Below are 72,089 nucleotides of genomic sequence, written 5' to 3'. Positions count from 1 at the left end.
CTCTCTTTATCAATAAAACTGAGTAAACGAACGCTACTGGGTCCTGTCTCCGTTTCTGGCTTGTGACAGGAACAAAGTAACAAATGGACAGGGGGGCACAAAAAAAATGACACGTCAAAATACATTACAATCTGACAATGTCCAAATGAGAAACAAAGACCAAAAATGGGAAACACAATGAACAAAGTAACAAACAAGTGAACAATAAACTACAAACAAAAGCTATCATGTTCTTATACCCTCCAAATTAGCAATTTTGTAACTTGAAAGGCAGCGTAGTCTTTTTTCAGTGATTTAGCCGGATCGTTAGCTGCAAAGGATCAGTGCGATTTATGCGGGGGTTTTTTTCCAACATAATTATCCATTTTTTTGAGCAATAACATTTTAATACTCGGCAACAATTTACAGTCCATAAAAGATGTGGAAAAATGTCCTTTTATGTTGATAGATCCCAGTTTAGCATGGTATTTTTAGGCCTCTCTATTTTTGTTTTAATTTTGTGGTTATTTTATCAAAGTGTCCTGTTTAATCGCAAGACAAGTGGGCGGTAGCATTCACCATGTGTTACTTTAAAGGGGACATTCATCTCCAAAATGTGTTTTTAAAGGAAGACGAAAATGCACTATTATTCCCAGTAAAAATATCCTTGCAGATCTTTTTGCACATGTGATTAACAATGCATTTAATATTGACATTTTTTTTAAAAAGGCAGTTATACTAGACCCTCTGGATCCAGCATCCTTGCTTTATGACATTTTCACTTAAAGATGTGCAATCAGATTTTTTTGCCCCTATTTAAGGCATTATACCCACTATAAGACACCAACAACAAATGAATCAACTTTGTGGTGTTAATGTGTATTGAGTTACGTCTCAAGTATGGTCGTGACAATCCTTGCAAGTGGAAGGGTTCAAATCAGTTTTGGTTTTAATTCGCTGTCTTGTCCCCCCGCCCGCATCCACCCACTAACTCCACCGTACCAGCTAAAGTCATGTCACATCAAGGGTAATCATTTATATTATATTTTATTAATTTATTTATAATGAGAAAAAGTTATGTTTTGTTCCGATCATTTTGAGTGAGACTCTTTTTCTTATAATAACATCTTACAATACACATTGCATCACTTGTGGCTTTCATATTTTTGTTAAAAAACAAACTTTATAGCGTCGATTTTAGGTCCTTTGCTTTTGTGACATACTAAAGACTTGTTGGGTATAAGACTCTGCGTTTCACACATTTTTGGGTCATTATACAGATTAATTATGCATTTATTTTAATTGTTTGTACCTTAAAAATAAGTTTTTATATTTATGTTATTTATGTATATTTGGGTTTTTTTCTTACAAACGCATTAATTAATGAATTAATGTACTGTGGATTAAATGTTTTTATATAACACTTTGAGCTGCAATTAGTTGACTGAAGAGTCTCCCATCTCATCTCATTAGCTGCCCTGCTTATCCTCAGTGCTGGAGCCCATCCCAGCAATCATTGGGCAGTGGGCAGGGGACACCCTGAACTGGTTGCCAACCAATTGCAGGGCACACTGGGACAGAAGACTCGCTCGCTCATTCCTAGGGACAATTTGGACCGGCCAATCCACCTGAAATGCATGTCTTTGGAATGTGGGAGGAAACCGGAGTGCCCGGAGGAAACCCACGCAAGCACGGGGAGAACATACAAACTCCGCACAGGAAGTCCGGTAGCTGGATTGGAACCCACACAGGAGGTTCCCAAGACCTTAGAACGGTGCCGCACACGTGCTAACCACTGCTGCCCTGCCTGAAGAGTGTTATACAAAAAATGTTTTGATTTGATGTAATTTCAGGATTCATGGTTCACAGAGGCCAACAATGAGGATGCAACTCTGGACAGCTTTCTTCACTGATGACAGTTCCTGGCCTGTTTTTGGCACCAGTCCATTCCTTAATGTCGTCGGCCCAGTTCTTTTTCGGTTTTCCTCTATTCCTGCCCTCTTGGATTGTTGCCTTGAGAATTATCTCGGCCAGTCCTGATTATCTTGTTACCAGTGTTCCCTCTAAGCTAAACATTCTCGGCGCACAAGATAATCTAGCCAGCGCACAAAAATGAGGGCTGAAAATTACTTATTAAGAAGCGACTTAAGTCAAAGTGACAGTGCATGAAGATAAAAATACACGGGTTCCCCTGACGTTGTGTCCTAAATGCGGTATTTTGAAGTTGAACGAAGTTGAGTAAAGTTAGTAGAGTATGTCGAGAACCGGCTTCTTTGGCTCGGCTCACTAAAAAGGCTCCTAAACGGCTCTTCAGGTTGTTTTTGCTTCTTTGATCCCAACATGACCAAATATTAAGTAACATTATGCACAAAATGCCTTAAAGGAAGGGGGGAATAGAACACAAAAGAAAAATTACCAAAATGAAAAAGTAGTTAAAAGCTGAGAAAAAAAGAAACAAAAGAAAGAGAAAAAAAGAAGGAAAATTTAGAAAAAAGCCCAAAAAAAAGAAAAGAAATAAATTTAGGAAAAAAGTAAAAGAGAAAAAAAAGAAAAAAGTAACAGCTCGGAAAAAATAAACACAATGAGATTTGTTTTTAAAGGAATTAAAAAAAAAAGTAGAAAAAAAACACCGGAAAAAGAATAAAAAGTTTGTGTTGTATTAAAATAATTTCCAATCATATCAAGTGAATCGTGTTGCCAACATTGTACTTCCACTAAAAAATGTGATTAAGTACAGTTCTGTATCTTACAACCGATTAAATAAGCTCCAAAAATGTTAATATTATGCGACAAAATATATCAGGAAATAAAAAGAAATGGCTATTTTGTGAAAGAATTGTAAGAACAAATGACATTTGCAACAGTACATGAGTCACTTCATTCAAAAGAGAAAAAACATTTTGCATTGCCGGAAACTCAGCAAAATGTAACTTGATGACAAGTTTTGGACATGTTTGATAATTAATTATCTTGCCACACTTGGGATTATGTTGGCTCACTGTTGTTTTAAGCGTTGATCACCAACTTTGTGTGAACGCTCAGACCCGTGGAAAATTACAGGGAACATTGCTTGTGACGTGATCATACCAGTAAAGTTTTTGTCCGGACACTGTCACATGGGCTATGTAGCTTATGCCTAGAAGTTTCCTATACCACTTCATCTCCATGGACTGTTTTTTCTTTTCTAATTTTGCTGTGAGAATCCATGCCTCGCAATCGTAAATGAACATGGAAGTAACTAACTATCACATGAGTCTGATTTTTGATTACACCAATATGTGCTGGTCCTTCCATATGAGTTTTATTCTGGCAAGTGTGGCTGTAGTTTAAGCTTTTCTGGCCATGATATCTGGTTCTGACCCACTCCTCTATCTCAGAGCTGTGACATCAAATGTCGAGACAGATTCAAGCTCTTGGAGGTTGATGGTTATGTGTGTGGTGACACCTTGGGGCTGTTGGTCATTACTTTTGTTTTATTTGTGCCGATTTACATCCCATAATGGGTTGTCTCACACCGACTGTGGTTTGAAACTACACTCCCAAGGGTACCATTGATCAGTACCACACTGTTAACATTTGCACACATCTGTTTATGTCAAGACCAGAACGCAGACACGACCCACTCGTGTAACATTTCTCACAGTGTTATTGGTAAGAAAGGAAAGGAGTGCACACAAGAGCCAGAGATCGCTGGTCGTAGGTTGCTGAGACGTGGAAGTGGGACTTCCTTGGCGAGCGATGGCGGTGTCGGGAACGGAAAAAACGGGTCAGTAGAGCAAAAACCTGGTCGATATCAGAAAACGGGTCGTTATTCGGGACGGGAGAACAGACGTGGTCGAGGTCAAAACAGGACGTAATTCGGGACAGGAGAGCAGATGTGGTCGAGATCAAACCGATTGCAGCGGGATGAAAACAGGAGCAAAAACACAGGACTGGCGAAAAAGGGCTTGCCGTGTAAAAACGGAGATTCGCAGACGGACCGACAAAAGGGAACTGACAGGACAGAGTTTAAATACTGACAGGGAGCCAATCCGTCAACAAGCTGCAGCTGGCGCCACACGAGCAGGGCCAAGTGGGCGCCATGGCAACCGTGACACACAGGCGGGGCCAATTGGGTGCCATGGCAACCGTGACAGTTTAATGGTCTGAACTAGTTTCTGGCCCATGGTGGCCCACAAAACGGCTTGCCATACTCTGTGTATTTAGTTTCTTTTGTCTTTTATTAGCATATTTGGTATTGGAGTAATCCAAAAGTAATTGAAAGTAATCAAGTTAAAGTAACCCTACCCAACCCTGCTTAAAAATCTGTACTGTGGTGCTCCTTCCCTCCCTAAAACCTGCGGTTTCAGTCTGTCCAGTCGGGCCCTTGGCATAACTTTATGATTTACAGAGAAAATGACGTAACATTTAATCCCTTTGTACTTTACTTACACCACCAAAACGTTTCCCGGTCATCGGCTTGACTGGAGTGTCGACTCTCAAGGATTTTAGTATTCATCGGTCCTCGCTCGTCCTCATTATTTATCATTTCTCTCCTAATCCAGTGTGTCTCTCATCTTCTCGCATAAATAAGAGTGAATCCCTAAATCCCTGTTTACAGCACAAGTCATTTTCTTTTTGGCGTCGAGTGCCACGAGGCGAGCGTTGCCAGTCGCCGATTGTGCGTCGTCAAGGTTAGGCGTGAAGCTTCGAATTATTCTGCCGGTTCAAGTGCGTCGGGTGATAAATTCTATTGCGGTAATGATGCAATTTTTCATCATCGAAAAAGGAAAAATTTACCTCGGGCGTTATTTATTGAACATCTAATGTCCTGGCTACTTCTTCAAAGAAGTTAGAAAAGCCGACAGGTCAGCTCATTTTGGTTGTGAGCGTAACCTGAGCAAAGTGATAAATCCCGGAGAGCTGTCAGTAATAGCCTGAAGGCCGACCGGATTCACGAAAATGCCTGCAGCAGTTTGAAGCCTGTGTGCATGTTATTAGTTTATCAACACCTTCGGGTGGATAAAAATTGAGCTTATATTCTAATTGAAATGTTGTTTTTGGACCGGAATCTCAACAACTGCTCGATTGAAACTAAATCCCCGCAAATACCACATACGAGCTCGGATCAAGCTCAAAATATTTTGTCAAAGAGAATAATTTCACTCAGCTTGTGGTATTTGTCGAGCACTCGACATTGATTGTTGTCTTTGTTGAGTTTTGCACATTTATTTGTGCGATTATGTTATGAATTATTAACTTATTTCCTTCTCGTCTGAGAGTGATACTGAAATAAAACAGTAATTCATTACAAATACTGTCATGACTACCGATGCGATTCTCCTGTGCCCGCTCATTTGGCGCCAACCGCCGCGGGTTCTGATTGGCTCCCTGTCACTATTTGAACCCTGTCTTGTCAATCCCCTGATGTCAGTCCGTCTGTGAACCTCAGTGTATACTAGGCAAGCCTTTTTCGACCCTGACTCCCACCTGTCCCGTTTTGTCTCCAGCTATGACCCGTTTTGATCCTGACCCGGCTATCGACCTTTTTTTCTGTCCTTGTTATGTCGTTCGCTACGGAAGATCAACTTCCGTGTTCCGATCACAATCTGAGTACGAGAGCTTCCCGCGCCTAACGAAAGCCGGATTGTGGGCGCAGCGCTTCCTTTTTCCTTTAATATAACTAGTGAGAAACGTAACGCAATTGGGTCCTGACAGCTACTAGTTACTTCATTTAAAAATTAATTTAGTTACCTTTCAGATAACTGACACCACAAAGAAGCGCATTACTCAGAAAGTAACTATATAGTTACAGATAACAGTATATACTCGCATAGAAGCCAACCTCTCAAAAAATGTCTCGAAATAGGCACGTAATAGATTAAATAGAAAAAAAAACGTACACCAGCTTGTGGAAGCAGTTAAGCCTTCATATTCCTTGGCTAGTGCAATTTTGAGAGCTAGCAAAAGAACACTTAGGCGAGACAATCCATATCTATTTTGTCTCGAGGCTTTGAACTACTATAATATCTCTTTCTCCATTTTTTTTACTGTCCAAGAGGTTTTCAATTTTTAGTTAGGTATTGTGTATTGCAAAAATTATATTACAGGTAGGGGCAGCACAATGGAGCAGCCTTTTTCAACCTTTTTGCCACAAAATTGTCATTAGAACCCGATTACTTTTTTTTAACAAAGATTTACTGCACTCCAAACTTTTCGTCAGGGATTTTCGTTTTGGTCTCGCGGTTCGAGTTTTCGTCTGCACGCCGATCTCGGCCAACGAGATCTCGTTGTGGAGTGAAAGGAAGTCTGTCTTTTTTTAGAGAACCGGATTTTTTGGCTCAACTCAGTACAAAGAGCCGACTCTCAAACGGCTCACTTGCTTTGATGATTGATATTACGAATGATGTTGTATAAAGAAGTTAAGAAAAAAAGGAAGTATAAAAGGAGAAAATAAAAAAAAGGACAAGTTTGTGGTTATCCCTTTAATCGGTATATTACCAACAATAATTTGATGAAAAAATAAATTAATAATTTGATGATTAAAACTGAATGAATATATAGATTTATATTATATATGTGTGCCCTGCATTTGGCTGGCACCCAATTCAGGGTGTCCCCTGCCCACTGCCTGGAGATGGCTGGGATGGGCTCCAGCCCCCCCCGCGACCCTAATGAGGATAAGCGGTACGGCTAATGAGATGAGATGAGATTATATATGTGTCGCCGATTTACGATTTCAACCTCGATAACACTAAATTTTGGGGACCCATAGATCTCTGTTGGGACCCATAGATTTTTGAGCATGCGAGTCCCCGGGACTCATCACTTTACACAGGTAAAATGAACACTGCGGTCTCTCTAATACTGTACGATTATCAATAACCATGTTTCTACCCCTTTGCTATATAGCAATTTCACCTTCGGACCCCTACCTAAGAGCAGATTGGTGACGCATCCCTGGGGTTGACTGTATCCATGGTTTGACTTGTACCTCCTCTGAAAAACGATAAATCCCTTGGAATCTTTCCTGTTTTACGACAAAAAGATCTGAAGTAGAACAATGATAGAGATTACGAAAAAATTGGGAGCCCCAAGTCCGTTGACACGAGCATAAGGTCTATCGTGGAACTGCTGCCAGGGGTGTCCTGGTGTCGAGTGCACATATGGACACTTTTACGAGCGGGATGACTGAGTCTCTGTTGTAAAACTTCACACGACGATTCCTTTTTTTTTTTTTCCACACAGCCGTTCTGTCTCTGACGCTATCTCGGGAAGCAGGAAATTGGTGTCTTCATCCACTTTCACCTAGAGCAGCCAAACGGGGAAAATGATGGGGGAAGTGAAGCTTTGACGATAGCCGTGTTAGAGTGCCATCGCTGGCAAATTATATTGGAGGGACAGTGGATGGCTGGTTAGCACCAATGTCGGGCATGCTACTTTAAAAAGCAATTAGTTATAGTTACTTATGATAATAATAAATGTATTATTATTATTTATTATTATTTCCAAGCGCCTTTCAGGACCTCCAAGATTGCTGTACTTATAGTAGGACACACCAATAAAGCAAGAGTAAAACAAGAGTAAAACAAGCAAGTAATAAATAAAACACATTGTAATTAAAAGGGTTGGTATGTGACGCAGATGGTCAAGAAAAGGCCGGTCTGAAGAGGTGAGTTTTGAGTCTGGATTTGAAGTTGTTTCTGAGGTCAAGCGGCAATGAGTTCCAAAGCTGGGGGGCAGAGTGGCTGAAAGCTCTATTAACATAAATAAACTTAAGTTTGAATTAACGTAAATTCCGTAATATAGAGTGTTCCTGATTATAAGCCGCACCCACCACGACTGTAGCTGCATAGACAGTACACAATTCGAGAGTCACAGTAGGCAGGATAAATTGAAAATGATACCCGTGATTAACGTATGATGCAGACTTGTAAAGTCCGGGTCCCGTTGAAAGCAATCCGTTAAAAAAATTCCATAAATTAGCCGCTTCACTGAATAAGCCGCAGGGCTGAACATTTGGGAAAAAAGTAGCGGCTTATAGTCCGGAATTTACGGTAACATAAAATGCGACAGAAACAAAATGAAAATCAATCCAAACAGCTTGCCAACATCATTTTTGCCGTTCCATGTATTCCGTTACTCCCCAGGCCTGCACAAAATTTAGTCATTTTATTCATATTTAGTTTTTTTTGTCTTTTATTAGCGTATTGGGTGTTGGAGTAATCCAAAAGTAGTTGAAAGTAATCCACTTAAAGTAACCCTACCCAACCCTGGTTATATTTACATGTGTACCCAAAGAATTTAACGGCCTGGAATGTATACACAAATTGAATGAAAATGAAACAAATACGTTATATTAGAAGATTATTTTCTATTAATGAGTCTTTATATTGTATATCATTTAGCCAAATGGAGTGGAACCTTAACCTTGATATAGACACACGATAATAAAGGTGATTCCGATTCTAAAGTTCAATGTTACTTTCTAAAATCAGCTCGAGTTCCCCTTGTTTCTTTATTTCCATCAAAGTAGATGAAACTGCTTTGTTTTCATCCTCTGTTTGCGTACAAAAGACTCAGCCGCTTTACTCGTTCTCCGCCTTCCCCATCGTGTTTCACCCCCGCTCGATTTAATCGCGTGCGTCCATTCCCGTGGAATCGGTAACACCTCCGGTCAGCTCTTCCACACCAGCAGACATAACGCTAGGAGTCCGATCTCACGCCGCAAAGTAGGTGTAGCTAGCGTTTTAGCTTGCTTCCGCCCGAGGCGCTTGTCGTTTTCTCCGCCATTGCCCACGCACAAGAAGCAGATGTACTCGCACCCCAGTGGTCGGATCAAACATAACATATGCAGCGTTGTCGGACGCCTTTCCCGTCAGCCAAAACACATTTGTGCGTTGACCTCGTCTAAATGTGAGCACTATGCACTTCTATTTATAAAGACGGAGCAAATATTGGCCGAAACCAGAAATCAAAACTTCTTTATATGTCATGTTTTGTCTGTGTTTGTGTGTGAATGTAACTTATAGGCTTTGAAACCTCTAAACCTATTTTTGTGAAAATGTACACAGTTGTGCTCTAGGCCTCCGCAAGTCAAGTCAAGTCGTGTTTATTTCTATAGCCCTCACAGGGAGTCTCAAAAGACTGCACAGGTTACAATGACACTATCCCCTGATCTTAAACCAACATGCCGGAAAGGAAAAAAATCAAAAACCTTAGCATGAGGAACATAAGTATTGTTGATAAATATACAGTGAAAAAATAAGTATTTTGCTATTCCTCCCACTTAAAAATTATGTAGGGGTCTGAAATTCCCATCCTAGAAGCATGACCACTTTTTTTAACAATTTATTTGTGTGATATTGCTGCAAATAAGTATTTAAACACCTAAGAAAATGAATGCTAATATTTAGGTTAGGGTTAGCCTTTCTTGCTATTACAGATGCCAAATATCTATATAATGGATATATATATATATATATATATATATATATATATATATATATATATATATATATATATATATATAGATAGATAGATAGATAGATAGATAGATAGATAGATAGATAGATAGATAGATAGATAGATAGATAGATAGATAGATAGATAGATAGATAGATAGATAGATAGATAGATAGATAGATAGATAGATAGATAATAGACATATATAGATATATATATGTAACGGGTGTAATAATAACTTTTGTTTTATTGAAATTCCTGCTGAAATATGTTGTATAGTTTCTGTATAAGTGTCCTGCAATGATGAGTCCAACAGTGTCACCTGCTGGTATGTGTTAAGGTTTGGTTTGGCTTTAGACTTTGCGACAGGAAGGTGGGGGTTTTTGGCAGTCTACAACGAGCTGCCAACGGTAAGACACGATCTTTTGGTGCTCCGCAAAAAGTTGATTTTAAACATTAAATCCACACCTGACAAATCTCTCAACATGCACAGTAATGTGATTGATGTTGTCAAGCTGTTTGGATTTATTTTTGTTTTGTTTCTGTCGCCTTTTATGTTAGTTTTGCCGGACGTTGCATGTCGTGCTAAAATGCTAATTCCCCTTATAGAGATCAAAGTCAGCAGAGAAGCTTACCACGTGTTGTGTTTTAACTCATTCATTTGCAGGTAAATTGTACCCGTTTTTATACTCATTATTGTTATTATTTCTATTTTCTCATATATATAAAAAAGATGATGTTGGTTGAAATTCAGACTAAAGAAAAATATGTTGAATTCATTGTAAACGTTAAAAAAAACACTATACGATCTCTTGTTAAAAGTATCTTTTTAAAATGGATGTAAAAATGTATTGTGATGGTTGATATTCTAAAATGTATTTTAGGTAAACTGAAAAGAAAGCTCTTTGATATGTTTTGGCAGTCTACAACGAGCTGCCAACGAGATCAAAGCCAGCAGAGAAGCTTACAACTTGTTGTGTTGTGACTCATTCATTTGCAACAACTGTAATAAAAACCTCATCATCCAGTCCAGCGTGAATGTTAATCTTTGGTGGGACAGGTCTACCGCGGTTACATATAATATAGAAAGACAGATAATATATTTAATTTCATTTTATTTCAAATGTGTGCGCATTGTTGTTGTAAATTGGAGGTACTAGAGGGCACCATGATAATAGGACACTATGATAACGTTGGAAAATGTTTTGTATGAACTGTAAAGCCTGCATCCTTGGTGTATATGTGTAATAAGTACAACAATGTCACATATAATTGACACTACACCTTATAGTTCTCATGGTGGCGAAAATATTTATGTAATTACAGTGGAACCTCGGTTCTCGACCATAATCCGTTCAAGAATCCTGTTCGATCACCGAAACCATTTTTCCCATTAAAAATAATGTAAATCGTTTAAATCCGTTCCAACAACCTGAATGTTTACCTTGAATGTTTAACGTTAAAATGAAGCTAACCCAGGCTAATTGTACGTTCGCGTTATCGTAATCTTCCGTACGAAAGATTACGCCAACATGAACGTGTAAAAAGAAAAAAAGGATAAAGAAAATAATTATGAATACGATTTCTTACCTTTGTGGTGGTCAGCAGAAGGCACAGGTGGATGGTGGAGCTATTATTTATTTCCTAAAGGCAATAGTTGTACGCACTACTTTTCTTTTTTCACCTGTAGCAACTTTGCTGCTTGCACTGACTTTCTTCGGAGGCATAATAAGGGGCTAAAACACCCGTACGCCGCTCAGCATCGCGCCCTAGCGTACGCACTCTTGCATTACCGGCGTTCGAACTCCGATTTTTTGACCAAACAGCGAAGCAAGAAATTCTCGAAATTTTTGGTCGGACTCCGATTTGTTCGAACTGTCAGGCGTTTAAAAACCGAGGTCCCATTGTAATTCATATCAAATACAGGATGCAGGGGTATCTAATATTCTATCACAGTAACCAAAAGCTGGCCCAGGTACTTTTCTTTTGAGATGCCCTAACTTGTAGCCAAGGCTCAGTTTAACTATTTGATTGGTCCTTTTAATTCCCACCTTCCTCTTTCACAAAAGACCTGACACTCTTTGCATTTTTAATCGCCATTTAAATTGCAACCCTCCCTCATCTCGCCGCAAAGTCGGTTTGTGAGCAAACTGTGAGGAATTGAATCGCCCAAACGAGACAATAAGACACAAGCAATGACTGTCAAAGGCGAGATACAAGAGCGTCTTTTTTATGGCTAAAAACGACCACTTATTTGTTATTCAGGCATTGTATCGGGATTAAGAAGACTTCAACGCAGGTTTACCACCCTCTAAATGAGACTTACAAGTAAAAGCTTCAGCCCTTGGTTTGCCAATCCTCAAAGGAATCATCCGACTGCACTCGTTTGATCGGAGCAGTACCTGAAGTAAGCGCACTAATTAGAAACTTATTAGATTTTAGACACTCACCACAGGAGACTGATCATTTCGCTTGATTAACCGACTAAGGAGGATCAACATACGCTAGCAATTAACCTCCGCACCCACCGACCAGCAGACAGAGGAAAACACTGTTTTTGCAAAGATAAATGAGTGTAACTCAGCAAAATAAATTCAACTTTAAATTATCATCATTGTGTGGTAATTGGATATACTGTCCGTGTCCATTAGGCGTTTTTTTCCCCCCTGAAAACATGCTTTGTCCGATAATCCAAGACCTACAGGTCATCATTTGTCAAATCTGATATGTAAAATTCTGGCAGTCAGCCATGCTTATAACAAGCCAGGGGAAACCATCTCCTCAACTTCCATCCCATTGTTGTTTAATCTTTGGTCACCAACTCATTCTGTAAACCCCTGGGTGACTAAAGTGTGCATCAGGGATTGTGGAACCCTTAACCCTAATGGGTTATCAGGACACCAATGAGGATGCAACTCTGGACAGCCTTCTCCACTGTTGATGGTCCCAGGCCTGGTTTTGGGTCGTGGCAAAGTTGGCACCAGTTAATTTCTTAATTTTGTCAGCCCAGTTCTTTTTCAGTCTTCCTCTCTTCCAGTCCCTTTGCGCTGTGCCCTGGATAATAATTTTGGTCAGTCTTGAGGATCTTGTGACGTGACCGTACCACTGAAGTGTCCAACTGCACACACTTGACAACAGTTCTTTGTCGGGTACAATATACCTTCTGCTGCTTCATTTATCACATGGGACAAGGACCTGATGTCTACAAGTTTACTCTTGCATCGCATCTCCATGGCCTGGATTTTCTTTTCCAATGTTGCTGTGAGAGTCCATGTCTCGTAAGCCAAAGGAAGATGGAAGTTACCAGCACTTACAGGAGTCACTGCTATGTTCTTGTCCCTCCAGATGGGTTTAATTCTGGCAAGTGCGGCTGTGGTTTGAGCTTTCCTGGGCCATGTTTTCTGGTTTTGACCCGTCTACTGATTTGACAGCTCCAAGATGAAATGTGCATAGGTCCTACTAAAGAAATGTCTTTTCCCTCCAGAATGAACACACACATGGCCGTGATCCATTATACGCGGTTGACTATTTCTGCAAGCAGGGCACAGAACACATTAAACAATTTTCTCAACAGCATCAAGTTTCCTTATTCCACTTTCATTTCAAATGAAACGGTTCGCCTTTTCTTTACACTTTACACTAACCATATTAAATGTATGCACAAGTTATTTAACAATTAAAATGTCAAAGTTCTTAGCCACCACACAGCGGTAGCTGCGGAAAGAAGCACTACAGTAATGTCCTGTACTCAAAAGGTGCACACAATACAAAACACAACTCATAGCAATGTCCGGATATTTTTGGACATCCCGCAAAAAAATCGTCCTATCTACCGTTTTCCGTAAGTCGAATGGTCGTAAGTAGGGGAACATCACTATTATAATAGTAGGATGACGGTTAGGGCAACCCACCTTCAGCAAAAAAAACAAAAACAAAAATTAGCATCTGTTTATGCACCTGCAAACATTGGGTAAACCAAGCCGAATGTGATTAAAGACGACGTGCTGTGAAAAAACAACAACACACAAGCAAATGAATCATCGGCCTCAAGAGAACAACAACGATGATCTGCCTGTCTCGACTGTAAACAAGCATTAAGTGTTCTCACTGTACATCCCAATGTCACTTATCCTGTTTGGAGAGAACACAGACATTTATAAATATTCAACGCTTATTCACGCCACATTTTAGATGAGCGTGGCCACGTGTGGGTTTTCATTAGACCTTGTTGTGATGGCGATTGATTTTTGAGCCTCTGAACGAATCGCAGAGGCAACGACATTTCCTCTCGGTCGTTTCAAATTCAGCGCGCGTGGTGTATGACTTTGTCTCGATTGTTTAATACCAAAATATATTGTTAAATGAAGGTCACTGCATGTGATAATAGGTAGACGCGCGCTAGTTCATGTTAATTATTGATCTGCGGGAGCGGCAAAACAATTCAAACATTGAAATTGGGTAGGATAAAAAAATAATTGGGGAATAGATTATGAATCAGAATACATTAAGGTAATAATGGCCCTCAAAAAAAGGCAATTCTTTATCATTTTGATTGAAAAGACGAAATGTTTGATTCAGTTTGATGTTGGAGCCCATCCCAGCCATCTCCGGGCAGTGGACAGGGGACACCCTGAACTGGTTGCCAGCCAATCGCAAAGCACACAGGGACAGACAACTCATTCGCTCAGTCACACCTAGGGACAATTTGGACCGGCCAATTCTCCTGAAATGCATGTTTTTGGAACGTGGGAGGAAACCGGAGTTTCCGGAAGAATCCCACGCAAGCACGGGGAGAACATACAAACTCCGCACAGGAAGTCTGGAGCTGGATTTGAACCCACGACAGGTTCCCATGACATGAACTGTGCCGCACAAGCGCTACAGTTCCAAGGTACATTGAACAAATGGCCACAAAAGATGACATAATGAGTAGATGTCTAAGGCAGGAGAACCATGAAGAGAGTGTCGAGGAGGAGGAGCAGACATACTGGAAGGACAAGCACCTAAAAGGAATGTACCACTGTCAAAGGAGGTGGCTGACATCAAGAAATCCTACCAGTGACTGGAAAATGCAGGAGTGAAGGACAGCAAATAATATTTGATCATGGAAGCACAAGAACTGCCGATAAGCCCAAAAGCAAAAGAGGCCGGGATTTACCACAGTGGATCAGATACAAGATGCAGAATGTGCAGAGACACCCCTAAAACAGTCAAGCACATCGTGGCAGGGTGTAAGATGCTAACAGGATCAGCATACACAGAGAATCACAACCCAGTATCTGGGATAGTGTAAATGAACCTCTGCAACCAGTATGGTATAGAAGTACCACAGATGGCTGCGAAGAACCACAGGGCCACGATTCTGTAGGATTTCAGTTTCCGTACTCACAAGCAGCTCCTGACTAACCCAGCATAGTGGTGGTGACAAAGCAGAAGAGAGTTCTAATAATGGATGTTGCTTTCTAAGCGGACACCAACAGCAACAAGAAGGAAAACAAGAAACTGGAGGAGTACAGAGGGTTGAACGAGCATCTGCAACTGATGTGGAAGCTAAAGGTCAGCGTGTTCCCTCTTGTAGTGTGGGCAGTCACCCCCAAATTGAAAGAGAGCTCCAAAGGATCCCAGGAACTTCTGAAACCTGAGTCTAGAAGAGTGCAGTCCTAGGAACCACTAAGATACTGTGCAGAACCCTCAAACTCCTAGGCTTCTGGTAGAGCACCCTAGTCTGAGGATGACCCAGATCCACCGCACCAGGGGTGAGGAGATTATTTTATACATAAAACACGTCGAGCATCTAAAACAGGGGTAAGGAACCTATGGCTCGGGAGCCATATATGGCTCTTTTCATGAGTACATATGGTTCCGAAGTAAAATGTAACTATTGCTCATCTCTCTGTGGCGTTCCAAAGTCAGCTGATTTCATCCCGATTTTGGTCAATTTAAAGCCGAAGCAACTTAATGCAGAAGTTTGATAAGAAACCATTTAAACTGATAAATAAAAACTCTGGCCAACGACTTTGATTGGGCGAGCGGTAGAGGTGGGCGGATCCTTGCACACAGCGGAAGGCACTTCCTTCTCTCTCTCTCTCTCGCTCAGTGCAGTCTACACCGAAAGTGATTATGACGATATGCTTATCGTTTGCAGTAACTTGTGACATTTTTACAGAAGAACTTTGCATACACATTGTTTTGACACCGTTATTAAGGACAAATTTCATGGAAAAAAAATTGCCTCAGCATTTTTTTTAAAAACATGTTTTGCTTTTATGGCTCTTTGGGTCAAAAAGTTTCCCGACCCCTGATCTAAAAGCTCGGCAGCTTGAGTTGTCACCATCAAAAAACGGTGGGATGTACCTCTTAACTTGTTGGTCAAATGAGTTTATGAGCTGCGGAATTTGATAAATAATTCAAGCGGTGCCTTTAACAGAGGCTATTAAGTGGATGCAGGGAGATAAGGCCCAGACATAGCAATCACCGCTAACAGCATGCCGACAGCTTTTTCACAGCTCTGACTCATATCTGGAATACTTTCTTACCTGCGGTGACGCTGTGGGTTCTTCTTCACCTTGTTTCCAAAACGCTGTCGTGAATTTTCACCCTGCTAGCGACGTTAATAATTTAGAGTCGCATTCTTCATGTTTATCGTTGTTTTACATGTGCTCGCACCAAGGATTATCGGGTGCGCCTCTGACTTTATACTCGTGCCAAGGTTTTTTTGTTTTTTTTTTTGGTTTCTCTTTTATCGAGCAGTGAAGAAGTAAACAAACAGCTTTAGATATGTAAGAGGTGGCGTTTGGGAGGCAAGAGGAATGTTTGAGGGTGTAACCTTGAATCAAATTGAAAGTTTGTGTGTAGCAATTGTGGGATTGGAATTTTGAAATATAATATCAAATGATGGGGTGCGAGCTTCTTACAAATGACGCCAACCATAAAAAATGCAAATCTCTTCATTATTTAATTATTTGATAACTTCATCAACTAATTCAAAACAAAATCACTAAACATTCTTTGCTCTTCCCAACCTGACACCGAACATTAGGCCCACAGCACAAGGGGTGAGTTGCTATGTCATGCAAGCCTTCATCAAAAGCATAGACTGGTTTACCCCCTCCATATTATATGAGTGGATATAGTCATTCATAATTATCCTTCGTCAATTGACATGCATCCCTAACACACACTCTTGCATCCATTAGATTAACTGACCTAACAGCCAGAGCATGTTTTTCCCGATCCACCCAACCATATTTGGGCCTTCCTCTCATTCTATTTTCCACAACTTCTTCATGACATACTCTATTAGTCAAAAGGCATTCACCCAAGTGCCTGATTTGTGTAATTGTATGCTTACAATGTTTCAAAATGCAACTTTAAAGGGTAGCTCCATAATACTTGACCACTGTATGTCTCTATTTTGTTTGGCAATTCCTTTTTTGACATACAGAAGAGGTGAGCCGTTTCATTTGAAATGAAAGTGGAATGAGGAAGTTTGATGAGGATGAGAAAAAGGTTGGATCGCTTTTCTTTGCCCACTTTTTTACCACAGAGGAGGAAGTCGCCTAACTCTTGAAGCTCATCTTCCAAAAGTAGGTTAAACATCACTTTATATATCTTTATCGAGCATAATATCTTATGAAATGCTTATTTTTTTTAGTACGAGACGACTACTTATAAGCACAAAGAGAAATACAAACTACAGAGACTTAGAGTGACCAAACCAGAAGTAAATACTTCTATTACTTAAAAAACAAGCTGTATGTCAAAAAATGTTATATTTTCTGAGCAAATACATTACACTGTCTTGGACCGGAGTTTACTAGAGATGGTCATTTTGACTATTTTTAGAGAACCGTTATTTTGGCTTTGCTCACCTAAAATAGCCAGCTGTTTCGGGTACCAAACGGCTTTTTAGGTTGTCTGTGGCTTTAATCCCTTCATTACCAATTATTATGTAGCATCATGCATGGAATGGTTTAAAAAGAGGGGGAAAAGGAAATAAAAAGAGACAAATATAGAAAAGAAGAAACATAAGATAAAATACAATAACAAAGGAAAAAGGCATAAAAGAAAACAAAATACATTTTACATTTTATATAAACACACAGGGTTGGGTAGGGTTACTTTAACTTGATTACTTTCAATTACTTTTGGATTACTCCAATACCAAATATGCTAATAAAAGACAAAAGAAACTAAGTATGAATAAAATGACTCAATTTTGTGCAGGCTTGGGGAGTAACGGAATACATGGAACGGCAACAATGATGTTGGCAAGCTGCTTGGATTTATTTTCATTTTGTTTCTGTCGCATTTTATGTTCGTTTTGCCGGAGATCAAAGAGATCAAAGCCAGGAGAGAAAGCTTACCATGTGATGTGAGTCATAATTGTATTCATATTTAGTTTCTTTTGTCTTTTATTAGCACATTTGGTATTGGAGTAATCCAAAAGTAATTGAAAGTAATTGAGTTAAAGTAACCCTACCCAACCCTGTAAACACATCAACATTGAAAGAACACAGAAGATTAAATTAATGTATTTATAATACTACAAAAAAAGATAAATACCAAACAATTCTAACCTTTTTTTTATGCTCAACAACACAGAATCCCCCAAGCATGCATATTGACCAATCATAAGAGAAAAAAGGCTTCTCGGAGGAAACCAGCTGTTGATTGGTGGGAAGCATAGTCCCTTTATTCACTTCCAAGAGCCATCTCATAGAGATGTTTTGTCAGGAAACCACTTGAGCAAGGAGTGATCAACATTTCTGCGAATGGGCCCTCATTTGCTTTTTCCTTCCACACAATAGTAAATACTACACCGGTGATCGTTATCCAACCATATGGTAGTCATTATGTTGAAAGGTGACATGATCTGAAAAGGCGTGACGTAAACAACTTGAGTGAAAAAATTGGGTGTGCGGGGAAACGCTATTGTCGGTGTTTTACAGCCAAAGTAAGGGACCAACTTGAACTGTCAGTAACGGTAACGGCGTTGTAATGGCAGAAAAAATAATTGCGTAGGTTACCACGTTACTGAAAATATAACGCCGTTACTCCCAACACTGTCGACTGGTACCAACACCGTAATATAATCCTACTACACCAGGGTTCTCAAATTCTTGACCCAGGGGCCAATTGCTTGCCCAGTATGATAGTTTGAGCCCCTGCCTTAATGTGAAAGTTAAAGGGACTGTGGGTATTTGCCCACTATATGTCTCTGTATTCTGTCTAACCCCTGAAAACGAGTCCTAAAAGCACAACAGAGGAAGACAAAATACAGTCTCAAAGTGATCAAGATGCTCCAATTACTTTTGAAAGGAAGAGGAATAAAAAAGAAAAGGGAAAATTAAAAAAAAACAATATAATTAAAAGGAAAATGGACTAGAAAGAAAACATTAAAAAGAAAAAAAGAGAAATGGGATAAAAAGTAAAACTTGAGACAAAAGAACATTTAAAAAAAAGGAATGGGGGAAAAAAGTAAGACTCAAAAAAGAGAAACAAAAAAAAGAGAAAATTGTGTTTTTTCATTTGTCTTTGCTTTTTTCTTTATTCCATTTTCCTTCTTTTGCTTTATTTTCCACTACTTTTCTTTTATTCATGTTTTTCTATTTTTGGCTCTTGTTCTTAATTATTTTTCCCTATTTTTACTCTTTAAAAAAAAAAGTACTATAAAAAAATGGAAAAAAATTGTGCTTTTTGCTCACTATCAGTCCCTGTAGTTTGCAATCTTCCTTGGACACATTTTTGGTTGCACTCCACATAATACATAGCTGTTCAAATACTTATTTTCAGTTGTAACACAAAAAAAAAAAAATGTTACAAAAATGTGTGCATTGTGATTTCTGGATTTTTCCTTTTAGTCTATCTCTCTCACAGTGGAAATGCACCCACAATGAAAATGTCTGATCCCTCCATGACTTTTAAGTGAGGGAAATAAAATAAATAGCAGGGTGTTCAAATACCTATTTTCTTCACTGTAAACGTTGAATAGATTATCAGTACATGTATTTAAAATAAAACAGAATATAAATGCTTTTATGGATGAATCAACCTTCTGTTTAATCTTGTATGATTCGGTTTTACACATATTTAATCCTGGCCCTTAAAATAACCTTTCTATTCCTGCCACATTTCCTCTACAGTCACCAAGTAAGTGAACTTGATTGAAATAGATCGAAAAAAACACACGTCCTATAATTGTTTGTATCTTCTTTTCACTTTTCTACCCCGCATAATGCATATTAAGTGAACTTCCCACTTGTCTTTGTCTGCCGAGCTGTCTTTCCGTAATGAGAGTGCCAGGAACGTGTTTTTTTCTAATAACGTGACAAACAAAAGCCATTCATCACGCTTGTTTGTCTCTATCAGACGGCGGCAGCTCGCCATAATAAGACACAAAAACAATAAAGGGTGTGATTTCTCGCTTTAGGAAGACATTGAGAATGCGCTATCAATGAATGATGTCATCAAGCCTTCAGGTAATAAAGCCATTCGTGTGAAGAGTTGCACCCTAAGATCTTGATGATCAACTCATTGACTTTAATTTTTTTGGAGCAGCAGTTTATTCGTCTATATTTTTTCTTATTTATCTCCGGGTCTCTTTGTTAAATGCCGGGGCAGGGTCGTCTAAACTTTTCATAAAGCGGGCCAGATTTGGTAAGCTAAAATGTGTGAAAGCCGACTATTCAGCGTGGCATTCCTTGAACAGTCTTTATTAAATTCACCCTCCATGAAAGCTGTGCAGTTCTTGGCGATCAGTGTCGTCACCTCGTAGCTCGTCTTTGTCGCATCTTCATTTGACCCGCCTCTGCACCGTTAAAACGGCTTCCAGTTGCTTCACATTTTCACAGCGTTCTTTTCCAATTCGCTATTTGTTGTCGGTTGGTTTCTTCTGGCAGTGCCTCTTCATACTACGAGGTTTGGAAACAGCCGACGTCTCTTGGCAAATTAGGCAGACGCTGTTGTTTCGGATTCAGGGGGAAAGGTACTCCGATTTCTACTTCTACTGGAAGCGGCAGCCCTCACAGTCAACTTTCCTTTTTTTATTTGCAATAGGCATGTTGGAAATCGGTGGGCTCACTGAAAGCCAAGATGACCAAAGGGCTACTGCCATCATCTGGTGAAACAGTATTTTTTTTTTCATACAAATTAATTTTATACTGTGATCAACCTTACTGGTGAGCCACATATTATTAATTTCTATCACGGAGGCCGCGGGCCGGTAGACATTTTTTTCAGGGATTCCGTGCTGTTGACTTTGAATTTGTTGGGTATAAAATTGTTAAGTATTTTATCATTTTCTTTGTATATTTATTAATCTATTAATTTATGTTTTCTGTCTTTCAGGGATAATGTTTAAGTGTTAATTTTGCTTTATATTCTACCTTTTTAGGTCATTCATGACAATACATAATAGATGATGGTATATGGATCGATCAACAAAAAAAAAACCAAAGACCCATTCGGGGGCCGAAAGAGAAGACTCCTTTTAGTGTGCCAAACTAAAAAAGTTGGTTCTCTAAAAAGAGTCGGAAGTCCCATCTCTACAACAGACCATTCAAGTTAGATTTGATTTATTAAACTCACTTTATATTGTGAACTGCCGATCATTATCTTTTACTGTTTCTTTTTGTTGTGCTTCAAGTGTAGGATAAATCTGTTGCTGGTGAGGAGCAGTAAACATTACAAGGTTCTATAACACAACTACCGATTCGCCTCTATTGAATTAATTAGAATACTGCTCAGAAAATGTCAATTTCTTTGACATACAACTTTTTGAAAGTAACGTGCCCAACACCGCTAATGAGTTAAATGAACATCTCGCAAACAATAAAACAACAATCTCCATTTGATTGATCCAATGCTTTGAAACAGCTTTACTTTGTGCTATACTGTATTTGTTTGCAATATTCATCGCGTTTATAAACACATGCAAATCCGGTGATTTAATTCCTTCTTCTGGGCGCGAGCAGTATGTAAAGCGACCGTAAGAGCCAAATACTTTGCGTGCCGAGACATTTGTTTCCTCTGTGCCAAGATTGAATGTCTCCCATTTAATACAGCAACGGTAAGTTGCCAACGGGGTTAAAGGATACCCTTTGTAGAACTCGGGCTGAGTTAATGCTGCTTTGTTCAACTTCATAGAGCCACTTAAAAACGTGGTGAGAGGTTTGTGAATCACTAGGGAGAACGAGCAGTGGCTTGTCTCCAGATTTTGCACGTTATAGCACACTATAACAGTAAGTTCGGGTTTTAGAAGGCATAAACTGTAGAGTAGACCCCCAGGGTATGACAAATATGAGTAAAATACATTTGTTGTGAGGTGTGAATTGCAAAGTGAAGTTGCCGTATGGTGGGGGATAAATCTAGCGAATGTCCCTGTTGTCAGTAACAGCTTTGGCTCTTTTCGAAGTTAGAGATTAATGTCACTTCTATGTATTCATTGTATAATTGTAGACTTTGTTTCCGTCCTTTTTCTTTCACCTTTAGCATGACTGCAAACCTTAAGACTCGGAATACATACAGTATAAAAAATACAGTTTTGTATCACAGACTCGCAAAGTCGTGACAGAGCACACAACATTACGAACTGAAGCTAGCATGCAGTGTTCCCTCTAAGCTGCGCGCGTGCGCAATTACGCACTGCTTGCACATTCTCAGCGCAAAAAAAATCTAGCCAGCGCACAAAAATGAGGGCTCAAAATTACTAATTAAGAGGCAACTTAAGTCAAAGTGACAGTGCATGAAGGTAAAAATACACTGGTTCCCCTGACGTTGTGTCCTAATTGCAGTATTTTGAAGTCAAGTCGAAGTAGAACAAAGTTGAGCAAAGTTAGTAGAGAACCGGCTTCTTCGGCTCGGCTCACTAAAAGGAACCGGCTCTTCCGGGTCCTAAACGGCTCTTTAGGTTGTTTTTTCTTCTTTAATCCCAACATGACCAAATATCATGTAAAACTATGCACAAAATGACTTAAAAAAGGGGGGAATAGAACAAGAAAGAAAAAAATACCAAAATGAAAAAGTAGTGAAAAGCTTATAAAAAAAGAAACAAAAGGAAGAGAAAAAAAGAAGGAAAAATTTAGAAAAAAGCCAGAAAAAAAGAAAAGAAAGAAATGTAGGAAAAAAGTAAACAGAGAACATAAAGAAAAAAGTAACAGCTAGGAAAAAATAAACACAATGAGATTGTTTTAAAGGAATTTTAAAAGAGTAGAAAAAACGCGGAAAAAAGAAAAAAAAGTTTGTGTTGCATTCAAATAATTTCCAATTATATCAAGTGAATCTTGTTGCCAACATTGTACTTCCACTAAAATATGTGATTAAGTACAGTTCTGTATCTTACAACCGACTAAATAAGCCCCAAAAAATGTTAATATTATGCGACAAAATATATCAGGAAATAAAAATAAATGGATATCTTGTGAAAGAATTGTAAGAACAAACTGTGTTTGTAGGCCGTACAACCTTTGCAATCGTACATGAGTCAATTCATTCAAAAGAGAAAAATAATTTTGCATTGCCGGAAACTCAGCAAAATGTAACTGGATGTCAAGTTTTGGACATGTTTGATAATGAATTATCTTGCCACACTTGGGATTATGGTGGCTCACTGTTGTTTCAAGCGTTGCTCACCGACTTTGCGTGAACACTCAGACCCGTAAGGAAAATTAGAGGGAACATTGCTTAGGACTCTTACGGAATACATACAGTATAAAAAATACAGTATTGTATCACACTCACAAAGTCGTGAAGAAGCACACAACATTATCAACTGAAGCTAGCTGGGATGGGCTCCATCATGCCTTGGACACTATTGAGCATAAGTGGTGCTTATAATTGGATGGGTATATAAAGGGAAAGGGATTGTGGGAAGTAATTAGGCCGATAGAATATTCACGATGCAATGACTCAAACCAATAGCAAACCAGCTTTTTAAGATACTCTCAACCAACATCACAGACGTCTTAAAAATGCAAGTGTACATATGCATGTCTGCTGCAAAGTTTTATTTTGATTGTTTTTGGTCTTGATGTCACAAAGATGTTATATAATGAAATTGTGAATATGCTTGATTGCTAATAAGATTTTCGAGAAGGGTTGTTCAAACCTCACATTGTGTTTGCTGTTAAAAACGTCATATTGGAATATAATATTGTGAATGTGCTTAATTGCTGTTGAGATTGTCATGATTGTTTTCTGTTATTAGTGTCAATAAATTTATTCAAACCACATAGGAAGGGACACGCTGTAAAAAAAGTCTTTGTATAACATTCCATAAAGTTAAAAATGGTAAGATGAGGTCGCCGTTCACCAGGAGTCTATAATCCCACCACTGTCCAAAAAAGTCTTATTCCACACCGAGAAGTAAAAACAAGGTAAGGCAGGGTCTCATCTTCCAGGGTCTGCTGTCCCAAAACAACTTACTACACACTATCAAGTTAAAACATCATATGACAGGGTGTATTGTCCCCCTAACCACACATTCCACTGTAGCGCAGGGTCGTCATATCCCGGGGATCTACTTTACGTGCTTGGGTCAAGCTGTTTTAACTTTCAAAACAGCAATTCAAATCCATCCATACATCACCTCCAGTGTTGAGTCATGAGGGCAGCAGCCTCAGCAGGGAAGCCCAGGCATCCCTATCCCCAGCCACTTCATTCAGTTTATCGAAAAGCGTGCCAAGGTGTTCCCAGGCCGGCCTAGAGACGTAGTCTCCCTAGCATGTCATGGGTTGACCCCAGGGCCTCCTGCCAGTGGGACATGCCCAGAAAAAGTCCAGAGGGAGGCATCCTTGAGGCATCCTTATCATCCTTACCCACCCACCTCAGCTAGATCCTCTCAACACATAGGAAAAGCGTATTTCTCTGTGGGAAGCCCAGCCATCCTGCAGAGTAAAGTCATTTCAGCCGTTCATATCCAGAATCAATTTCTTTTGGTCATGACCAACGTTGAGGGTAGAAACGGAGATCAACCAGTAAATCGAGAGCTTTGCCTCTTGGCTCAGTACCTTCTACACCCGAACAGACCAGCACTGGTCATACAGTCCAAGCTTTTCTTTAAGTACATAAAACACATGTAGACCAGACCGGAAAATATCCATGCACCCTCAAGGACCCTGCAGTGTGAAGAGCTGGTCAACTGTTCCACAGCTTGGACAAAAACCAGAACTGCCCCACCTGAATCAAAGATTTGACTTCCTGACGGACCCTCCTCTCCATTCCCCCTGAGTAGACTTTACCGGGGTGGATGAGAAGTGTGATTTCCCTATACAGTGGAACCTCGGTTCTCGACCATAATCCGCTCCAGAACCCTGTTTGAAAACCGATTTGGTCAATCACCGAAAAACGTTTTTCCCATTAAAAGTAATGTAAAATCGTTTTGATCCGTTCCAACACCCTAAATGTTTACCATGACCGTAAACATGAAGCTAACCCAGGCTAATCGTACGTTCGCGTTGGCGTAATCTTCCGTACGAAAGATTACGCTAACATGAACGTGTAAAAATAAAAAAATCAGGTCGTTTACACGTCATTTAGCACCGGGGTCTCCACAACAAGTGGTGAGCGGTTAAAGGATAAAGAAAATATTTATGAATAGGATTTCTCACCTTTGTGGTGGTCTGCAGAAGCCATGCTCTATTCCCTCGAAAGAAGGGAAACTCGCACATCTTCTTCATATTTTTCTATTATTTCTTTCTTAAATGCAATAGTTGTACGCACTACTCTTCTTTTTTCACCTGTAGCAATTTTTCTTCCGAGGCATAATTAGGGGTTAAAACACTCTGTTCACCGATATTAAAAACGAAAGCAAAAAAAAAGTGCGCGGTCACGTGACAACAGTTCTTCACGAGGGGTGGGGGAAATCTACACCTGTACGCCGCTCAGCATCGCCCATAGCGTACCGGCGTTCGAACTCTGATTTTTTGGAATGAAAAGCGAAGCAAGAATTTCTCAAAATTTTGGGTCGAGAACCGATTTGTTCGAACTGAGAGGCGTTCGAAAACCGGGGTTCCACCGTAGTTGGTACACACTCTATGGTCCTCCTTCTTGAAAGGGGGACCACCACCCCTGATTGCCAGTCCAGAGGCACTGTCCCTGATGTCAACGTGATATTGCAGAAGCATGTCAACCATGACACGCCCACAACATCCAGAGCCATGATGAACTTTGGGTGGATCAATCCACCCCTGGGGCCAGTATTAACCATCCATCCATCCATTATCTGCACTGCTTATCTTGGGTAGGGTTGTCAGGGTGCTAGAGCCCATCACAGCTGTCTTCGGGCAGTGGGCAGGGGACCCCCAGAACTGGTTGCCCGCCAGTCACAGGGCACACAGAGACAGACATATTGCTTGCTAATTCATACCTAGCGACAATTTGAACCGGCCAATTAACTTGACATGCGTGTTTTTGGAATGTGGGAGGAATCTGGAGTGCTCGGAAGGAATTCACACAAGGACGGGAGAACATGCAAACTCCACACAGGAAGCTTTAATCCAATGACCTCAGAACTGTGCCGCCGACGCACTAACCACTCAAGTGCCGTGCTGCCTCAGTAATAACCAATCAACTGTTAATATTACATTTTGATTCTAAGAAGGGACGAAGGTTTGTAATACATACAAAATTCTGAAATTACCATCAGCTAACCAATGCAGGAAAAGACAAATTTACTGATTCAAGTTCAATGAATTGCTTTTTCATTACCAGGCGCTCCAAATTACGCCGAGCGGTTATGAAATATTCACGTTCTAGAGCCTTGCTCGACGTGTTCTAAGGTTATTAATCGCCTTTATGGTGTTTGCGGTAGCCGGCTAAATGTATTACGCTAATTAAGGCTATCACATATTGCACATGTTTACATTTGACATTGCTTTTCACTTAAAAGTATAGTCATATATTTGGCCGCTTCCTGTAATTATCAGCCCATGAATATTTATAAGGAATCTCTCCAGGCGCTTCATCTAAAATGAATCAGGATGAACTTCCAGTTTCGACACATTTGCAATTCTGCACAAACGCCGTTTGCTCATTAAGGATAACTTGTACGGTAATACGCTTCTCTGTGGAAAAATGAAAGGTAGCGCCTTTCAATGAGATTTCACGCCAGAGATCTGAAGTCGGCGTTAATAGTTTGGACTAGGTGTTGAGTGAAAACCGCCCGCGTCATCAAATATTGATCGGGGGGGTTGATACACTGTGCTCGGAATCGTTAAACAAACATGTTCCTGTCGTTCTAAATGGAGATAAAGGGCGAAAACCGGTAAAAAGGAACACAACAGCGTTTTGTTTTTTTTAATGTTTACCGTCTTCAAAGAAGGATTGCTCACAAAAGAACAGACGGCGTGATTATCTCAAGGGCTTTTATAGACAAGTTATGTGATCGCTGCTTCAAAATAAGAGCATGTAAAATAGATTCATGGCAGTGAAGGAATTAAAGGGACACTGTGTTAGATCGAGCCGTTTGATGTCACTGTTATGTGTAGTGCAACAGAAAACGAGTGCTATGGAGCACAAGGAAGATTACGAGCTACGGCAATTCAAAGTAACCATAGACACAATTTTTCTTATTTCTACTTCCTTTCACGAGGTTTTGGTTTTTTGAGGGGTAGGTAGCCTTAGCAGCAAGATTGCTAACAATCGTCAGGACCAGAATGGAGACAGGACCCACTTGCGTTACTTTTCTCTCAGTTTTATTGGAAGAAAGGAAAGGGTTGCTGGACGCGGGAAACAGGTCGCTCTGAACGCGGAAGTGGGACTTCTGTGGCGAGCGATGGCGGTGTCAGGAACGGAAAAAAAAAAAACGGGTCAGTAGCCGGGACAGGAGAGCAAAAAACGTGGTCGTATCAGAAATTGGTCGAATGGCAGGAAAGGAGAGTAGACGTGGTCAGGATCAAAAAATGGGTTGAAGCTGAGGAACAGACGGGAGCAAAAACAGGTGGGGGTCGAAAAAAGCTTGCTTAGTGTAAACTGAGTTTCGCAGACGGACTGACCACAGGTGACAGAAAGGAATGGGTTAAAATAGGGACAGGAAGCCAATCAGAGTCCGAGGCAGTTGGCGCCAATGGAGCGGGCACAGGTGCATTACATCGGTAATCAATGTCAGCTACCTTAAGGTGCGCTCATGTGATGTAAACAAATGTTTTGACCAACTAGTGTTTTTAAAAAAAAGTATATATGACAGCTAAAGTTTGCCCATTATTCAAATAAATATTCAATGAACAAAGAATTTATTATTAGGAGGTGCTAAAAAATACACTACAGTAATCCCTCGGTTATCGCGGTTAATGGGAACCAAGACCACCCGCGAAAACTGAAAATCTGCGAAGTAGTGGCGCCCCCTCAAAAATGCTTAAAAAAACGTATACAGGTATACAGTATACCCCCCCCCCCCCTGTTTACAGTACACCATATAGAATACGGGTAGAGAGAGAGAGAGTGAAATTCATGTTATAACAAAAAAAAAAACTGTAAAATATGTTGTATGTACACTGAATAGGACTGCGGCGAAACCACTACCAACCATTCAGTATGATTGTGTTAACCGCTCTTAACCACATGCAGCAATCGCTGTTTATTTTGCTTGTTAACACTACCGGTTACATATTGAAAATAAAAACAGTGAAAATGTGATATTTGATGAGTTTTTGTGAAGCGTTTTGGGAAACAACAGTTAAAAAAATGGTCTGTGTTCATTTTAGTCAGAGAAAAATAGCTACCTTCTGACAATAACAACATACTTTAGCTAGCGGCATCGAACGGCTTTTACAACAGATACACGAAACCACACACAATTAGCCGTGTTTGGGTAGTACAAACAACCGCTCGCTTTTGGTATAAAAAAGTCAAACTTGAGATGAAATGTGACAGAAGAGAATATACTTACGTCGCGTCGCCGAGTTCCTCCATGATAAACTGAGCGCCACATGAGAAAGGGGTCAGGTGGGAGGAATTAAAGGAGAGGGGGTGAGCGAAGCGGTAACTCAACATGACTAAGCATTGTCTCAGGGCCTCCCCCTCCCCTTCACAATAAGAGTGTCCACACCATGTCCTCAGTTGACATAAGCTCGCGCACAATGGCATCAAGTCAATAAAAGCTTTTATTGAGAAGGTAAGGTATATTTTTTAGAGCCGCGAAGCTCTGAACCCGCAAACGCGGAACTGCGAACTAGCGAGGTTCCACTGTATATCCTTTTAAAGAAAATAAAATGTTTTAGTCAAAACGCATAGATTGTTGCTAAATAATCAAAATTCTAACATAACATTAAATTATAAAAATATAATTTGTTTATTCTAGCATTTTTAAGGCATATTGATATAAATGAATGATAGATGATAAATATATCTTTCATTTGAACTACTCAGCATTACCCCGAGACCCTAGTCAGGATAAGTGGAGCGGATAATGGATGGATGGCTATTAAGCATTAAACACTCTTTGCATTTTAGCTTAATATTTAATTTTATTTTATAAACATTAATAATTTCAATACTCTACGCCCTTCATTCCATGACCAACTGGTAGATCGTCAAGTCAAGTCATGTTTATTTTTATAGCCCTTTATCACTGGGAGTTTTAAAGGGCTGCACAGACCACAGACTATTGCAAACTGCAGACTGTTATTACACCATCCCCTGATCCAAAACCAACATGAAGGCGAGGAAAAACTCAAAAACCTCTACATGAGGAAAAAGAAGAAACCTTGAGAAGGGACCTCAGATGAGGCAATCACCCTTCCAGGATGTTGCAATACCAAATAATACACATATATTGTCATCGTAACCCCCTCCTCTAATACTAAATAATAAAGAATGTCCATTTACAAGTACCGGCAGCCTCTAAGTCAGGGGTCGGGAACCTACCTATGGCTCGCGAGCCAAATATGGCTCTTTCTATGAGTATCTGTGGCTCAGAGACACATTTAATTGCATGCAAATTTTCTCCATTTCGTTCAAAACTTGAGCCATTAATCCTGACACACGCAAAGCCAAACCCAAGCTGATACTAATAGCAGTACTTTTCAGAATATATAGGGCACGTTTTCACTACGATTTACAGCCAAGGTGCCACACAAAATAAAACTCGTTTTGGCTGTACGACGCTAAAGAATCCTTTATATAAAAGCTCACTACATAATCTGTTTTCAGTGTTCGGATACTTTTTGATGAAACTACGGAACAAATTGTAAATATGCGAAAACACCGGAAGAGAACTTAGTTATTTGATTGGGTGAGTGGGAGGGATGGGTGGAGCTATGCAAAAAGTGCAAGCACTCCCTCCCGTCTCTCGCCCTACTCCGTCTGCGCCAAAAGTAAGCACATCAGGCTCCCTGTTCTCAGAATGTTGTGACCTTTTTCCAAAATAAATGCTTGCATCTGGTTTTGAAACCAATATGTTGGAAAAAAGGGTCAAAATGAGTGTAACCGATCTTGAGTAATTGCAAGAAAGAGACAAGTTTAAAGTGGTATGTTTGTTGATTTTGGGACACGGGCTCTGGCATTATTTTCTTTTCATAATTTTTATCAAATCATCAAAAATAAATGTGCTGAAGACTAAGCTTTTGTCTGGGGCGCGGGTTTAGCAATTTAGTAGATTTGTCTCATAATATAGGGTGTGGCTCTTTCCCAAAATAAAATTAACATATTTTGCTTTTATGGCTCTTTGAGTCAAAAAGGTTCCCGACCCCTGCTCTAAGTGAACGAATATCAATTACGAGACAACATTTGCAAGATTGATAATCTCGCATTAATTAAACGCAATAATGTCTCAATGAAATCTTTTTCCGCCATGTTTTACTCATGGCAATTGGCATTGCTGTGTAGTATTGGTGTATATATAAGGAGTGGGTAACCTATGGCTTGGAGATTGTATGCAGTTGTTTAACCTATTATTCATGCAAAAAAAATGTTTCACATGTAAAAACAAGACAAGACTGACAGTTTTCTCGTTTGCCCGCGTCCCTGCATCCTAGACGTATCATTTTTTGCTGGGGGCGCATAGTCTCAAATTAACCTGCGTCCCCGGGATGCCACTTTTTTGACACAAAATTGTCATTATTACCCGATAACATTTTTTTAAACAAAGATTTACCGCACTCCAAACTTTTCGTCAGGCAGATCCGGCAGATGTTGTTTTGGTCTCGCGGTTCGAGTTTTCGTCTGCACGCCGATCTCGAGTTGTGTGGTGAAAAGTCCATCTCTTTTTAGAGAACCGGCTTTTTCGGCTCAACTCATTCAAGACTCTCAAACGGCTCACTTGCTTTGATGCATTATATTACGAATTATTGTGTTGTATAAAGAAGTTAAGAAAAAAAGGAAGTATTCTGGAGTGGGTAATTAAGTTACTTTGAAAATGAAATAATTAATAACTAACTAATAACTATTTTTCAGTACAACATCTAACACAGTATGCCAGTATGCTGTCCACTGGTTTATTAATGAAGAAATATCTTGAGTTCTTAGGTGTTTCTGCAGTGCCGTGGTTAGCACGTGCATTTAACGTTTGAAAGATCCAAGGTTCGAGACCGGGTGGAAATATATGTTGGCCTGGAGAGAGACGGGCACCACCAAGCTATACTTGCCCAAGACACACCATAGGAAATGGTGCCCGTATGACCCTAGTGGTTACCGGATCTATCCAAACCAATGACTATGTGAAATCTTTGAAATACCAAACAGAATTATAAGCTCAACTATTCGGTGTATAACATCATTTGGCAAGTACAGTATCAAGCCATTAAATGCCGAGTTCCAAGTCAAGTCAAGTCAAGTCATTTTTATTTGTATAGCCCTTAATTACAAAGAGTCTCAAAGGGCTTCACAGGTTATTACACAGACTATTTTTTCAGACTATTATTACACCATCCCCTGATCTGGAACCAACATGAGGGCAAGGAAAAACTCAAAAACCTCAACATGAGGAAAATGAAGAAACCTTGAGAAGGGACCGCACATGTGGCATCCCCCTTCCAGGATTACCAAACAGCAAAGGATGTTGCAATCACAAATAATACATATTGATATTGTCCACGAAAAGTATAGTTTATTCATATGCTATAGAGTAGAAGTGTGTTTTAAGCTTAGATTTAAACATTTCCACTGAGGTTGCAGATCGGATCTCAGGGGGAAGAGCATTCCACAGCACCGGTGCCCTCATGGAGAACGCTCTCGAACCAGCGGAACACTCCGGCGCTCTCAGAACGAAGGCTTCGGACCGGAACATAGGGGAAAACCAGATCTGAAAGATATGAGGGAGCAAGTCCATGTATGATTTTGATAAGAGAACTTTGAAATCACATCTTAGGCTAACAGGGAGCCAATGCAGGTTAGCCAAAATCGGCGTGATGTGATCGGACTTTTTTGTCCTAGTTAAAAGCCTCGCTGCAGCATTTTGCACCAGCTGAATACTCTTGATCCTGGACTTCAGGAGACCGGAGAGTAGTGCATTACAGTAATAAGATTACCAAAAGATTGCCATCAAACCCCCCATGCGGCGACATCGCTCATCCCGACCGACGGAAACGATCCTTTTCTGCACGGCTAACTTATGCACGTCATGTCTGCTCCGGCATCTGTTGTGTTGACATAGCGCTCTTTGAAGCTTGCCGAGCGCAGGCTGCACCAAAGGCTATTCTTCCTTTATTGCCCTGCTTATCGCTTTCATTTCCCCCCTCCCCCTTTTTTTAACTTGGAGACTTTCCAAAGAGAATTTTTTTTTATTATTTCCGAGGCTGGCAGAAGGCAGTCAAGCCGATCCGGCGAAGCAGCTTCTGTTGTGCTGCACCTACTGGAATCTAAATAGGGTCATGACTTGAGGCTATCTCCATGCCGTTGAAGTGGTTTTGCGCTCGGCGGGGTTTGTGTGTATTGTGTGTGCAAGGCGGGCAGCTGTCTGCTGTCAATATGACTGCGAGCGACCACGCAATATGTCATAATGAGCGATGGAAGGAAGCCGTGCCCGCCTTATTAGCCGCATTCTGGGGTGGGCTGTACATTCATTACGTACCGACCGTCGCCGCTCAACTCGGGATGCATGTTAATTGGTATCGTGTAGGAGTCCCTCTGGGATTTGCTTCTTATTTTATGTCCTGGGACCATCAATAGAGTTTGTTTTCAACAAAGCTGGACTGGCCATCTGGTTTTGAGAACAGAGACCTGGTGGCTGTCTTTTGGGACTGTTTACCTTGAGTTATTTTTCTTCTCTGTGAAGGGACCAACCCACAACAGAAAGGGAACCGATTGATCAATTTATAATCAAAAGAAAACTGTCACAGTCAACGTCGTTAGTGGAGCTAATTGCATGAAAAACTCGTGCGTGTGACGATAAATCGATAAGAGTATTTAGAATTCAGAATTGTCTTTGTTGTCATTGATATCGACGTTGTGAAACGTTGTATGGACATGGCACTCCAAGGTAAAACAAGGTTTATAGAGACCTTGAAGAGTGAAGAAGGAAAAGACTGGACTCGAAAAATAATACTAATAATTACACCATAATGCCTAGAAAAACTGGCCTAAATTGTAATTATTAACAATGCAATGGGGAGTAGTGCATTGTAACAATACTACAATGAAAATAAGTGCAATAACATTTAACAGCAGCAATTTAAAAAAATAATAATAATGATCCGGTGTTTACTGGACGCGGGAAGCAAGTTGCTCTCGGATTCGGACTGTGATCCGCACATGGAAGTGGATCTTCCGTAGTGAGCGATGGCATTGTCGGGGACGGAAAAACTAATATCGACTGGGAGAGAAAAGCGTGGTCGGGGTCGGAAACGAATTCTATGCCAAAACGGGAGACTAGATGTAGTCGGCGACAAAAAGAGGTTGTAAACCAGAACGGGAAAGCAGATGTGGTCAGGATCAAAACAGGTCGTAGCTGGAGACAGACGGGAGCAAAAAACAAGACAGGTGGGAGTCAGGGTCGAAAAAGGCTTGCCTAGTATACACTTAGGTTCGCAGACAACAGGGGACTGACAGGACTGGGTTCAAATAGTGACAAGGAGCCAATCAGAACCTGCGACGTTTGGCACCAAATGAGCGGGCACAGGTGAATCACATCAGTAATCATGACATTATTCATTTTATATATATATATATTGTATTTATTTATTTTTTTATCTGCATTTATATAGCGCTTTTCAAGTCAATGACTTCCTAAAACGCTTTACAATGTGCTCCACATTTCCCAATGCCATGTAAGGCGCTAACCTGCTTATTGGGGGTATTAGGGGTTCAGTGTCTTACCCAAGGACACTTCGACATGTAACACGGACGAGCCGGGATTCGAACTGGGATCCCTTGATCCCAAGACGAGCGCTCTACCTCCTGAGCTACTGCCGCCCTATTTCACACCTATATTGTGAAGCAAAGCAGGAAATAGCGAGATGTTTTTTAGAAATGACACTCCATTTGCTCGTTTTTCATATTTTTGTGGGACCATTAAGAAAAAAAAAATCTCTTGACCCAAAAAATATCTGCATCACTATATCCAAAGCCCCAGGGTGTAATATTTGAACACGAAATGGTACTGTATTGTATAATGCGGATAAAAACCAGTGCCAAAAGCATAGCGTGGCAGCAAGATACCAGACAAACATGCCGGCGATGACGAGGTATGGATTCCACTCTGTAAAAGAAATCCAAATTTCTCGACCTATAAATATTTATAAACAATAACATTGGTATGGGGGCAGCACGGCGGCACAGTTCATGTCTTGGGAGCCTCCTGCATGGGTTCAAATCCAGCTCCAGACCTCCTGTGCGGAGTTTGTATGTTCTCCCCGTGCTTGGGTGGGTTTCCTCCAGGCACTCCGGTTTCCTCCCACATTCCAAAAACATGCATTTCAGGTGGATTGGCCGGTCCAAATTGTCCCGAGGTGTGAATGAGCGAGCGAGTTGTCTGTCCCTGTGTGCCCTGCGATTGGCTGGCAACCAGTTCAGGGTGTCCCCTGCCCACTGCCCGATGATTGCTGGGATGGGCTCCAACACCCCAGCGACCCTACTGAGGATAAGCGGTGCAGCTAATGAGATGAGATGATAACATTGGTATGATAGTTCATGTATGTTTTCCTAGTATACAAATAGTTTTGTCTTTGTTTTTAAAGTATTAAAGTTTTTATGCACCACTAAGCGGGAATAAATATGACACACTGTTCCTTTAAAAAAAAAATTGAATTTTAATTGGTATAGAACAGTATGTATCGTTTTAATCAAGATTGTGTACTTTGCTTGCTTTATTGCATCTCAGGTGAAGCCTTTAGCTCCTTATCTAGCGCCAATGGCCATAAAATAGAGAACAATTGATCTGAAGAGACAAGCCAGACGTTAACATCAGGCCGTAAAGTGATTAACATTTGGCTCGCCGCTTTCCTTCCTCGCTAACGAGCGCTAAAGAACAAGTTGTGTCCTAAACAAAACAAAAAAAACTTCTGTTCGTGCCAAAACGGCTGCAGCTGTAACGCGTTTTCGGTCACTCCGAGACGACCGACTTCGATTCCGCTACGGAGTCGGCGTGGGCCTAGCACGCTAGCGCGCTTGCTAGCGTGCGCGATGTCTGCACGCTAACATGCGCGGCCTCCCAATACACTAGCGCCGAATTTGCTTGCCTCCCGCGCATGTTTAAAACTGAACAAGTAAACAAGTTCAGTGGAAAGTAAACGCGGCATTAGACGGGCTCAGTTGCACACGCGTCGCCGCGGGTCAAGAAGGAGTTTTTGCCGCCACGCTGAGAAATTATGCAACAAAAAATGTCCTGCAGAAGTTGCATCCTAAAACGCAAAGTCAGTCCGTAGGGTTCAAGGTGAAAGTGAGAAAAACTTTTCATCTTGGTGCGAGTTCCTCAATACAATGCAGAATAAATAAATGTGTATATTGTTATATTACCAAAATAGGTCACTGTGTATGTTGTAGCTATACTAAGTTTATAGTTTGATCATCACATCATTGCTTTGATTGGTTGTTGTAGATGTGCATAATGTGTATCCACATATATTAGTGAAGTGTTTACTAGCTGCATCCTTTCTTATCAGTACATTCCCAATAATGGTCTCCCCCCCTTTCTTATGATACAACCAATGACAACTCAGGAACGTGCAGTCCATTTTGCAAGTCCACACTGTTTCCCTTACTTTACCTGGATTACTTTCAATTACTTTTGGATTATTCCAATACCAAATATGCTAATAAAAGACAAAATAAACTAAATATGAATAGTAAGCTTTCTCTCCTGGCTTTGATCTCTTTGATCTCCGGCAAAACGAACCTAAAATGCGACAGAAACAAAATAAAAAAAAATCCAAACAGCTTACCAACATCATTTTTGCCGTTCCATGTATTCCGTTACTCCCCAAGCCTGCACAAAATTGAGTCATTTTATTCATATTTAGTTTCTTTTGTCTTTTATTAGCATATTTGGTATTGGGGTAATCCAAAAGTAATTGAAATTAATCCAGTTAAAGTAACCCTACCCAACCCTGTATATATATATATATATATATATATATATATATATATATATATATATATATATATATATATATATATATATATATATATATATATATATATATATATATATATATATATATATATATATATATATATATATATATATATATATATATATATATATATATTGATATATAGGGACCTTTTGGACAACTATTTTTCATTGAACAAAGTATTTTTTCTCATTTTAGATCAGCAACTGTTTTTTCCTAGTCAACAAAGACGATTAAAACTTGATATTTGATAACTCTCTGATGAAACAGATGGCAGATAATTTTAAATATTGGTACCATATTTACAAAATATATATTATGTATATACCACAGTCATATCCCCCTAGTGGGAGGTGGCTAGAGTAATTTCTGACTCTTTTTGGGAGATTGATTCAGAGGAGGGGATTCCCAGCCCCCTCGCTCAACCCAACTGATGTGTTGGGAGTCATTAGGTGACCAAACCCCCCAATTCCAACTCTTAATGCCGAGCGCCAAGCAAGGAGGTAATGAGTACCAATGTTGTAAGTCTTGGGTATGACTCGGCCGAGGCTTGAACCGGCGACCTCCCAGTCTCAGAGCGGGCGCCCTACCATCTAGGCTACCGAGCTGCAGGTTTACAAGATATGAAAAAAAAAATACACGCAGACATTTCAAAGAAAACCCAGCATTGGACAAACCAGTTTTGTTATTCCTTATTGTTTTTTTCTCAATATAAAAGGCCAAGTGAAAATATTTAAATACATTTATAGCTAGGTTAATAACTTTCTATAAAGGCAGCTTCAAATTCATTGATGAGAAGGTAAGTGCATTTATAATAATTTGAATAAGTAATGTATATAGCTCGCCAGAAAGCTAGCTAGGTATATAGATCACTAGAAAGCTTGCTACATACGTATAACGATCACTATAAAACTCGCTATATAGATTGCTAGAAAGCTCGCCCGAAAGCTAGATGAATAGATAGGTAAATAGTGCAATGCAAAGCTAGGAAGATGGGGCACTAGAATGCTAGCTAGATGGCTAGCTATATAGCTACCTCTCAATTGTGCACTCTGGATTGCTAGAAAGCTTGCTTGAAAGCTAGATAGATGGCTAAATAGTTCTCTAGAAAAAGCTAAGTGGATAGCTTGGAAGAAAGTGAGACAACTTTAAACTAGTTAACAATATAGGTAGCTGGATAGCTCCCTAATTTCATTGATGGATGGGTACATGGATGGATGCCAATAATTATGCCTCATTACTTGATACTTTTCCCTATTTCAATAATTAGAATCAATAATATTAATACTGATTTTTTTTTAAATAATTCTGATAACGAGGACACAAACAATTTAGGGATAGTTTTTAATAATTTAATTACAAATCTAAAATCAAAATGTAATAAGGGGTTTAAAAAATTCTTAAAACAGTTGTGCATATTTACTTATTGGGCCAGGATTTAATTGAATTTACATTGCATTAGCATAAAATGCAAATGTTAAATGTAATGCATTAAGACAAATGTTGTCAAGTCAGGAAAATACTGATACCTGGTAAGGATATGGTGCCAATTACTGGCCTTGATTTAGGCCAGGAGTGTAAACTCATTTTAACTCGGGGACCACACGATACAAAAAAAATTGCCGGGGCCCGGACTAGTAGAATCAAGAGAAAGAAAGAGAGAAAGAGATAAAGACAGAAAGAAGGAGAAAGAAAGACAGAAAGAAAGAGAAAGAAAGAGAGAAAGAGAGAAAGAAAGAAAGAAAGAGAAAGAAAGAGAGAAAGAAAGAGAGGGTGAAAGAGAGAGAAAGAAAGAAAGAAAGAAAGAAAGAAAGAAAGAGAGAAAGAAAGAGAGAGAGAGAGATTCAAGTACAGTGTCTTTGTGAGAGGCCCCGGGCTTTGGCAACATCAAGTGGCCATATTTCAACCTGCAGCTCGTTTTTCCCCTGTGCTTCTCTGAGTGCCAGATCAGGCCCGTTAAGGGATGGAACCCGGCCCGCGGGCCGTCTGTTTGACACCAGTGATTTAGGCAATGGTGTGAGCAGAAGCAAACAAACTCTTTATTTGTTCACTATTTTATAATCAGAAACTAAAACTAATGATGGTATCCGTCTCGGAGAGGGAAATAGTATCAACCATTTTTATTGATCTGTATCGAAAAAAATGATTTGATCTTCCTGACAGTTCAAGAATTCATCACATCTCATCTCATTAGCTGCACCGCTTATCCTCAGTAGGGTCGCGGGGGTGCTGGAGCCCATCCCAGCAATCATCAGGCAGTGGGCTGGGGACACCCTGAACTGGTTGCCAGCCAATCGCAGGGCACACAGGGAAAGACAACTCACTCGCTCAGTCACACCTAGGGACAATTTGGACCGGCCAATTCATCTGAAATGCATGTTTTTGGAATGAGGGAGGAAACCGGAGCGCCCGGAGGAAACCCACGCAAGCACGGGGAGTACATACAAACTCCGCACAGGAAGTCTGGAGCTGGATTTGAACCCACGCAGGAGGTTCACATGACTTGAACTGTGCCGCACATGCGCTAACCAATTCCCCGCCGTGCTGCCCGGTTCAAGAATTGATTGAGTGAAATACTTCGAAAGACAGATTGTTGACTATGATCTTTTCGAAGAAAAAGTGAAGAAACCAGGTGTCCGGATTTTCCGTTTCATCTTCGGAAAGTTTCCCAATTGTGGCAGCTCGGTAGGTTCGGTAGAGTTACACATGTACTGTTTGCCCCCACTTGGAAGCCGGCACGGCAGTTTTCTGCAGACGTCCGTCACTTTGACAGGTGAGAAAATTTCAAACTGCGGAAAGAAGACCAGATGTCAATTGAGGGAACGGTGGAGGAAAAATAACGAGCCGAAATTGAAAACTGACGAAAACAAGTATAATTAGATGAGTTGTTATGTGATGAGTAGAATTTACTGTATATATGAGAAGAGGAAACGTTTTTTTTGCCACACTTTCTGCATAAAAAAAGAAAAGTCCAGTTAATTTGCATAGCCCTTAATCACAAGGAGTCTCAAAGAACTATTATTGCACCATCCCCTGATCTACAACCTACACCAGGGAAAGGAAAAAACCCCAAAAAACCTCAGCATAAGGAAAATGTTAATGCTTTCCATTTATTTGTCCATATGAGTGTTGTATTTGTTTTCATTTTGCTTGCAATGAAAAATGCTTACATTGCCAGTATTGTTCTTTTTTGACTGTGTTGGGAATTATTTCTCAAAATGTACCGTTTACCAAATTGTTGAATTAGTTATCTGACTCCATTAACCAAACACAACCTACATTCACCCGTTGTGAAGCCCAGGGGGCTTCCTTGGCACGCCCATGGGAGGAGCCGGCACACCATTATGCAGGGAGAAGATGGCCAATAGGAGAAAGCTCAAGGACTTCAGAAAAAGGCTTCCCGCACAGACTTCAACGTCACTTCAGCCGTCCCTTGTTTCACACTTAGTTCTAAAACGCTTCCCGGCTTGTCCCTGTTACATGTCGAAGTGTCCTTGGGTAAGACACTGAACCTAAATACCCCCAATAAGCAGGTTAGTGCCTTACATGGCTGCACAGATCACGGCCGCTATTGGGAAATGTGAAGCACAATGTAAAGCGCTTTGGGAAGTCATTGACTTGAAAAGCGCTATATAAATGCAGATCATTTCATTTCATTTCCCCCAACAATTTATGCGGGCTCGTTTCCTGAGAGAAAAATGATCAGGGAAAACGACATTTCACATGGGAGCGGATTTATTCACAATTTTAGAACTAAGTGTGAAACAAGGGACGGCTGAAGTGACGTTGAAGACTGTGCGGGAAGCCTTTTTCTGAAGTCCTTTAGCTTTCTCCCATTGGCCATCTTCTCCCTGCATAATGGTGTGCCGGCTCCTCCCGTGGGCGTGCCAAGGAAGCCCCCTGGGCTTTACAATCTCATCCACGAGCGCCTTGATGTCTGGCTTCTCAAAACAACGCCGGGCCTTTCTGCGTCAACAACGTCTGGATGTGCTGATGTGCCATCAGCAGTTCGTCCCGTTCCATTAAACAACATCTTCCACCACTTATGCCTGCCCTGAACTTCCCCTGCTCATTGAATAAAGGCACAGTCAGTAAAAATCGTCATTGCATTAAATGTAATTTGTAGTCAATCGTATAAAACCCTTTATAGTCAAATGTATAAAATCCTTTAACTGTTAAATGCTTGCAAAGAAAAAATGCTAATAACGACAGGGTGGGCTCACTCTAACTACTGAAGGCTTCCAATGAAGAATGCCTATATAACTCACTTCAGGGTATGTACACCTTCAGGTTCTTCAAGAAGTTCGGAGAAACTATGAACCAAAATTTAAAAATTGAGATCTCTACATCTCTCGTGAAAACGTTTGAACTTTCGTGTTAACTTGTAAAGCCCCCAATCACAAGGGGTCTCAAAGGGCTGCACAGGCCACAGACTTTAACAGACTATTATTACATCATCCCCTGATCCAAAACCTACAAGAGGACAAGGAAAAACTCAAAAGATAACCTGTTTTCTATTTAGCAATAATATTTGGTGCTTTTTTGCTGTCAAGAAGGTGAAATCCAGATAATTCTAATTCTATTATTCAAATCAAAATACTTAATCATTCAATTTGTTTCTGCTACTTTAATCCTATGTTGTGAAAGAGCCCGACCCCACACCTGAACTATATCATTTTAGATGGTGTGACACCCAAAAGTAAAACAATCGCTCCCCAAACCCCCCAAAAATGGCGATCAATGCACTCCTCTGTTTTGTTGACCGGTTCGGCAGTTGCCTGTGTCGCCTCTTTCAGGGTTCGATATGCTCTCATCCTCGTCACATCCCCCGGACCCTGCAACAGGAAATTAAATCCGCCCAAAGGATGTTGAACCTCATCGAGAGCCCCAATTGTGCTGTGTAAAGATAGTACTACAAAATGCTGTGTTCTGCCAGAAAAACAGACTTTTGGAGCTAAAGAAATAGGTATTCCTGCAAAGTACAGGTTTTTAACGGTGTTAAAAAACTCACATTATTACACAAATTGGGTTGAAAGCCCCCTCAAGTACAAGCAACTAACGAAGCATAACACATCTACAGCCTCCCTTTTGTAATATGTTTTGTTGTGTTTAGATGTCATCAAATAAACTCAGCTGCCATAGCATAGCTTGGATAGCATAGCGCAGTTACTAGAAGATTTCTTGTTTTATTTGGATGCCAACACATAGACACAGCTAGCATAGAATAGCACACTAACTGAATACCTTCGTTTTGCAAGATTTCTTGTGTTTGAAGGCAATCAAGTAGCAGCAGCTAGCATGACATTGCACGCTTACCAGGCGCCTTGGTTCTAAATGATTTCTTGGTGTGTTTGGATGTCAAAAGTAAAAGTATCTAGCATAGCATAGCCCACTTACTGGCTGCCTCTATTTTGAAAATTTGTTGTTGGGTTTGTATGTCAGCAAGTACATGCATCTAGCATAGCATAGCATTGCATAGCACATTTGTTTGATACTTCTGATTGGAAGATTTATTGTGTTTGGGTTCCATCAAATAGAGAGTCCAATTCCTGGGTGTGCACATCTTCGACGACCTCTCCTGGTCTGCAAACACCAGAGCGGTGGTAGGGAAGGCCCAGCAGTGAGTACATTTCCTGAGAGTGCTCAGGAAAAATCATCTAAAACAGCAGCTGCAGGTGTCCTTTTACAAAACCACAGTGGAGAGCATTCTAACATACTGCATTACGGTGTGGGTTGCTGGGTGCACAGCAGCAGACAGGAAAACGCTCCAGAGGGTCGTCAAATCAGCCCAGAAACTCGTCGGTTGCTCTCTGCCCAGTCTGGAGGACATTCCCTACCTCAGCAGAGCAGAAAACATGATCAAGGACTTTTCTCACCCCGGCCACCACCTCTATACAATGTGCTTATTTTACATCCACAAAGTTCTGGGTCGAATCCGACCTCCCATAGGCTGTCTACATGTTTCCTACAGTTCTAAGACCCTTCTGACATCAATTCTAGAGACCTGTGTAAACTAGTACATTATACCCTCGCTTACCCAAGGTTCACTTTTCACAGTCATGCTATCTCACTGGTTTGCATCATGTATTATGTTCTGTATTCTGATTGGTCAAAGAGTCGGTTCACATTGATGACTACAATTATTATTTGTTGAGTAGTTATATTTAAAAATAAACAATGTTTATTCAGAACTTTTATTGGGTAGAGTTAAGGAAAGGGTGACAGAGCAAAAGAGAAGCAAAAAATGATAAAGAAAGACAGAAAGCGAGAGAGCAAAGAAAAAGAGAGTAAGCAGGAAAAAGAGAAAAACAGTAACAATATTAAGAGAACAAAATATAAACGGAAAAAAAGTCTGTGAAGCCCTTCGAGACCTTTTGTAAATAAGGGCTATCAAATAAACATGACTCGACTTGTTGGTTTTGGATCCTATCCAGTGCAACTGCTAGCATAGTCAAGCATAGTATAACATGGCATAGCATAGCATGCTTACTGGCTGCCTCCATTTTGGAAGATTTTGTGTCTGGATTCCAAGTACAAGCAGCTAGCATAGCTCAGCATAGCATGACATATCTGCTGGCTGCCTCCGTTTTAAAGATTTCTTGTTGAGTTTGGATGCCATCATGAAGACGCAGCTAGTGTAGAATAGCACACTTACTGGCTGCCTCCATTTTGTAGATTTTATCGTTGTATTTGAATGTCTTTAGTACAAGCAGCACACCCACTGACCTCTTCTGTTTTGGAAGAATTTGTGTCTGAAAGCCAAGAACAACCAGCTAGCGTAACTTAGCATAGCTTAGCAAATATGCAGGCTGCACTATTTGGAATATTTCTTATGTTTGTATGACATTAAGTAGCATAGCATAGCACTTTTACGAGACACCCTGTTTTGAAAGCTGTACTGTTATGTTTGGATGCCATCAAGTACAAACAGCTAGCATAGCATAGCACACTTATTGGCTTCTTCTATTTTGGAAGATTTTGTGTTATGTCTGGATGCCAAGTACAAGGAGCTAGCATAGCTCAGCATAGAAAGGAAATTTGCAATCTGCACTATTTGGAATATTTCTTAGGTTTGGGTGACATTAAGTAACATACCACAGCACTCTTGCCAGACACCCTGTTTTAAAAAGTGCATTTTCGTGTTTGGATGCCATCAAGTACAGCTAGCATAGCACACTTACTAGCTGCCTCCATTTTGAAGATGCCTTGTTGTGTTTGGATGCCATCAAGTACAAGCACCTAGCATAGCACAGCACATTTACTGGCTGGTTTGTTATGTCTGGATGCCAAGTACAAGGAACTAGCATAGCAAATTTGCAGTCTGCACTGTTTGGAATATTTCTTATGTTTTGGGTGCCATTAGGTAGCATAGCATAGCACTCTTACCAAACACCCTGTTTTGAAAGCTGTATTGTTGGGTTTAAATATCATCAAATACAAGCAGCTAGTGTAGCTCAGCATAGCATAGCACATTTGCTTGATGTCTCTATTTGAACGATTTCTTGTTTTTGGGTGCTATCAAGTTAAAGCAGCTAACATATAAAAGCCAACTTAACAACTGCCTCCATTTTGGAAGATTTCTTCTTGTGTTTGGGTACCAAAAGGTAAGCTTGAACCCCAAGAATGTACTTTTTAAGTATTTGTCAGTGGTGTCACATGTATTTCAGTGGTTTCAGACAGTATGCTAAAAAAAAAAAAAACCTGATTTTGCGTTTCTTGTAAATGTTTTGTTATGTCGATAATTACCGAAAAGAGTGACAGAAGGATGATTATTTTTCTTATTTTACTGCGCAGAAGTGAAACCAGTGATTTTTTGCTGATGGATGTAGCCACTAAACAAGCTCATTTTGCATATCTCACAGCATGTTTCACTGCTTCCCTCGTGCATAATGACTAAAACAGAATAAAGGGCATAATCAAAAGGCCATTTTATGCTCTTTTCAGTCAAGCTGAGTGCTTATTACTGTTTTGCTTTAGCAAACAGTACGCGAGAGGTTAAGGACAATCTCAAAGCTGACGATAATGTTTTAAATTAAATGTGACCCCGCCATGCATTGCGAGCTTTGAATGTGAAGCGAAACAAAGAACGTTTAAAGGAGGGCGGCAAGTGTAGGAACATTTTTAACTGGTTAAATGCCAATGAAAGTTGTTGACGTCAAAGGTAACATTTTAACAGCGCTGTTGTGTCAGGCGGGACGGAAAGAAAACTGAGATCACTTGCACTCGTTTCTTGGTTTTTATTGGAAGGAAGGAATGACAAGGCGTGATTCTTCGATCTGTTGTTTGACGGATTGTTGAGGCTTGACAGGCGGGTGAAGGCTTGGCGGGAATGGTCGTGGACAGGCGTAGTCGTCGTGTTGTTGGTCGGGGCTGGAGAAGAAGGGCGTCGTCGTGTTCGGAAGAGAGATCAGGAGTCAGGCGGGCAGGGCAGGTCGTAGGCAAATTCGGAAACGGGTCGGCAACGGAGATCAAGTAGAAGAAAACAGGAGGAAGGCGCTTCCTGAGCAGATGGCAACAGATCGCATAGTACAATCAGACAAGTTGTTTCCGGAAGCTGAGGATTTAAATGGACACGGTGCGCCAATCAGCTGTCCTGGCTATTGGCGCCAAATCCTGAATCCAGGTGTTCCCGATCCGGGTGATTGTAACATGTTGAGAAAATCCATGTTAGAGTCTGGCACACCTCCCACCACCAGAGGACCCCAACTGGTGTTTTGAACTGGGCACAAGTGTGTCTTATTAACACGCACCAGTGCCTGATTAACCTGAACCCTTCTTAAAGGACATTTTTGTTTAGGAAAATTGGTTTGGTTTTCCTTCATCCTCTCTGTCGTTTTCACTTAAATGCCAGGTTTGTTACTTTGTTGCTTTATTCCTGGTGGTTTCCATTTTCAGTTTTAGTCATTTCTAGTTTGAACTTTTTTGTTTTGTTTCTAGTTTCTTGTCTGGACATTTTGTTAGTCGCTTTTGTGCCCACTTGTTTGGAACTTTTGTCTTGACTTTTAATAAATACTGAACCTCTACCTGCAGTTTTTGTCTCCCCCACATGGGTTCATTACCACCATCGAATCATAACAATCCTGTTTTAATAAATGTGGTAAAAAACGTAAAAAATTGATGTATCTTTCAAAATAAAATTTTCTTCCACTGGCAGTTTTGTTGATTACAGTAGTATTATTGACTGTATTAAATTTAATGTTATTATGTTATATTTGCCATTATTGCTGTTTTTTTGCAGGTATGAAACAAAATTTAAAAAAACTGGAAATAATTTGTGTAAATTAAAATTCAATGAAAAATGAAATGAATTTAGAACCGAAATGATAAAGGTTTCTTAAACGCATTTTACATTTTGAATCAAATTTCATTTTTGAGTTATTAATTACAAATGGGGCAGCACGGCAGCGCAGTGGTTAGCGCATGTGCGGCACAGTTCATGTCTTGGGAACCTCCTGCGTGGGTTCAAATCCAGCTCCAGACTTCCTGTGCGGAGTTTGTATGTTCTCCCCGTGCTTGCGTGGGTTTCCTCCGGGCACTCCGGTTTCCTCCCACATTCCAAAAACATGCATTTCAGGTGAATTGGTCGGTCCAAATTGTCCCTAGGTGTAAATAAGAGTGAGTTGTATGTCCCCGTGTGCCCTGCGATTGGCTGGCAACCAGTTCAGGGTGTCCCCTTCCCACTGCCTGATGATTGCTGGGATGGGCTCCAGCACCCCCGCGACCCTACTGAGGATAAGCGGTGTAGCTAATGAGATAGATGAGATGAGATAATTATAAATGTTAAACTTATATAAACCATATCAAAATTAAAAATAAATATACAATTCAAACTATAACATTTGTCTTAAATTTGAAGTTTAAAATATTTCAAGAAAATCTAACAAGTAGAATGTTTTATTTATATAACGTGGTTATTGTACTTTCTTTATTCCCTTCTGAGCTTCTTTCTTTATTCCTTATGTCCTTTTCTTTCTTTCTTTCTTTCTTTTTTCTTTCCTTTTGTCTTTCTTTTTGTCTTTCTTTTTGTCTTCCTTTTTTCTTTCCTTCTGTCCTTCTTTCCTTCTTTCTTTCGCTTTAATTTAATGAGATTTTTTTTTCTACTATGTGGCACTGAGCTCAAATGGGTTCGACACCCCTGGCTAGGGAATATACTGTTAAATACTTCACATGATATTCAAAGCCTTAATTGATGTAAAGCCATTTGTAATCATTCCGCTCACTGTTCCTGACATTTAAAACATTTCATTGAACTCTGTGATCCAATAAAAACTCTTATTTTGCATGTCGACAAATAATTCCTCATCAGATTCAAACCCTTGACCCTTTGGTCTTAAAACCAACCCAAAGCCATTTGCATGTATAGCACAAAGTAGCGCGCCAGCGCCAAAATTGTGTCGAATTGACACTAATGGTGAACCATGACCTCGAAAAGAAATATAAAAAACAAGGACTTCACTTCAATGCTAATGTTTGAGATTGTTAAAGGAAAACTCTGAATATAAAATCAATCGAGGCAACATGAGGATACCTCATAAACTGACAATCCCAACCCATCCCTCAAAAATCAAAGCTGATTTTTTTTTTTCAAATGCACTTTAGGGGAAAATAGGGTTCAACTGTGGTTGACTGAAAACACACTTGACAAGGGATGGCATCTCTCCTGAAACTAGATTAAATTGAGCCAATCAAGGGCAAAACGAACTCATAATTTGGATCAAGAGAAGGCTTCAAAGCTGAAACTTAGGTCTGCTTCTTAATTGGGAAAATGTTGCGCCATTCTGACTGACCCCTTCTTGCCTCGTAACAACTCGATCAGGGGTGCTCGCATTTATTTAGCATGCATGCGACGTGTCACTGCCTGTATACAGTCATTGTTGCATGATTTCTTAATCTATAACCTCTTTATTACCTCTGTAATTTACAATCTATTCATTTATTAATTCACATTTTTAATTCAGCATTTTTTCGTTTTTTATTTGTTAAAAAAGTTTAAAATATCCAATAAAGTATGTTTCAGATCATGATTGTGTCCCACTTATTGTTGATGCTTTACAAAAAAATACAGTTTCATATCTTTATGTATATACAGTTTGTTTTCTTTATACTGTATTATTTAAAAACATCCCCCTTATAAATTGCACTCTCGAAAGAGGCTCAGGAATATATACGGTAAGTCAATTAGAAGGTATATGTTTGGGTAGGTCTTACGCCTCCGAACATTTCAATTGGTTGGAAAAAAATATTTCTAAATGACTGAGTTATCACACTTTAGGTTCACGTCCAAATAATGTACACCGATTAAAAATGTGCGAGAAAATTGCTATTGTCAAAGAAATGGCATGTCATAAAAGACGAAAAACACCACTTTTGGACTAATTCAAAGCTGTAATTAGGATTTATGAAATATTAACCTAGCTATTTTACCATAAATTCCGGACTATAAGCTGCTACTTTTTTCCCAAACCTTCAACCCTGCGGCTTATTCAGTGATGCGGCCAATTTATGTAATTTTTCTAACAGCCGCCAGCGGCGCTCAAGTACGAAAGGTAAGATTTAGACCGGTGGAATATATGCGCCGAGGAAGACTGCTTGTGCACAAATAAAATTAGCGTAGACATATCCTCGTCATGCAAATTGCAAAAAGAAAGGCACATGACGTAGCTTTCAAGCTAAAAGCAAATGAGCAGTCCGATAAAGAAGGAAACAGAGCTCCTGCACGTAAACTCTACTTTGCGAGTGTGTTGCTAGCATGTTTTAAAATAAGGGAGCGTGGGACGACGTCTACATGAAAAAGTCTCTTTTCCATACTGGGGAAGACGACTTTGATGACGTCAATTATAAGGAGGAAGATGAGGACGGTTTACCGTGGTTTCTACAAGTGCGGTATGATTTCTTTACTCAGACACTTTAACCGTGTTGCGAGCGTGTTGTTAGTAGCGTTTTGCTACCCTTCACAGGCACGGTTTGAGATGAAAGTTATAATATTATTATTAAAGCTTTGAAAACTCTCCCGGTGTACTGTCTTTCTTTGTTAATATGTGTAACTGATGTACAATATGTATTTGCACCTGTATATTTTTGTAATGTATTTATTTGAGACACTTATTCTGATATGTTTTGCGAATTAAAAAAGAAGGGCGGAGCAAACACGGGCTGACGGGAAGTGGGGTAAAGGTGAGTGAGACCTGTTGTCGCGGCGGACAATAGTAGATATATATTTTTCCCACCCTTACCTTTGGAAATATAGACTTTTTTTTTCCTTGGATTAGTTTTAACGGGTACCTGGACTCTGCATCAAATCTTAAGTTCCGGTATCATTTTCTGTTCATTTTGCCGGCTGTGGTTTTTGGACTGTGTACTTTATATTTAGTTACAATCACGGGGACTCAAAGCCGGGTTTGGGCTAATGTTGTGATTGTATTACATGTTTTAATGTGGGCGCATGCGGCTTATATACAGGTGCGGCTTGTGTAAGTACAAAATCGGTTTTCCTCTCAAAATGTGGTGGGTGCGGCTTATAATCAGGTGCGCTCTATAGTCCGGAATTTACGGTATGTATATACAGTTCAGTTAGTTTTCTTCATAGTCACGTTTAGGAATTGTACAATCTTTGGTGGCAGGGGAATATATAAATACATTTAATGATGCCACCGAACGTGTTGAGTGGTTGGAGGTAAAAAAAAAATGTTCATATTGTTAGGAAATAAAGAACTAAATACATAGATAATAATGAATAAATAACTTGTATTTAATCGTAAAAAAATCCTTTATAGTAAAATTGATAAAATCCTTCAATATACAGTGGAACCTCGGTTCTCGACCATAATCCGTTCCAGAACCCTGTTCGAGAACCGATTTGTTCAATCACCGAAATCATTTTTCCCATTAAAAATAATGTAAATCGTTTTAATGCGTTCCAACACCCTGAATGTTTACCATGAATGTTTAATGTAAACATGAAGCGAACCCAGGCTAATCGTACGTTCGCATTATCGTAATCTTCCGTACGAAAGATTACGCTAACATGAACGTGTAAAAATTAAAAAATCAGGTCGTTTACAAGTCATTTAGCACCACAAGTGGATAGCGCTTCATTGGAAAAGGGGATCCGTTCCAACACCCTGAATTTTGGGCTCAGTTCCAACACCCTGTATGTTTACCTGAATGTTCAACGTAATCTTAGAGCTAACCCAGGCTAATCGTACGTCCGCGTTATCGTAATCTTCCGTACGAAAGATTACACTAACATAAACGTGTAAAAATAAAAAAATCAGGTCGTTTACAAGTCATTTAGCACCACAAGTGGCTAGCGCTTCATTGGAAAGGGGGCTCCGTTCCAACACCCTGAATTTTAGGTTCAGTTCCAACACCCTGAATGTTCAACGTAATCATAGAGATAACCCAGGCTAATCGTACGTTCGCGTTATCGTAATCTTCCGTACGAAACATTACGCTAACACGAACGTGTTAAAAAATAAATAAAGAAAGAAAATAATTATGAATAGGATTTCTTACCTTTGTGGTGGTCAGCAGAAGTCGCATGCTGTATTCCCTAGCAAGATCGGAAACTCGCACACCTCTTTCATATTTAGCTATTATGTCTTTCTTAAAGGCAACAGTTGTACGAACAACAACTTTTTTCACCTGTCCTGCTTGCACCGACCTTCTTCGGAGGCATAGTTAGGGGCTAAAACACTCTGTTAACCGATATTAAAAGCGAAAGCAAAAAGAAGTAAGTGCGCACGTGATGACAGTTGGTCACGAGGGGTAGGGGGGCGATCTACGCGATCTCCACCCGTACGCCGCTCAGCATCGCACTCTAGCGTACGCACTCACGCATTACCGGCGTTCGAATTCCGAATTTTTGACCGAACAGCGAAGCAAGAATTTCTCGAATTTTTTGGTCGAACTCCGATTTGGTCGAACTGAGAGGCGTTCGAAAACCGAGGTTCTACTGTATGACTGAGTTTTAACACTTTAATCTGTCGTCCAAATAATGTACACCGACACGAATTGTGTGAGGAAATTGCTATTGTCAAAGGAAAATAGCATGTGTTAAAAAAATACAATTGTCACCACTAATTAAAAGCTCTAATAAGGCCGTATGAAATATTCACCTAGAATGAGGATGGAACTTTGGACAGCCTTCTCCATGGTTGACAGTTCCTGACCTCTTTTTGGGTCATGGCAAATTTGGCACCAGTCCACTCCTTAATCTTTTAAGCCCAGTTCTTTTTTGTTCTTCCTCTCCTGCTGCCCCCTTGGACTGTGTGCTGGAGAATTATCTTCGTCAGTGCTGATGGTTTTGTGCGTGATCATACCAGTGAAGTTTGTGTTTGCGCACAGTTGACAACAGTTCACCGTTTCATTTGACTCATGGATGAAGTAGGTGATGCCTAGAAGTTTCCTGTAGCATCGCCTCTCCAAGGTCTTGATTTTCCTTTCCAGCTATGCTGTGAGAGTCAAAGTCACGCAAGCGTAGAAGAAGATGGAAGTAACCAGCGCTTGCATGAGTCTGATCTTTGATTTCACTGCCATGTTCTTGTCCCTCCGGGTGGGTTCTAGTCTGGTGTCGGAGTTTATAAAGATATGAACTCGTTGCTGGCGGAATTATTCAGGTCCAAGCATTTATACATTTTTAATCTACTTCGCGAATGAGGCGAGGACGGCCCGGTCACCATCTTGCCAGGCTACCCGGGCCGAACTGCCTACATCCGGTCAGTAGGCGTGGTTCATTGAGAAGTCGCACATAAACAGGAAATGGAGTCACACATGAGTGTCATATTACATTACAATGAAATTAGACTGAAAACGTAGAAATAGACTGATGTTTGTAACGTGACTATGTGTGTGTGTGTGATGATTACTTGTACATTAGGAATACAAAGACAGGTTAACGCCTTTTTTTCTAGCAGCTGCCCTATTGTTTTATTGTCTGCTCCTATCTTCGGTGTTTTTTCTTCCCGTTTTGACAACTACACTATGGATTACTTCTATCCTATGGACATGGGTTTTAGCGCACGAAAATGCGTTTATTCAAGGAATCAATTTCCTTGCCCTGAAGAATTCTCGTGCCGGCGTGATGAAGGGGCCTATCGTGTAAGAAGAGCCGGAGCTAGCTTAGCGGCTAGCGGCGTTATAAGTCTTTGGTACCATCTGTAATCATGGTAAATGCGAACTCACGACCAAATAAGATCATCGAGTGCTGGTGGAAAACATCGAAGCGCACAGGGAGCGCAGCTGTGTTTTGCGGAAACGTGGCTCACGTTTAGCATTCCGGACGCTAACGTGTAGCCACCCGGAGCTACCCGGAACTATCCGGCTTCAACGCTGCTATACAGAGACACGAAAGCCGGGGGGAATTGGAGAGGAGGCGGACTTGCCAACACGAGGTGGCGTATCCCTGGATTTTCACAAAGAAAAGATTTCCGTCTGCTGCAGGGATGTCGAACTTTTGGACTAGCGTGACGTCATCCACTCCGCTACAAGCACCCCTAGGGCATCATGTTAATCTGTAAATAAACAACGGGGTAGACTGCTGGAAGTGTGAATTTCCCTACGGGGATGAATAAAGTATCTATCTATCTATCTTAACAAGTTAATTTCACAAAGTTAGCTAACTTTACATCTGGCAAGTGCGGCTGTGGTTTGAGCTATCCTGGCCATGATTTCTTGTTCTGACGCATCCATCCATCCATCCATTCATTATCTGCACCGCTTATCCTCAGTAGGATCGCGGGGGTCCTGGAGCCCATCTCAGTTATCTTTGGGCAGAGGACACCCTGAACTGGTTTCCAGCCAGTTGCAGGGCACACAGAGACAGACAACTCACTCGCCCATTCACACCTAGGGACAATTAGGACCAGCCAATTAACCTGACATGCATGTTTTTTAAATGTGGGAGGAATCCGGAGCGTCCGGAAGAATTTCACGGAAGCATGGGGAGAACATGCAAACAGGAAGTTCGATCGCATGACCTCACATGCCCTAACCACTGCGTTGCCGTGCTGGCCCTTGTTCTGATCTAATTTCTGATATTTAAATTTGGGGACAGGTTCTAGCTCTCAATGGTTGATGGTGATTTTTGTGCTGATATATTGGGGATTGTTGGTTATTACTTTTGTGTTTTTCTGTGCTGATCTCCATCCCATGCTGACTTGATGCTTTGTTCAGGCGATTGACCAGATCTTTGAGTTCCTATGAATTTTTACATCATACCTAGCCTCGTCGCTACCCTCGACTTTGCCTTGAAAGAAGTCCTATATCCCAACATTTCAAATTGTACTGTAGAGTGAAGTAGCAAGACGGAAAGCGAGTGTGAAAGTGGGTTCCCGGTGACAAAATCGGCACATACATCATTTCCGAGCTGCCGTCGGTGTGTGAGCGAGCGGGAGGGGGAAGTGAGGGTAGGCCATTAAAGGCGAACTGCAGGGAGGCCCTGCGAGGATGGATGGATTTGTGTTACAGTCGTGCTTAGCGGTCCTGATAGCGAAGCTCCTCTATTTGCTCGGGAAAATGTATTCCGGAGCTTCGGTATCTTGCGAGTTGCAGTGAACTCCGGAGAAGGGGCCTCTGCACTCAAAACGGAAATATGTTGGTTCACATAGTCTGGCGACACTAAATAACACAAAATGGTAGCTCCAAATCGAGTTTAGGGGCATGTTCTTTACACTGATCATTCTTGAGATGTTTCTCCAGCTCAATCAGGGTCCACTTAGGGTAAATTCAGTTGATTGGACATGGTTTGGAAAAGGGCCTGCAAGAGGTGGGGGCTCATGAATTACATTATCCCCTCGCCCTATCGTGGTATCGCAAAAATTTTCAGTTAATTTGTCTTGCTGATTTTTGCATACATCTTTCATGAGTTTTCTTCAATATTTATTTGTTTTTCTGCTTTTAGGAGTAATTATTCTTTATTCGAGAAGTTACCAAATTTGTCAAAAGATGAGACGAGCGATTTACCTTAAAGTTTAGTTGGCTCAGTCTCAGATCCTGAAAGCAAACTCACTACATTATCCATCCATCCATCAATTATCTGTACCGCTTATCCTCAGTAGGGTCGCGGGGGTGCTGGAGCCCATCCCAGCATTCTTCGGGCAGTGGGCAGGGGACACCCTGAACTGCTTGCCAGCCAGTCGCAGGGCACACAGGCACAGACAATTTGCTCGCTCATTCACACTCAGGGACAATTTGAAATGGCCAATTAACCTAACATGCAAACTCCAAACATTAATTTACCTTAAAATTATTTTAATTTTAGTTCATGAATTTTGGATAAAAATTAATAATCTGAAAAGAATCAAAACGGAGACACGAGTTGTTAATTCCACAGGGTTGGGTAGGGTTACTTTAACTGAATTACTTTCAATTACTTTTGGATTACTCCAATACCAAATATGCTAATAAAAGACAAAAGAAACTAAATATGAATAAAATGATGACTCACAACACGTGGTAAGCTTTCTCTCCTGGCTTTGATCTCTTTGATCTCCGGCAAAACTAACATAAAATGCGACAGAAACAAAATGAAAATCAATCCAAACAGCTTGCCAACATCATTTTGGCCGTTACATGTATTCCGTTACTCCCCAAGCCTCCACAAAATGTATTAATTGTATTCATATTTAGTTTATTTTGTTTTTTATTAGCATATTTGGTATTGGAGTAATCCAAAAGTAATTGAAACTAATCCAGTTAAAGAAACCCTACCCAACCCTGTTAATCCAATACCAAAATAAAAATGTATTCAACATAGTGTCGCAATGAACAAAAAGAAAGGAACAATGACTGTTAGGGGAAGAGAGTTGAACTGATGCAGTGTCTGGCAGTAAGGGTGGAGGAAGGGAATTGAAAAAATGAACGTTATCTAAAGGAAACAGGAGTTTAATTTTGACAGGATTAATGTAGGATATTCATTCCTACAGGCTATTTCGCTAAAGTTATCCGGCCCACAGAACTAGAAAGAATGACTTTTGAAAATCGAAATCCTCACCGTGTTGAGGTCTTTTACACCTTGAAGTTTCAGGTATCGGCCAGATATAGCGAGGATGGAAGTCAGGGTCGAACATTTTTGCTCTGCCAGACCATGTGCCGTTAGAACAAGTTTCCGTTTATGTGGCCTTTGTGGTAATGCGCTTAGTTTGCCCGGCAGGCAAGAAGAAAGAGCGACTCCTATCCGTGGTTCTCTTTTAAAGGAACAGTGACGTGGGCGGCAGTAGCTCAGGAGGTAGAGCGCTCGTCTTGGGATCAAGGGATCCCAGTTCGAATCCCGGCTCGTCCGTGTTACATGTCGAAGTGTCCTTGGGTAATACACTGAACCCCTAATACCCCCAATAAGCAGGTTAGCGCCTTACATGGCTGCAAGGCCGCTATTGGCAAATGTGAAGCATGTAAAGCGTTTTGGGAAGTCATTAACTTGAAAAGCGTTATATAAATGCAGATTTCATTACTAATCACTTCACAGAGGCATGCTTTGAGGGAAAGCTGACACTTTCACTAGTGGGTTTCAGGGTTGAACGGGTTTCTAATTTAGGTAGGGAAATCGTCAACCCCAAATCCTTTTGAAACCAATAGGGGTGGACGATTAAAACGGAATAGCTGGCAGTATGAATATCTTAACCCAGCACACATGTTTGACAAGTGGCATCGAACGTCCTGATCCATACATGGTCTTGAATGTTTTAATCACAATCACAAAACTCATATTATCAGACTTTATCATAATCCACTGCAGATTTGTGGTCTCTGTGGGAAGACCTGGGTACGTCCAGGTACTGTCCATCTGAAGGCGCAGTTATTCTACCCATCCCAAAAGCCTGAATTATTTGAACTGAAGTGGAATGCACAGGGGGATTACCTCATGTGCGGTCCCTTTTCGAGGTTTCTTCATTTTCCTCATGCTGAGAATTTTGTGTTTTTCCTTGCCCTCAAGTAGGTTGTAGATCAGGGGATGGTGTAATAATGCTCTGTAGTTTGCAGTAGTATGTGCTATATGCAGCCCTTTTAAACTCTTTGTGATTAAGGACTTTACAAATTAACATGATTCGACATGACTCGACTTGACTTAAAATCGTGGGCCTGTGAAACAAAGGCGTGGATAGTCCGATAATCATGTGGAAACAAAACGAAGGAGATTCTTTGAAAAGAAAAAGGGGAAAGGTCTTTCAGGTCCAGGGCAAACATAAAAAAAGAAGAACGGAGTAGTCGTTGTTGTGCTGAGCTTATTTGCCCTACCTATCGCTGAAATGTGCACGGCAGACGTAGCAATAGCCTGGCTTGTCAACACTTTTTTGACTGATTCCTTTCCATAAATTCTGAGACAACATGGAATTTTGCTAAGACTTCTTTAATTTAGTCTGATTGAATGATGGCTGCGTCCTCCTTCCTCCTATCTTCCTGGAAACTCTCCTGCTCCTCCTCCTGGACTGTGGCGGTGACACGAAGAGCATGACGGGAGCACACATGCGCACTGGGTTGCAAGTCAGATTCCAAAAGATAGCCAGTTTGTTTACAATCGGGACATTTTTGGGGGCGGGGAATACCAGCACATACTGTACTGTCTTTTTGACTTCGTGACTCGGAGCAATCTTCGTAACTAGAGGCAGTATTTTTGTAACCTGAAACGTTTGTATATAAAGACATCCGTAAGTAGAGGTACCACTGTAGTCTGTTTCCACTCTGATGAATGCATTTTAACATACCCAGTAAGGGTTAAAAATACCAGGAGCTATTTGAATCGCTAAACTCAAGTTTTCAGGTGGGTGATGTTTAGCTATGGTCCTGCTTTTTATCTTTTTTATATCTTAACCGCCTAATTATTTTCCAGGCCCGAACCGTGAACACTGGGCACATTTATAGCTCATTTGTGTCACAGCAAAGTGGAAGAAAGCTCCCCTGCCAGGCCCGGCTTTATACCCCATGTCATAGTCTCAGTCAGTGCACCTCGATCTAACTGGGAGTCATCAGGCCGGCACTAGGGGGTACAAGCTGCAGGTCAGGTAAATACTTTATATATTTTTTTGTTCTTCTGTCAACAACCAATCCTTAAATCCATCTCGGACATGCGGTAAAGGTCATTTTTTGCGATCACAACACACTGTGTTCTTGTAACGGCAGCAAAAGCGAATGTACGTACACATTCAACATAAGGCGATAAAAAGGGGTAAGCGCTTCTGGGCACGGAGAGCCAAATCAAACACATGGTTCGGATTTCCAAGAATTGCTGGCGGCGCATGTGAGCACTTGTAAGACGTGATATCATGTACAAAAACGCACCTATTTGTTTTCTTTGCCGTTACGCGCTGTCATGTTTTGTTACATTCACTTTGACAACGTTGGTTTTAATCCAATGCAGGACTGCCGTGGAATCTGGTGTGAACGTAGCATTACGTGAGATGGAGAACAACGTAAAGATGCGAGCTAGCTTAAGCTAACTCCTTGGTTCCCTGCCATAATTGTATTATCTGGTTAGAGCAGGGGTGATGCAAACTACAGCCCGTGGGCCACATCTGGCCCGTCAGGCCCGTGTGTCTACCCCCTATAAAACAGATTTTTTATTAAACATTAATGTGCACCATCCTCAAAGTCAACATTTAAGTAGATTGATACAGTTTTCTCTACTTGGTATTTTTCTTATCACAGCTTTATTTTATTTATCAAGATATTCATCCTGAAAAAAACACTTTTGCATGTGTTTTTTTCAATCATTATCACATCTCATTAGCTACACCGCTTATCCTCAGTAGGGTCGCGGGGGTGCTGGAGCCCATCCCAGCAATCATCGGGCAGTGGGCAGGGGACACCCTGAACTGGTTGCCAGCCAATCGCAGGGCACACGGGGACAGACAATTTACTCACTCATTCACACCTAGGGACAATTTGGACCGGCCAATTCACCTAATGCATGTTTTTGGAATGTGGGAGGAAACCGGAGTGCCCGGAGGAAACCCACGCAAGCACGGGGAGAACATACAAACTCCGCACAGGAAGTCTAGAGCTGGATTTGATCAAACTCAGAGCTAAAAAGTACTGCAGTGGGACCTCGCCACTTCGCGGTTCCACGTTCGCGGGTTTAGAGCTTCGCGGGTCTAAAAAATAATAATAATAAAATAAAATAATTTAAAAAAAAATAATAATATATATATATATATATATATATATATATATATATATATATATATATATATATATATATATATATATATATATATATATATATATATATATATATATATGTACATATTATCAACATAAAATATAGGTTATTCATATACTATAGAGTAGAAGTGTGTTTTAAGCTTATATATATATATATATATATATATATATATAATATATATATAATTATTATTATTATTTTTTAAGCATTTTTGAAGGGGCGCTGCTACTTCGTGGTTCCACATTCGCGGGTTCAGAGCTTCGCAGGTCTAAAATCAATAATAATAAAATAAAATATATATTTTTTTAAAAAAGCATTTTTGAAGGGGCGTCGCTACTTCGCGGATTTTCACTTTTCGCGGGTGGTTTTGGTCCCCTTTAACCGCAATAACCGAGGGATTACTGTATATTATTTTGCATTGATTGTGAGTGTTTCAAAGCCCAATTGATACAACTAATCTATTTCAAAAATATATAATAAATATGACATGTCGATGTCTGCATGTTTAGTTTACAATCAATGCAAATGAGAAAAAATAGTTCTACATTATTTTTTCTACTCAAGTATTGAATTTGAGAATATTGGCTTTTACAAAAAATCAAATCAGTCATGTTTGACCTGGCCACTCTGCCATATTTTTGGACCCATTACGGCCCACGATAAAGTTTACACACCCCAGTCCGGTTAAAATAACAGCTATAACGAATCAATGGCACATACAAGTTTAAGTTTAGGATGTTGGATACAGTATGTTTTTCAGAATAATACAAACATCAAAATCTTGAGTAGTAGTTCATACAAACAGTTTATATATGTTGTTTATGTAAATTGAACTTAATAACTATTCATCCATCTAGCCTAAGCAGGGAAGCCTAGACATCCCTATCCACTTCATCCAACTGACCAAGACGTTCCCAGGCTAACTTTTAGAGAAAGTTTGGCCAGAGAGTTCTGGGTTGTCCCTAGGATCTTTCGAGCGACCGATATACACAGAATACCTCCCTGGGGTAGCATTGAGGAGGCATCTTTACCAGATGCCCGAGCCACCTGGCTTTGGTAAACCAGAAAATTGTGATTTTTTTCCCGAAATATTTTTGTGTTAAGACCAATACTGATACCTAAATCATGAGTAGTCATTGATGCAAATAGCATATACCAATACATTCAGTTCATGAATTCAACTTGAGAACTATCTACCCATCCAGCCTCAGCAAGGAAGTTCAGATCTCCCCATTCCAAGCCACTTCGTCCGACTAATCCGACGAGATACAGAGGCATTCCAGGGCCGTCTCCTGGCCGTGAGACAAGCGTCCAGGGGCTTTTTTTACCAGATGCCCGAGCCACCTCATCTGGCTCAAGGATAGAGAACAGTTAATTCCTCCAAAATGTTTTGTGTTAAGGGTTATTGTTTACTTACATAGGAACATAAGGACTACTTTCCGGGTTGTTGTATAACGTAGTTTTACCGACCGATACAAGTCAAGTCAAGTCACATTTATTTACATAGCCCTTAATCACAAAAATGTCTCAAAGGACTGCACAGGATTACAATTACACAATTACCTGATCTTAAACTAACAAAGCTTTATATAGATACTAATTAATATAATATGAAATTAAAAAATGTTTAAGAGAATTGCATACCAGCTCAGTAGCCTAGATGGTAGTGTACCCGCTTTGAGACTGGGAGGTCGCTGGTTTGCGCCTCGGCTGAGACATACCTAATTGGTATAATGGCGGCGCCCTCTGTTGGCTGCGGCTGCATCGACTCGCTACAACGGGTCAGGTGTATCGACATTTCGTTCTGTGTACATTGTTACAAAGAATGACAATACAAAGGAAATTATTATTTATTATTATTATTTGTACCGACATAAGTCAGTACATTTAAAAAAAAATCAATGTACAAATGTACATAAAAATATAGAAAAAATGAATCAACAAATTCAAAGTATAAATTATAACAATTTCAAATAAATTATAGATATAAAAGTAACAAAGGCAAGTATGTCAATACATATCTGTATCAATCAAATGTAAAAATAATATAAAGATACAAATCTATAATAAATACAAAAAATGAAATATTAATGAAAAATGTTAAAAAAACAATCCCCATAATTAAAATAAATGTAATGTCAAAATATTTTTTTAAAGACAATAAACAAATGAACATAAAAAAAACTAAATATTAAAGCAGAATTTCAAAAGAATTATGAATGTCAAAAATGTAAAAAAAAAACCCTCAACACAAAAAGGTTAATTAAAAAAATCCATAAGTTTAGAAAATGGGAAGAATAAAGAAAAGTAATTCATAAAACAATTATCATTATTTCATACGGTAATTATAAAAAAAATAAGCAAAACAATTTGAATTCAAATGAAAAAATGCTCAAACAAGATAAAAAAAAAAAAAAAATACAACTTAAATAACAATACATAATCTTGAGTAGTCATTGATGGAGGATACCTCACACAAAACCACTGCAATCAGTTTATACATTTAACTTCACAATTATCTATCTACTAGGAAACCTACACATTGCTGTCCCCAGTCGCTTCGTTTAACTGATCCAAAAGGATTCAGGGTAGGTCCCAGCCCAGAAACATAGTCTCGCCACCATACCCCGAGTCATTCCTGGGGGCTCCTCTGGAGAGAAGTGTCTAAGGCTATACGTTCACACTCGAAGGCGACCTGTATGCAACTTGATTTTTCCTGCGTGATTGCGCCACAATTGCCATGCATGCACACAAGAGTGCATGTGACGTCGCACGTAATGCACGCAGGTTTGCGGAAGTACTCATGGATGTTAACAGTGTTCATCTTCCATGATTTTGTGATTCAATGATTTGTTCCGGCATGGTTGTTGAATCACACATCCCGACTGGTTTAAGGCAGAATAGTGACGACTGCCGCGTTTCAATGGCGTGCAGGTCGCTTTGATCGTTCAGACAGAAGTCGCATTCCAAAGGATCGGATACAGATAAGATTTAGGGTCATATATTAAAGTGGCCCGGGCTTGGTGTGATAAAAGCGGATACAGATGGACTTTAACAAATCGGATGCAGGTCGCTTGTGTGTACATCTAGCTTGAGAGGCATCATTACCAGATGCCTGAGCCACTTCAATTGCCTCCTCTCAGCAAGAACTCACAAGGACAAATAGTGAATGCCCCCAAATTTGTGTTTAGAAATGCCGTTTACTAACTTTAAAAAGGTATTCCTTTTATTAGCGATGCTGAGTATAAGTTTGTTCAGCAGATACTTACCATTTGAGGAGTCTTCTACTGTATACCAATACAAAACAACTATACCATTAACACTTAAAATTAACTTCCGTTTGCAAACATGACGCATATTTGTAAAGTACTTGGTCAGAATATGTTTAGTAATATTGCATTTATTTAATGTGAATTTACCATTCCTTTAAAATGAGTCGCCTAAGATAAAAATGTCCACCAGGAGGCAACCAATCATGTTACTGGATATACCGAAATTGCTATTATCGGTATCTCAAGAAAATCTTCTGTGTTTACCTCTCACTAGTTAATGTCTTGCAACAGGCAATATATATATTTTTTTAAATAGAAATGTAAACTTAATAAAGTGGAATTTGTCAGGGTGCTTCCTTGTCGAATTAATGAATTGGAAATTTCAGTTTCTCCGTGTGAAACCACTTTTGAATAGACAAAGACGGACGGCAAACTGTTGGAACTCCGAAGGACAAAGTTAGCACCGGTGAAACGAAGTGTTCCGACGGAACCCGATGGCGGCGCCCCGTGTTCAAAATGAATTTTTTAACTCGGCGGAGTCGGGGCGCTCCGAGACGAATCTAACTTAACTGCTGCACTCTACATTTAAGCACACTGCTGCATGATTCACACAAAGTGCTTTTTGGAACATCGTGCCATGTAGGGAGACGACATTGTAACAAGCACCAAACACACTTTCCATACTTTAGATCTACTCGGAACAAACAATCTGATTCTACGCGGCGGTGCTGGAGTCCATCCCAGCTAACTTCAGGCAGTGGGCAGGGGACACCCTGACCTGGCTGCCAGCCTATCGCAGGGCACACAGGGACAGACAACTTGCTCATTCACACCTTGGGACAATTTGGACAAGCCAATTAACCTGATAGGCATGTCTTTGGAATGTGGGATCAAACCCAGGCAAGCATGGGGAGAACATGCAAACTCTGCACAGGAAGGGTTGTAGCTGGTTTTGAACCCATGACCTCAGAACTGTGCCGCAGACGCGCTAGCCACTCATCCTCTGTGCCGCCCTCGGTAGTCATTTCTAAAATACAACCAACTAGGGGCGTGATAATACAGTACATTTTGAAATTTTAGTGACTTGTTTAACTGACTGCCCATTTTGCACATCTGGTTAGCTGCTCCTCTTGCACTCTTTGCACTACTGTATACTATACATAGCTATAATTATTTGCTATATTATTAGTACTTCAATATTCCAACTCAATACAACATTTTATTTACCGTAAATTCCAGACTGTAGAGCGCACCTGATTATACGCCGCACCCACCACATTTTGAGAGGAAAACCAATTTTCTACTTACACTAGCCGCACCTGTATATAGGCCGCATGCGCCCACATTAAAATAATGTATCACGAACACAAAATTAACCCAGACCGGACTGTAAGTCCCGTGATTGAAACTAAAGGTCCTTCATTAAAATACACAGTGCAAAAATCACAGCCGGTAAAATGAGCTGAAAATGATACCGGTACTTAAGGTTTGATGCAGACCTGCAGAGTCCGGGTCCCGTTGAAAGTAATCCAAGGAAAAAAGTGTATATTTCGAAAGGTAAGGGTGGGAAAAATATATATCCACTATTGCCCGCCGTGTCCACAAACACTCACCTTTACCGGTCCCCACTTCCCGTCACCCCGCGTTCGTTACGCCCCTTCTTTTTATTTGGCCCGTGCAAGACATATCAGAATAAGTGTCCAAAATAAATACAAATAAATACATTACAAAAATATACAGTTGCAAATACATATTATACATGGTTACACATATTTACAAAGAAAGACGATACACCGAGAGAGTTTTCAACGCTTTAATAATATGACTTTCATCCCAAACGTTGCCCTACAGGGCAGTTAATGGTAGCAACACGCTAGCAACATGCTCGCAACACAGTAAACGGGTCTGTTAAAAAAACATACCGTACTTGTAAAAATCACGGTAAACCGTCCTCATCTTCCTCCTTAGAACTGAAGCCATCAACGTCGTCTTCCTCAGTGTCGGAAAGAAACAGTGTCATATAGACGTCGTCCCACGCTCCCGCAGCCTCACTCGCGCTGTCACTGTTGCCAGAACTCTCATCCACTCCTGATTCTGTGCCCTCCTCTCCGGCACGCAGCAGACCGGCTTTTCGGAACCCGTTGGTGATGGTGGATTTTTTTATGCTGCCCCACGCTGTCAGGATCAACTGGCAGACTTGCGAAAAAGTTACCTTTCGCATGCGGCCAGTTTTAGTGAAGTTGCAGTCTTCCTCGGCGCATATATACCACCGGTCTAAATCTTACCTTTTGTACTCGAGCGCCGCTGCCGGCCGTTAGAAAAATTACATTAATTGCCCGCATCACTGAATAAGCCGCAGGGTTGAAAGTTTGGGAAAAAAGTAACGGATTATAGTCCGGAATTTACGGTATATCTGTACATTCAAGGAAACTGTGCGGGTCAGATGTATGGACATTTCGTTCTGTATACACGAGTACAAGAATGACAATAAAGTATATCTCAATCTGAATCTGAATCGTCAGCATATCTTGATTTCTATCAATTTAAGTTTCCCAACGGGCGTGACGTATTTCAGTGGCTGATGACATCGTAGAGCCACAATTATCTTCATCAACAGTTAAGGCATTAACCATCAGTGTTGCGTTTGTGTTTCAAAAGTTAGTCGGCTAAGACACAATGTCAAGCAAGAACAAACGTAATACTTTAATCAAAGCCGATCCGAAGCAGCGCCGAGTTAATTGACTTTATGATGTGTCGACGATTGTTCCGTGGCAAATGCTTTCGAGCGCCGAGCTCATCAAAATAAATCGCGACGATCAATCGCCGTCCTTGAGGAACCAAGATGGCGTGCTTTTGATTTGACGGGAGCGGGAAGTGACAAAAATCTTGTAAACAAACGCGACCCCCGAGGAGATGGGCCGGTATTTTGACTTTCCTCCTAGCAAGAGGGAAAGAAAAAAAAACAGAGCGTTGCTCAGCAACTCAAATGTCCCACGCACCTCAAACCCCACATTGATTTCCCTACAGAATAAGAGAAGTTTACTTCCCATATGGTCGTTTTTGTGGTGATTTCACGCGCTAATGAATTGTAAAATGTAAAGAAGAGAAAGAAGATTCTTCCAAACGCACTGGTCAAACGTCTCATCTCATCTCCCATCTCATCAGCCGTACCGCTTATCCTCATTAGGGTCGCGGGGGGCTGGAGCCCATCCCAGCCATCTCCGGGCAGTGGGCAGGGGACACCCTAAACTGGTTGCCAGCCAATCGCAGGGCACACAGGGACAGACAACTCATTCGCTCATTCACACCTAGGGACCATTTGGACCAGCCAATTCACCTGAAATGCATGTTTTTGGAACGTGGGAGGAAACCGGAGTGCCCGGAGGAAACCCACGCAAGCACGGGGAGAACATACAAACTCCGCACAGGAAGTCTGGAGCTGGATTTGAACCCACGACAGGTTCCCATGACATGAACTGTGCCGCACAAGCGCTAACCACTGCGCCGCCGTGCTGCCTCTGGTCAAACGTTTTGTTCATAAAAATGATTAAAACTGGCTTACTAACAGTACTGAAATGGTTTCATAAACATATGTCAAAAGCCTACCTATATATACTGTCAAACATTTTGGTTCCTAAATTTTTGTATGTTTTTGTCCGTTTTTGTTTTATCCTGTTTTTTCCAGCAAGAGACATTCCTTGGAGGAGAGAAAGTTTTTTCATTTTTTGAAGTTTTTTTGCCTCTCCGTGTGATTACCAATCTATTTTTTTAACAACAGGGGGGAAAATGTCAGGTTTTCAAAGTAAATCTCTTGAATTTCTGTCTCAAGGTAATTAGCTTGTTTTTATATTACTAAATATAAAAACAATGTTTCTCATACACACACACACATGAAGTAACATTTCAATAATCAGTCTAATTGCATCTCTTGTACGTTTATCAATCCTATATTCTTTTATTGTGAAATGCTCATGTGAACTTTCTCCCTGAAGTATAATAAATCACGCCCACGTTGTGGGCGGGGTCTCTTTCCCTTGTAACAACATCACATGGAGGATGTCAGGAAATCTGCTCTTGGTATGATTCGATTTTAACTATATATATGTATTTTATTTGGGTAAATATGGCCACGAAATAGTCTTAATAATGATTGACTTTAACAAGGTAGAAAGTACTCGTAAATGGTACCAAAATTCTTCCAAACCACTGGTCAAAAACTTTGGTTCATAAAGATGAGTAAAACTCATTCACTAACGGTACTGAAATGGTTTCATAAACATATGTCAAAAGCCTACATATATACTGGTCAAACATTTTGATTCCTAAACATAAGTAAAAAGTACTCATAAACGGTACTAAAATTCTTCCAAACTCCCTGATCAAACGTTTTGTTCAAAAAGATGAGTAAAACTTGCCCACCAATATCACTGAAATGGATTCACAAACATATGTCAAAAGCCTACATTTACTGTATACTTGTCTAACATTTTGGTTCACAAACATAGGTAAAAGTGCTCATAAGCGATACTGAAATTCTTCTGAACGTACTGGTCAAACATTTCGTTCAAAAAAAAAAAAAGAGTAAAACTCGCTCACTAACAGTACAGAAATGGTTTCATAAACATTTGACAAAAACTTACAAATGTATCGGTCAAACATTTTGGTTCACAAACATAGGTAAAAGTGCTCATAAGCGATACTGAAATTCTTCTGAGCGTACTGGTCAAACATTTTGTTCAAAAAAAAAAAGAGTAAAACTCGCTCACTAACAGTACAAAAATGGTTTCATAAACATTTGTCAAAAGCTTACATATGTATCGGTCAAACATTTTGGTTCACAAACATAGGTAAAATGTCCTTATAAATGTGTGTGTGTAAGAGATGAGCATTTCATTAATGTTGGCGCGCATCTTTTATCTATTTTTTTACGAAACACACATATATTTCTCTAGCGTGTGTCGAAGCATTTGACACTGCGTTAAACATGGCGAATTGACATCTGAGCCATTAAGTGTTACCTGTGGTGTTCCGCAGGGTTCAGTGCTTAGCCCCCTTCTCTTCAGCATTTATATGCTTCCACTAGGTAATATTATTCGCAAGTATAATATCAGTTTCCATTGCTACGCAGATGACACTCAACTCTATCTCCCGATGGAGGAATCTGCCACACTAAGCCTCGCTGCAGCATTTTGTACCAGCTGAAGACTCTTGAGTCTGGTCATCGGAAGACCGGAAAGTAGTGCATTACAGTAATCGAGACGGGAGGTAACAAACGCGTGAATTATGATTTCCGCATCCGACGGAGAAAGTATAGGACGAATTTTAGCAATGTTACGGAGATGGAAGAAAGCGGTTCTGGTCATTTTCTTCACAGAGCGCCGGTCTCCTGGTGATCCCAAGAGCCAAGAAGTGTTCCACTGGTTCGAGAGCGTTCTCTATCCGGGCACCGGTGTTGTGGAATGCTCTTCCCCCTGAGATCCGATCTGCAACCTCAGTGGACATGTTTAAGTCTAAGCTTAAAACTCACTTCTACTCTACAGCATACGAATAACCTAAACTTCTTATATGTAATAACTTGTGAAGCCCTTTGAGACTATTTGTGATTAAGGGCTATACAAATAAAAATGACTTGACTTGACTTGACATGTGCTTAAAAGAGAATTTCAGTGGGGCATGTGAAAGCATTTCAGTACTGCTTATGAGCGTATTCCACCTGTGTTCATGAACCCAAAAAAATTGACCAGAACCGGACACAAGCTTCAGCTATCAGCGTAAAAATTGCACACCAGGCATCTAAAAAGTGTGCATCAGAACGATATTCCAGTTCTTCAAGTTCAGCAACACAAATGTCCCACGCACCTCAAACCCCACATTGATTTCCCTACAGAATAAGTGAAGTTTACCTCCCATACGGTCGTTTTTGTGGTGATTTCACGCGCTAATGAATCGAACAATGTAAAGAAGAGAAAGAAGATATCCCCCCGCAGCGTGTTATTAGCGTTGTTTTTGCATAACAAAACGAGTGAAAAAGCAATGATACGCTTTGTTTTATTATTAACAATGATCTTGATATCCGGAGACGTGACTTTGTTGGAGTATTTGACAAACATTTGTCTTGATTAAATGTTTTCATGTGCGACTTTTGTGAAAACAGACAGCCCTGCGGGGAAAAAACTAAGAAGTAACTTGCCAAATATCATTCTTTGTCTTATTTGACTACATTTTATATTTACTGTTTAAGTTAATATAACTATGTACATTCTATTTACACAATTATTCATACTATATATAATTGATTTTCATTTGAATACCTTACATTATTATTTAAATATAAAATTATAATTTTTGTTTCACCATTTGACTTATTTTTGTAGTATTTATAATCAGGATCCTGAAAATGAGCAGAAATAATTTGGCCTATGTATATATATATAATATATAACCGCGATGTACCCGTCCCACCAAAGATCCACATTCACGCTAGACTGGATGATAAGGCTTTTATTACAGTTGCTGCAATGAGTGACACAACATATCCACACATGTGGTTAGCACCTCCGCTGGCTTTCAACATAATAAGGGGAATTAGCATTTTAGTACAACGTACAACGTATGGCAAAACTAACATAAATGTTGACAGAAACAAAACAAAAATAAATCCAAACAGTTTGACAACATCAATGACATTACTGTGCATGTTGCGAGATTTTTCAGCTGCGGTTTTAATGTTTACAATTAACTTTTTGCGGAGCACCAAAAAATCGTGGCTTACCGTTAGCAGCGCGCTGGAGACTGCCAACAATATCCGCATTCTGGTCATGAAATCAGAAGCTAAACTGAACCTTACCCCATACCAGCAGGTGGCACTGTTGGACTTGTCATTGCAGGACGCTTGTACACAAACTACACAAACATATTTCAGCAGGAATTTCAACAAAACAAAAGTTATTATTACACCCGTTAAAATATTTATATATATGTAAACCTAATTTTACTAACAAGGTCAACATCTATGTATAAATGAGGAGAGGAGTATTTAAAAGTTGCCCCACTGCCAGACTATGTTACTAATTATCACCAATTAGCACTACTTTGCTGTAGCAATATTTTTGTTATCAGTCCACGGTTCACGGATCTCTTAACCGCACGGGCCGTCGGGGGTACCAATGAGGACGCAACTCTGTACAGCCTTCTCCACTGTTGACGGTCCCTGGCCTGTTCTTGGGTCATGGCAAAGTTGGCACCAGTCCATTGCCTACTGCTGTGGGCCGAGTTCTTTTTTGGTCTTTCTCTCCTCCTGCCCCCTTTGACTGTGCCCTGAAGAGTTTTCTTGGTGAGTCCTGATGATCTTGTGGTGAGACCATACCAATGAAGTTTGTGTTTGGGCACAGTTGACAACAGTTCCTCATAGGGTCCAATGTGTACTCTGATGGTGATGGACACTGTCACATGGGCTACGTAGCTGATGCCTAGATGTTTCCTTTAGCACTGCATCTACATGGACTGGATTTACTTTTCCAGTTTTGCTGTTAGAGTCCATGTCTCGCAAGCCTAGAGGAAGTAACCAACGCTTGCATGAGTCTGATCTTTGATGTCACTGCCATGTTCTTGTCCCTTCAGATGGGTTTAAATCTGGCAAGAGTGACTGTGGTTGGAGCTATCCTGGTGGTGATTTCTGATTCTGACTCCTCTTGTGATATGACATCTCCAATACATTTTGTGAAAGGTTTTAGCCCTCTGTGGTTGATGATGATGTTTGTGGTGATACCTTGGGGATTGTTGGTCATTACTTTTGTTTTTTTCTGTATTGATTTCTATCCCATTCTGGGTTTATACTTTGTCGAGGCGAATGACCAGATATCTAAGTTCCTGTTTGACTCTAGCTAATCAGGCAATATCGTCAGCAAAACAGAGGTTAGTAATATTGTGTCCCCCAATACTGACTGTACTTTCTAATACTCTGGAGCATCTGACATGGTGCTCTCCAGGAAGAATAAAGTTGGAAACATAATGCAGCGTTGTCTTACACTCTCTGTGGTTCGAGACCACGCTCCATTGGTGCCATTGATGGGTAATGTTTACATTTGGATCCAGTTGGTCAATGTTCTCAACTAGTTCCTGGTCCATGTTGTTACTTCCGCATGGTGGCCCATAAAGTGGCTTGCCATACTCTGTCGAACGCCTTCTTGAAATCATCAAAAACAAGATGGAGGTTATTGAATCTTCTGACACAGGATGCGTGGATTAAGAGGTTGTTCTATGGTGCTCCTTCCCTCCCTGAAACCAGCCTGTTCTTCTTTTTATAGCCAGTGGTTTCAGTCCATTCAGTAGGACCTTTAGCATATTTTTACTTACATGGCTGAAGAGACTAGTTCTGTAGTTGGAGCATAGTTGAAGGTTTCCTTTTTTAGTAGCATAATTACGAGTGATTTTGTCCATGCTGATGGCCACTGTCCTGTTTGCCTGATATTACTGCATTTTTTCTGTTAAAATGTCTGTAGTTTGCTCACCACCATTTCATATGAGTTCTGATGGCTTGTTGATTTATGGAAACTTTCCGTTTTTCAGTTAATTTGTGTTATATTACCAGAAAAATTATATAACCATTTACGTTTGTCATTGCTGTGCATTCATTCTGTCACTGTTTTACTTGTTTCCGTAAGTAGCACATTCGCCTACAATGCGAAAGGTCCCCGATTTGAGACCGGGTGGAAACATATGTTGGCCTAGAGAGGGATGGGCACCACCAGGCTATACTTAACCAAGGCAGACCACAGGATATGGTGCCCCCATGACCTTAGTGGTTAAGGGATCCAACCAACCAACCAAAGAACCATTGTTTTACCAGAAAAAAGATATTGCGAAATTAAAAAAATCCATAATGTGCACAATTATCTGGCATTCCTTAGTATAATAAATCTTTCAAATTTCAGTTTTTTTTTATTTTTATTTTATTACTAGAAAAGCAAGGTACACATTTGATTATAAAATAGAGGAATACTACTAAATATTGTCTCATTGGCTGATAATGTTGCTAATTATTTTTATTTGTTTGCACTATTTTACTGTAGTACTTTTTTATTATCTTACTGGGAGAAGCAAACTGAAATACAGTATTTTTTTATTTTTTTATTTTAATTTAAATACACATTTTATTTCACATTACCAGAAAAATTGTAAAATAAAAAATACTTTAAATTACAATCATAATACTTCCTTTGTAATTAATTATTTAGCAAATTTTAAAGGATTATTTTACTAATTTAAATGCAAATACAAGGTGTTAAGCATAATACAAATAAGAAAAATAATTAAAATGTGCCCCATTGGCTAGTAATGTTGATTATTATTACAAGTATTAACATTTACCACTCTTCTGCGGTAGTATTATTAAAAATGAAGTGTTTTTTACATATCTATTATTTTGTAATTTTACCCCAAACAATAACAACTTACAGAATGAGTTAAATTCTATTTTAAATGGACACAACCTTATATTAATCTTATTTTGTTTAGTTTATAAAACTAAAAAAAAATGTTTTATTAATTTCACTAGGAAAAAATGGCAAAAATTAAAATATAAATAAAGGAATGTTTAAATATTATTTTTATTATCAGTAGAAATTGTGACAATTTTGAATACATATCAGCAATCTTGTAGCATTAGTTTTTTAAAAAAATAGAAATACGGTCATTTATTTGTATTTCCTTTATTTTAAATATTTTATTTATTTATTTTGTCAGAAAAACTGTTAAAAAGTATGGTAAAACATGAAAAATCGTACATCAATGGGCCGAAATGATCTGCCTGCAGGGTAGCAAAAAATACATACCGCACTCTATTAAAGTCAGCCGATGGTTTTTACAAGCCTAAATCAGATTGGCTGTTATATTTTTATTAAACAGAGCGTACTATCCAGTAAGGAAAGGGCATTAGTCTGCAAAATTACACAAGGTAAGTTCTTTAGATACAATATATATATTTATATATGACCGTACGCTTCATAAACGTGTTATTAAAGTCTTATAAGGAAATAAAATCAATGTTACGGTAAGGATTACCCCCGAGGCCCCCACTCCAACGCAACGTAAACAAAACAATTTTCCACATTGATCGAGATTGCTCGATTGACTCTGCCCTTCTCCAAAACTGCCAGCAATTTCTCTTTCAAAGTCAAACGAGATTTAGGAATTGGTAAAGAATGGATTTATTAAAATGTGGGTTTATGTTGGGAATGGAATGGATCCTAAAATGGGTTCTCTTGGGAGAACGGTGTTGTGAACTGGAACATTCGTCAAGTCGGAGTGCAAAGGAAGCCAAGTTAATGATCTTGCTGAGTGGGCTAAGCTCTCACACCGAAGAGATAATCCAACCGGGGTCTGAACGTTTTGAGTCTGGGGCAGCCGGCCAAATGGTACGAGTTGCCGTCCGGGCCATAATTCAAAGTTGGCTCTCATGTCTGTACCTGGAATCAATGTTCCCTGTAATTTTCCACGGGTCTGGCGTTCACACAAAGTCGGTGAGCAGCGCTTGAAACAACAGTGAGCCACCATAATCCCAAGTGTGGCAGAATAATTAATTATCAAACATGTTCAAAACTTGACATCAAGTTACATTTTGCTGAGATTCCGGCAATGCAAAATAATTTTTCACTTTTGAATGAATTGACTCATGTACTATTGCAAAGGTTGTACGGCCTACAAACGTCGTTTGTTCTTACAATTCTTTCACAAGATGTCCATTTCTTTTTATTTCCTGATATATTTTGGCGCATAATATTAAAATTTTTGGGGGCTTATTGAGTCGGTTGTAAGATACAGAACTGTACTTAATCACAATTTTTAGTGGAAGTACAATGTTGGCAACAAGATTCACTTGATATCATTGGAAATTATTTGAATGCAACACAAACTTGTTATTCTTTTTTTCGGTGTTTTTTTTTCTACTTTTTTATTATTCCTTTAAAAAAAATCTCATTGTGTTTATTTTTTCCGAGCTGTTACTTTTTTTCTTCTTGTTCTCTATTTACTTTTTTCCTACATTTCTTTCTTTTCTTTTTTCTGGCTTTTTCTATAAATGTTTCCTTCTTTTTTTCTCTTTCTTTTGTTTATTTTTTTCTCAGCTTTTCACTACTTTTTCATTTTGGTATTTGTTTCTTTTTTGTTCTATTCCCCCCTTCCTTTAAGTCATTTTTTGCAAAATCTTACTTAATATTTGGTTATGTAGGGATGAAAGAAGCAAAAACAACCTGAAGAGCCGTTTAGGAGCCAAAAGAGCCGGTTCCTTTATAGTGAGCCGAGCCGAAGAAGCCGGTTCTCGACATACTTTACTAACTTTACTCAACTTCGTTCGACTTCAAAATACCGCGTTTAGGACACAACGTCAGGGGAACCCGTGTATTTTTACGTTGATGCACTGTAACTTTGACTTAAGTCGCTTCTTAATAAGTAATTTTGAGCCCTGATTTTTGTGAGCTGGCTAGATTTTTTTGTGCTCAGAAAAGGTCTGGGTAGTGTGCAATTGCGCACACACATAGCTTAGAGGGAGCACTGCCTGGAATGTTCTGGTACATGAGAGTGAAACTTTTGTGTTCTTAAAAACAGGTAAAACACACTGAAACTGTGTCATAAACACAGGTCAAAAGTGTACCTACACATTTTGGTTCACAAACATTTTACTTGTCTTTATGAACACAAGCGTTTCACCGAGTTGTATTGAAGCATTTAACCAAT

General features: G+C 40.0%; 1 long non-coding RNA gene across 2 annotated transcripts; it reads right to left on the bottom strand.

The window, feature by feature from the left end:
- Nucleotides 1–37,944: 37,944 nt before the first annotated feature.
- On the bottom strand, nt 37,945–51,514 carry LOC148360050 (uncharacterized). 2 transcript variants are annotated; one of them, XR_015851274.1, is made up of 2 exons: nt 50,045–51,514; nt 37,945–38,716 (listed from the first exon to the last, which is right to left on the bottom strand). It is a non-coding gene; the product is annotated as an uncharacterized LOC148360050 (long non-coding RNA). The 2 variants fall into 2 exon arrangements; XR_015851273.1 differs by lacking the exon at nt 37,945–38,716 and adding an exon at nt 44,150–44,297.
- Between the last annotated feature and the right edge of the window lie 20,575 nt (nt 51,515–72,089).

The sequence above is a fragment of the Urocampus carinirostris genome, chromosome 9, assembly GCF_059441175.1.
Source record: "Urocampus carinirostris isolate Australia breed hairy pipefish chromosome 9, RoL_Ucar_1.0, whole genome shotgun sequence".
NCBI lineage: Eukaryota > Metazoa > Chordata > Actinopteri > Syngnathiformes > Syngnathidae > Urocampus > Urocampus carinirostris.
Note: the sequence above shows the minus strand (reverse complement) of the source record. Positions and strands in the feature narration are given on the sequence as shown.